This window comes from Crassostrea angulata, chromosome 6 (genome assembly GCF_025612915.1).
Source record: "Crassostrea angulata isolate pt1a10 chromosome 6, ASM2561291v2, whole genome shotgun sequence".
NCBI classification, from domain to species: domain Eukaryota; kingdom Metazoa; phylum Mollusca; class Bivalvia; order Ostreida; family Ostreidae; genus Magallana; species Magallana angulata.
In genome coordinates, this window is record NC_069116.1 from 31,258,364 (window position 1) to 31,313,697 (window position 55,334).

Below are 55,334 nucleotides of genomic sequence, written 5' to 3' on the forward strand. Positions count from 1 at the left end.
ATTTGGGACTAAAAATAGGTCGCAGCATTTGTTTTTCCAATTACAGTTGTACAAAAACTTGTAATTATACCTATTTCGGTTGTAGCTAGGTTGTAATTTCACGTTGGTGTTTGATATATAGACTTTAATTCAATTAAATAAACATAGGATATTTTTTTATTTTGTCGTTTTGAAAATAATTTGAACTTTAAAATCAATATATCTTGTGAAAAAGACCAACGAAGAAAATGAACGTATTAGTTGATCAATGCGTGCTCTCTCTCTCTCTCTCTCTCTCTCTCTCTCTCTCTCTCTCTCTCTCTCTCTCTCGGCATTTAGGGGGCTCGAGCATACGAAAACTTATACATCTTTTTATTAATTGATTCAGAATTAATAGCGAAAATTTTATTACAAAAAAAAACAAACAAACAAACAAAAAAAACCCACAAACATAAACTCAAGACAAAAAAACAAAAACAAAATGAATATGCAAAAATGTTTCTTTCCCTTTCTTGAATATTGTTTTATTTTTGAGTCGCCAAAGGACAGAGCCGAAGTTATTCATCCCTCTATGATAATTTACAAATAGAGCTGACTGCAGAGTTGAGATGGAGAGTTTGAGGTGACTGCTCCCCATTGGGGACCCGTGTGGTACTTTGATCATTAGATCAATCAATGACCTCGTTATGACACGAAGGGTTTTCTCTATCACATCAACATCAATATCGAAACTGAGATATCCACGAAAAACAATGCCCATGTCTTCATTTTTTATTGGAGCTATCACATCTAGGGTGGGTAGTAGCCATTTTCTCTCTAGAATATCACTTCCGAAGTGGGTCCATGTTTCCGGGGAAGGGGTATCTAAGGTCAATTGCTGCATGATTAACAGAGGGTCTGAACCCTCTCCCTTTTTTCACCGTACATGTCTAAGGATCGAGTTTGAAGTTAGACCTGTAGTAATCAAAGCTCAATTTTTCTTCAATCATTTTAAAAGAATTTCATCATGCCAGTGTCCGTCACATAACGGGATCTGGTCAAGCAGAAAGCTTAGTCTAGTAACAGTCATGAGTTTTTTTGTTTTTATTATTTTTGTCCCAGCATCCTCTCACACGCCAGTAAGGCATTGATCGACACACTTTTGGTATTACAGCCAATGGTCATCCCAATCAATCCCACACTTTGCCAACAAGAATCAACCTACGAGAAGCCTGCATGCTTGCTATCTTTGTTATTGAGCTACCCACCCAAGGTCAGAGAAACTTGTTAAAAACACAACTATATTAACAATCGATATTTTCTTTGATGATTGAAATGATCAGAATATCAATGTCACTTTCAGTTTTTGAACTCATGACCCCTAGAGCTTTTTTTGTGACAACAATTAGAGTTAAAAGTTTTGTGTAAGTAAATATAGAAGGGGATACCAAATGAATACTAGTTTTACCCTTTGTCCCATCAGGGCTGCGTACACAATGCGATCCTGTGTCGTCCAGACGTTAGGTCCTCAAAACGCCTGGAACGCCATGCGACGGCGTGTATTTTGAATACAGCCTGCACAAATCATGGACCGTGCTCAGAGTTCTTATACACTCTCAAAAGAAACGAAGAAGGGTCTTGGTCGTCACCGTTGCCGTGCGATATGGTCTCCAACAGCGCCGCAAGAGTTGCGATCCTTTGGCGCTCTAAAGAAACGCACATGATCGCTGTATGGACGCAGGTGTAGCTAACTGCGCTTGCACAGGGACCTCTTGGAGTCCTTTGAGGCGTTTTTGCATTTTTGTTCAGGAAAAACAACCATGTTTATTCTTATACTGGCTATGTCACGGGTGCCCATTTGTGCTTTCAAAATATTCAGGAAAATGAACATTATAACCAATATAGAAGTTTGTCCGAGCACCATATTCCCTGACCTTAAGGCTTCCAATTTGAAAATTAGTTGTCCACTCCATGTCTCCGATGACTGAAGATAATTGGAAGCACTTCTACAACATGAAATCGATGGCATATTTTTATTTTATTTAAATACATGTATCAAGATAATAAATGGAAAAATTTTAGAAAAAGACAGATATTCTTGTCTTAACATATCATTTGAGTAATATAACATTGATCACGCATATGTGGCCATGAAGTTTAACGTTATGCAAGTCAAACGCCAAAATTAAATCCACATTGGAGTTCTCCGTTGACTAAAAACGATCAAGACTTTTTGTCGCAAGAAAATAAAACTCAGTCTTCAAACCGTAAGTAATACCTATGGGAAATCTTGGTACAATCCTTTATTACCCAAACTATGCAGGGTTTTTTTTCCTAATAATAGTGGGGCGACGTCAGCAACAAAATTTAATTTGTTGAGAGGAGGTTGAACACAACTGATACTGGGAAGAAAAAGTACTTTAATTTCGTCTTAAAAAATTACGCTTGATGAAGAATTTGATAAAACTTCAAAAAGCCTCTGAAATTATTTTTAAACAACCTTAATCAACTTTTTGATATAAAGTAAAATAGAGTGATACAAAGTAGAATAACTTAAAGATAGAATTGTAAAAAAAAAAAAAACCCAAAAGATAGCATTGCTGGTAGTCACTAATGAAACGGACGTACTTTTTGATATATTGCGTCCATTTACCAAGTGTCCAAAAATGGACACATGTGGATAATCTTACTTAATGTAAAATTTGACTATTTTAAAACAAATAAACGGTAGTTCGGAGGATTACCAAAATATGAAAAGTTATAGTAATTCTCCAAAAATGCAGTTTATATGGGGTGATTTTATCTTCTTTCATTGAATTTTAACCGCCAAATTAGGCCAAATATAGTGCTCCGCACAAATATTCTGCGCTCTAATACTGTCTGATTGTTGTAACACAGTAAATAGGAATAAAACCAAAAAAGTTTTCAAAAATAAATGAACGCCAAAAAGCAATCACTTGATTGTAACATTATCAAATACATTGTTAGTAGTAAAATCGTAGACTTATGAGAGTATGTATTACAGCCGATCTCTTTCTACTTTGGACTATGTCTCTATTGCCATGTGGCCAAAACTTCCCTGGCAGCAATAAATACGTTATTAGAAAGCCCTGTAATTTAATTATAAAATTAGCCACCGCATTTCGGCAAACACATCGGATGTATTGACAAATTCCGTGAGTATTCCAACTATACGAGGGCCCAATTCCCCACGGTGGGATTCCATGCCGATCTTCTATTTCAGTGTACAGCTGTATATAGCGACTGGCGAATACTGCCCCCTCTGTGTGTTACGCCACAGGACCTAGCTAGGATACCAGCACATCATAGAGTCAGCTAATATTGTAATAGATGATGAATCGTTCACCCCGGGCGTGCCTGCTGCTATTGTCTAGCTGCTCTCAAGCGATTTCGCTCTTCAATCCGCCCGTTTGATTTCTTTACTAGGGCTGTTTAACCATCACTTTATTTCGAGTTATATGGACCTCCATCGGTATTTGCAGTGTTTTCTCCCTGCAAGCCACAAGACTGACTGTTCGGTCGATGTTTTTTGTTTTGCAATGATTCCTTCGAAGTGAAATGATTTGAATGTACAAATTGGATATACCTTTGATATGAATTAATAACGTAAGTATAAATATGGTTGTATATATAACTGATATTTGTAATTCTTTTTGAAATATTTTTTATGACGAAAACAAATTTTACGAGCAAAAGAAGACTAGTATTCAAGTTTATATATAAATAAAATATTAACAGTACAACACTAATTTTATTAATTTTCCTTTATTTTTCATTCCTGATTACCTGTGAACATCCATACCAAAAGTTTGGAATCATTTCAACTTTTTAGCAAATATGTTTCCCTTTTTTGGGGTAACAGTAATTTATTTTCTTTGATACATGTAGAAATATAGTGTTAAAATATTTTCCACTGTTATCCCTATGTGGGTGAACTGCTTTTCCGAATAAAACTATTAAAAGTATAGCTACAACACTTACGTGTAAAAAATTATATTTTAAAAATATACATAATGAGAAATAAATATAATTATGTTTACATATATACACTAAACGAAGAAGAACATTTGTAGAACAAATGGGAGTTTGCTCATTCAAAAAACCGCGTAAAAGAACATAGTAAAGATTAAAGAAGAAAATTGATATTGACTAGATTTTTGGAAGGATAAAAGAAACTGTAAAAAGGCTAATTGTAAATCAAACAGTATGAAGTATCTCAGTTCAAAAGCTAATTCATTGTATATTCTATCCTGGACGTTATAATATGACATACAACGATATCATTTCCATTTCAGAATAAAGATGTCAATTCGAACATTAATTATATGACATTAGTGTCACAGAAAAAAACAAGTAGGCTACGTTGAGTTATATCCCCGACAATATTTCTACTAGAAGCGTCTCTAGTATCTCGAAGACACTGTGATACTAACCATATATCACTTTATTATTTAAGACAAAATGAAACTTTCTGTCTTTTTCTGATATCAGACCCATCAATCTGACATGAAATGATATATTTGTTCATCTTGGCCTCAAAGATAAAGACGTTTATCGGAATTTTTTTTCCTGGTCCCTCCTTTTCAAAATTGACCACTGACGCAGAATGTAGCATGGTTTAGATAATTGAAAGGAAATTGTCCTATCCCTTTTTTTTTCTTTGTAATTCAGAAAAAAACCCTGAAAAGTGGTTATATTGCTATATGCTTTCAATAATGTAATGTATACTGATAAAGAAAATTAATGTCATAGTTAAAATATAACGTTTCTGTATTAACAAATATTCTTCATGCTTATTCATTGTATTTCAGTTTTACATTTTCTGTATTATTTTAATATGTTTTTACTAAATCTTGACATCTAAGGATAATAGTATAAACTTTCTTAGAAATCGGTCTGACCTCGCTCTATATGATGGCGCTACTCAGTAGCACTACGGCGGGGGACTACCTCTGTATAGGGGACTCTATAGCCCTGTACTCGGTGGAGACAGAGGGCTATGTCTACAGTCTGCAGTCCAGGTGAGTACAATACTCCCATATAGTAGTGATATACACATACTTATTATTAAAAGAAATTCAAAGAATTTTCTTTTTTTTTAACTTATAAAATGCCATGTATAATAAAAAATATGCAACAGACCTTTTATGTCTAATTTTATATGCTTTAACAGATCCGAGGTATAATAATAATTCATTTGGTCCTTCAGTTGAAACTCTGATTTACGTGTTTGTAATAGAAAGGACAATCTAATAGCACTGAATGATTTATTTTTGACGTCATCGTGTCAATAACATCCGTCAGGTGAGCATACAAATTGAATAACGCGCGTTATTTACATTCCCTTATAGATGAAATCAATTATTTTGATAAATAAAACGGTATAAATTGCAGATCACGCAGGGAGTAAATTAGTACCAGCAACAACAACTGTTTCCTAAAACCATTTTAAACTGGTAATCCTATATGCTGTTGAAATTAGCCTTGAAAGTATAATCCATGAACATTAAGTAAACGCTTGAAATTCAGCATTTAACAATAGAATCAACTTAATTGTTGAATGATTGTAAAACATGGTATTTTAACAACATGTTTGAGATATATTTCTAAACCGATAACAAAGAACGTATTAGAGAGGTCACATAATTTAATTAAAAAACACAGCAGAATGTAAAAATTGATTGGTAATAACGATATAAATTTAACTGTACTAGCTATTTATCGATGGTATGGGATGTTGTTGCAACACAATCAACTTGTTAACGTTTTCTGTTTGTGGTGCCTTGACCAGGATTTCATCCATGCCGTTTAAATGCGTATTGTAACATGTGTTACAATTGTACATGTACCGCGTGGTGTACCATCTTTTATTTAAAAAAAAAAAGCGAATCTGTTCATACAATCATACAAATGATACATTATCATTTCTGCCTCCGAATCTTCAATTCATCGAATGGAAGGTCTTTTTTACTACAGAAAGCAAACGCACAAACAAGTTAGAGTAAGGAAAATCAATAATAAACATTAAATAAAAAGAAAAAACTTGATCTTGACAAAAGATATTGTATGACTTTGTACAAATATGAAGTACTTGAACTGTAAAAACGGACTTCATTGTGCATAAATGTACTTTGAGAAACCGATAAGAAACGAAATAAATTCTATTTATTTTGTCTGTAGAATAAATTTAATTAAGGAATTGGGAGGGGCAAAAAAGTATGAATTGTGCAGTAAATTAGAAAACAAGCTACTAAATGTGAGTGTTTCATGCCATGTCCCCTTTATGGGTACAGGATTTACGTACATTTTATCCAAACAAGAGGTTATAGAGTTCTTAGACAATACAAAACATAAGAAGGTGTAATGAAAAGGCATACCTGGTAATAAACATTCATTATCCCTCTTACTTCTCTGTAATTACATGGTGCAATACCATTACATATTGATACGGTTTTTTATGGAGTAATTCCCAGAGAACTGACTTATCCTCCGTACAATGCTTATTAAGTTATTGTTTTTATGTACGTAGGCCAATCGTTTATTGCTCTGTCGATATGGTAGCTCCTCAATGGAATCATTTCTTTAATACAAAACCAAGTAAATCAGTTTCGAATGTTATCGAATTAAGGTGTAGTGTAGATCATGGAGTACTGTGGTTTCATTAATTTTCGTGCGTATCAATTTTCGTGGATTTTCTGAAAACCACAATTTCAAGGATACGTAATTTCGTGGCCAATGATCCTATTAATACAAAATGTTAGTTGAAATTGAAATTCAATGAACATTTAATTTCGTGGATCAGCTTAACAACGAAATCCACGAAAATTGGTGTTCAACGAATATTGATGAAACCACAGTATACGTTGAATCTTATTGTTTTGCTTTAAAACAGATTTGAATATTAGAAGTAAAATGGTTATCAGAGTATGTTGTTAGACACGGATTAGTATAAAAGAAATTCTCGATATCATAATATACCATCATAAAATGCAGAAGATGTACCAGCGGTTGTTTTACACTTGAACAAAAAATAGTTTTGATTATTAAAGTTCACTAAAGATAGATTTTATTCAATCAGCTTATCGATTAATGAAATTACTAAAGGCCCCTTTAATCATTTTGGGAGATGATTAAGACTCTTCCTTTGCTGTTAAACTCACAAATGACAAGATGCATAGAGAAGGTATATGTCGATGCAAACTATAAAGCTACATGCGTCAACGAAATATAGCGACAAATGAACTTTAGTCTAAGTATACCACAGTGAATTCAAAAGTCTCATGCGCATGGTACTGCAAAGGTTGGAGTTTTATAGGACATCCTGTTAACAATTAAAGTACTAGGGTTATCGACCGTCTTACTATATGAGTGTGGAAACCCTGTTAGAATCTTAGGTGTGGTTTATACATGTAACCACTTTTTATGACACTAACACCATAATAAACTGTACATGTCATTGTGTGTACAGGGTGTCCAAGAATATCTGATACCATTTACTCTTTGAGTAACTTTTGATAAAATTTATTTTTAAAAAAATGAATTTTAATAAATGTATATGATGGAAATTTTCACTCAATTATTCATATGATTTTGACAAATTGAGTATTGTGAATAAAAATCATAACAAATTTATAAAGGGTGCTCCAAATGACTTCCATTTTAAAAATAAAAAGTTCAAGTCGATTTCTAAAGGTTCTCACAACAGCTATTGTACGGATCCTATTTTCTCAAATCTTCTCAATATTTAAAGAATATTTTGCTTGATGAGTTGTTTATCCTTAGAGTATTCTTTTGATCAATTCATGCAACTATATATGGAGTCTGTGTTTGATAAATGAATATATTTTTAAAACGAAATTTGCCTGCTCTCTTATCCGGTTCACAATTAATCCAAAGAAATGTGATGCAATTTCGTGATATCATAAATTAAGAAATGCACCTTTTTCTCCCAAATTTTTTCAACAATTTTACATCTGATGCGATCTACAATTTACAAATGCTGGCCAAATATTATCTAATTTATATGAATTTCAAATTACACCCTGCAACGTGTAGATTGCAAATTACTGTTCTTAGTAACACTGCTCATATGAAAAAAAAAACGTAAAGGACTTAGTGGGGTTTTTAACAGTGCGCAAATTTACCGATTTTAAATCTTAAGGTCGGAGCTCGAGAGCTTTGGAACGATACAACTATATAAAACACTAAACCTCAACCCATTTGCGGTGTCGGTCGAACCAAGTATTATCTAGTTGTCTTTTGTAATAATGTCCAGTATTAAACCCCAAATTAAATGTATATCTCCTTTAAATCTGATTGTTTTCCGTATTCAATTGCAATGTATATGAAGTTGAAGTGGCCAAGAGATGATGATGATGATGATAAAAATTTTGATTTTGTTTTCATTAATATATCTAAGGTTGAAATTTAACGCATGGGGTTTGTTGTTTTTTTGTTTTGTTTTGTTTTTTTTTTTTTTTGGGGGGGGGGGGGTGGAGTCGTAATTCTTAAAACATTGTTGACGATAAAGCTGCAGAAAATTAAGAAAAAAATGACCATTCAATTTCAGCAACTTTATATAAAAGTATACAAATCTGTGTTGATTTTTACAGCTCTGTTCACAATGGACTGAATATCTACATCAATCAAGAACGAGAAAAGCCAACAAAGATTCCTAATTCTCAAGGTAAATATTTATACGTTTTTGTATATTTATTGTTGATGCAAAGCTAAATACGTGCAAAGCATATTGACATTAGTATCATTCTTTTTTCAGCTGTAGTTTTTGAAATATGCATTCAAAACCGATACAAGCTGACCAAGAAGCTACGGAAGTTGATGGCCGCCCAAAATGCGGAAATGACGTCATCTACAATGGATCTTACAGCATGTGTCAAAGAGCAAGACAAAATACTTATGGCTCAAGCCAAGGTGTTTAAACTGGACTTTTTTAAAAATCCTTTAATTTTCAAGTCATTTGAAATTAAAAGAACCAAAGTTATTCTCATTAGTATATCTTTCCATTATTGAGTTATGTTATCATGAAAATTAAAATATGTTTACCCAGCATGCAGCTGAAGCGGAAAATGCAGATAACGCAGCAGAACAGAAGCGTCAAATGAATAAACGAGTTCGTTACGGAGAAATCGTACAGGTATTGTCGAATAAGTGAAAACATGAAGAAAATACAATACAAGTTGTATCATTTACTTTAAAAAAAACTCGGGTATATTACATGTAGGACATGTAAATGTGTACTTTATAAATCGTATGTATCTTTTACATGTAAATGATTTAGTACATATATAACGATATTTGTCACTTGTCACTTTGATATGCTTCAGAATTACTTGCAATTTTGCCTAAATTGGAAAACAAAATTATTCGCAAAACAGATAGCCTACTAGTAAACATCGATATATTTACACAAACAAATGTGTTGAGGGTTCGAATCACACGAATTGCATACTATTCTTTGGTTTATTTAGTATTATTTTAAAGTTCTTGTACTAGGAAAGCTGAAATATTTCATTATAACAACATATAATTTATAGTTCTTGTACAAGGAAAGATGGAATATTTCATTCATTACAACATAAAACACATCCTCAAAGATTAACGAATGATTTTGTGCTACATTAAAATTCTTTGGTTTTTTTCAATATTATTTTAAACTTCTTGTACCAGGAAAGATGAAATATTTCATTGTCCTACATACTTAATATTTCATTGTCCTAAATACTTGATATTTCCTTGGAAAAGGAATGTAAAAGAGAAAGCTTTGAGGATAAAAATCAAATCCAATCACAAATCATGGCAGATTTTGGTATCATGCGTTTTAATCGGTCTTTCATTTGAAATGTATCAAAACTGTATCAAAACTGTATTAAAACTGTGTTTAAAGCAATATGAGCTGTATTTCTTAGAATTTTATTTCGCTGCAAAAACCTGCTAGTATGCTAAGTCTGCATGTAACTTAAACTTTTATGATAAATAAGATTTGAAAAAATCATTTATTTTTGTCAGAAGAAAGATTTATCTTCTAAGGAATATATAGCAGTTCAATTTTTGTACAGGACGACAATAATTCAAATTTACTTCAATTAAAGCTTCTTAACGGCTTTTCCCACAAAAATAAGGCTAACCAAAATTAATAGACCATGATATTTTTGGTCATTTTAGTAGAAAATAACATTTTTGTGAGAAAAAAAATTAGCATGAAAATTGCAGCTCATATTGCTTTAATATGTATAATAACTATACTAGTAAGGTAAATTTAAGTTACATAATTTGCATTTCAGCTCAAGCATGTTTTCACCAACAAATATGTACACATGTGTACCTCTCAGACAAGCCAACAGGATAAGAACAATATGATGGTAGGTTTGGATTTAACAAATAAAGGAATTTTCCCCCATATGTAAATATTCGAATATTTGTACTGTGTCAGATTTTATGGGACACAATAATTGCATGTATATTTGATAACAACTATTTTAGGACTATTTGTCGTTGGTGCTTCGTAATTACAGAGTTTTCTTAAATTTTTTAACGTTTATGAACATGATAATCAGATCTCAGGTATTGTCGCCTCATCACTGAAATAAAATACTATAATTGTCGAAATTAACATTAAATAATTAATTTGGATATTTATTTTAAAAAGTGTAACATCACTATCAGATAAAAGAAATACTTTTGACTCGAAAATACAATACCACCAACTAAACAATTATTTATAAACCTTTTTTTATTTCGTTTGAGAAAACTCTACTACATTGTAATACAAAAATTTAAAAAAGTGATATGAAACACCATTCCGAGTTTCTATTTTGTCTAATTGTCCTTCGAGATATCAGATAAGCCCCTAGTTGAATTCAGCAAAAAACAATTATGGACATGTGTTTTATCACGGCGGCCCCGATCCGTCCCATTCTAACAATAGGGACATGACAACTGAGACTGAGCTAATGAATTACCCCCAGTGTAAGGCAGACAGTCTTGTTTATGATGTCATTGAACACAGACCAGATATCAGCTGGGATATGTCATTTGGCTGTCAAAAAGACGGCTTCGACGGATCAATATTTAATTTTGTAATTGGCTTTTTTTTTAAAGTAGACGTATTTGATCTGCTGAAACTTGATATATATCAATTACAACTTTATTCAAGGCAAAAAAAAAATCCCTTTTATACTAAAAAATGTAGCTCTAATTTTAGGACTAATAAAAATGTATCTTTGTTTCCGGACTTTTTGAAACTTATCTAAATTCAAACTCCTATTGTGATTACATCCAATCCCCGGAAATCATGATTTCAGTACTTTCGAATCTAAATTATATAATGGTCTCTTCACACAAGCGTGTTGTGTTAACGAATCAAATGACGCGTAGCCATGTTGTGTTAACGAATCAAATTATGAGTAGACATAATTTATTGGCGACAACAAATTGCACCCCTGCTTCTCATGTGCTTTATCTACGTATAAAAGATGGACATGACCTTTAAAACATTGGCGCTTAATATACAAAGACCTTGTTACAGTTTTCATGTAAAATTATTTGTTGTAAATTCGAAAATTTTTGCAACTCTCCTGTAATCAATCGAAGAGTTTGCAAGGTAATATATGTTTTTTTTTAAGGTGATGCTAAATGAATTCAACGCCAAGAACGCACAATTCAGAATTCTGCCTCAGTATAAAGTGAAATCAGAGGGGGAAGTGGTATGTCAAGCAAGATAAATTCTACATGCATCTGCAAGTGCAAAACTGAATGATTGTTGATCAAAGTTCTTAATGCTACGAAAATATGATTCTGTATAATTATTTCATAGGTTCAAATATATGATCAAATTGTGTTTGAGAGCATCAAATCTCCAGGACACTTCTTTCACGCCAGCTCTCCTTTCCAAATTGACCACTGTACCTTTGGGTAAGCAATTAACGTTTCGAAGTCAAGAATTACTATTGAGAATTAGTCTTACACAAATACAATACTGAAAAAACAAATACAGAACGAAAAAAAAACCCAAATACAACTTTATTCTGAACAATGTCCTGTTTACTGAACCATTGGTTCATGAAGTAGTAATAAATATTTTATAAAGTTGTAAATGAGTATTATGAATTAAGTTTTAGTTATGAATATATACATAAAAATAAAGTGATTTTCCTTTTGAAAACACGATATTGATTTTATAAAGATTTACATAACCAATGATATGTGCCATAATATTCTTCATTTCAGCTCGGAAGTTAACCTCGGAGTAGAAAGGTCGGGATTCACGTTAGTCCGCTACCACAAAGGAATTTCCGAACACGATCAATATGTCCGGGTAATTCTTATAACAAAAATCCGGAAATCTCTAAAACAAAGCGGTGTTTATCAATGAATTTAATTATATACTTTTATGTCCCATAATCTCGCATTAGGCAAAGTAAACCATGCAACATATCTTTTACGAACAAAGGTTAAAGAATAGATTGGTAGGGCCATTTTGTGTGTGGGGATGGTGTTTTTTTTTCTTTTGTCCATGCGTATTTGTTCATGATAAGTGGCAATTGAATGATATACTCTGTATCATACAGGGAGGCAGTGTTGTAAGATTGTTCCACAAAGAACTGGAGGCATATATGGTCGCCGAGGGACTATTTGATGATGAAGTCACAGAGGATGGTACTAATTAATTACTAATGGACGCGTGTAACGAACCCAAATTTGTACGGGAATTACAAAACAAAAAATCATGATAACCCCCTTGGTACATGTACATCTCTACAATGTATTGAAAGATTTGACTAATTAAAATAACGAACGAGTGAATTATTATAGTTTGATTATCATATCTTTACCAGTGCACTTTAGGATTCGTGTAATGGACCAGCACAAGCCCAGGACTCTGTCGCCCCCGACATCGGGAAACACATTTTGGCAGATTGAAGCGGAAAACAGCATCTTAAATGGTACACCAACAATCGATTTCTAATGCTTTCACTGAAAATTCAATGTTAACTGCTGTCCATGTTTAAAACTCTGGCATTCCGTGAAATACATGCTTTTATACAATTATACATATAGTTTGAAAACAGATATTTACATTTTCTGGTGCATCTTTGCGAGATAACATTTTAAAGTACATTTAAAGCACGTGGTAGATTTCGTGTTATTTTAAAAACGCTATTTAGCACGTTGCGTAAGCCGCTATTTGGCATTTTGCGTAAAACCGCTATTTGGCACGTTGTGTAATATGAACATCAACTGTGGCTGGTTGTTGAAGTAAAAAAAACAGCATTATTTTCAATCATACAACATCAATAAAATATTCATAAGTTTTTAATGTACATGTAGTTATAAAGAATTTTGTCAAGTTCTATATCATCGACTAATTAGGTATTTTTTTAATAATATTTAGTTCGACAGAAGTCAGAAAATATATCCTGAACATAAAGTTACATGTGGGATTTTTTTTTTATCTCTTATTAAATTAAATAGAACTATTCATCAACCTTCAATACCCCTTTTTTCCACTGCCTTAACGTAAGTGAAAGCTAGGGTCAGTCCGCTTAAAAATTGACTTTTTAGTACCCACCCCACCTTTCATTGTTGGATACGTGCCTGCTTGGTAAAATTTCGTCAAAATCAAAGTCTTTACCCCCCCCCCCTTTTTTTTTTAAAAAAAGGGTAGTAAATTTGCAGAATTATTACTTGCAGATTTTAATGAACGTATTTTTCACTTTATAAAGGCGATGTCCTGAGATGGGAACAACAGGTGCGCTTGAGACACATGACCACCAGGAAATACCTGTGTATTGACGGCACTACCGAGATCTCGCTCACTGATGACAACGAAGACCCGAGGACGGTGTTCCGACTCTACTCAGTGCTCAGCGTAAGGACCATGGACCAGATTACAAAGACCGTTAAATGTTAATTTTGATAATATTTAATGAATGATGATTGTTACAGTAAAATCAAAGTTTCATTTTTTTTTTTTTTGCAGGAGAGGGATGAGATTAATTTTGAGAGTTACTGCCGAATCGAACACGTGCTTTCCGGGTTTTGGCTGCATGCGCTGAAAGGTAGAACTCTTGATACTAATAGTTAAAATTTAGTTATTAACAAAGAAAATTAAAAGGGATTGTAATTATTTGAAGTGGAATAAATTGCATCACATCACTTTGACCTCATTCCTTTTATACAGACGAAGACTACATACGAAAAAAGTTTAGAGACATGGACGCAAGTACCGACCAGAGTTTGAAAGGGCTGATGTGGGACTCGGCTCAAGTTAGAAAGGTAAAAAAGAGAAAGTGGTCCTCATTTCACATATACCTATAATATATTATTTACTTGCAATTTCTTGTTGACTTTGATTTTCAGGTGGCGGCAAGTGGAGAGAGTCAGTATGACGACGCTTTTACCATTCAGAGAGTTGAGAAGTGTCAGGTGGATGAGTTTAACTACGTCGCTGGGATGGTCCCTTTTCTTCTGAACCTTGTCAAAGATGTACGTAAACGCTGAAGAACATTTAGAGACAGTCTTAGAGTTTTTTTCTGGGCTTGAAATATTTTCATTAGTTAGATGTATGTACACCTATCAATAGTCGTATTTCTTTTTAGAGAGAGGCCAACATAGTGCTGAATGCCAAGAAAACTCACATTGTATTGACGGTAAATGGCTGTTTCATACCATTTGATCATTTTGTTAATTACGACAATATTGTTTTTTAAACTACAATTTGTATCATGCAATCGATGAACGAAAACATTCTTTTACAGGCAATGACAGACCTCCGAAAATTCATGGTGATAAAAGACGTCCCTTGTAAAAATAGACAAAAGTTAATGAGAAATCTAAGAGTAAGTAACTTGTAATTGCATCTAAACTACTTACATGCACATCAGTAAATATACAAATGTAGACTTAATTAAACTGAGTATTATTCAGTGTATTGTCAATTTTCTTCCAGGTTATAGATTTACTAGTGAAAATTCTTCAATGTCCCTTGGATGGAGCTGTTGATGAAATGAACCTGATTCAAGTGTTCAAAGAAGCCTATGAAATACTGTACACTTACATGATTGGAAAGAGCAGAAAGAACGCCCTTTACTTTGCCAAGTACATTGAATTCTTTCAAACGCAGTTCACTCAAAAGGTGCGGTATCATGCTCACATTTACTGCAACGTGATATTCCTAATGAAAAAAACATTTGTATGACTATGTTAAATGATGGGCATTATATAAAATGCAGGGTGGAATCGGACTGAATGTGGCTCAGATGATTGTGGAGTTGATCCGAGACAAGAGGAAAATTGTGGACAGAATAACCCACGATCAAATCGACGAGTTTATTGGTCTTCTTCAGAAAACACAGGTTATGAGAAATTTCAATAAATTACTATCGATTTCCGATACACTGTAACAAATGAAGAGCCTTATAGCCTCATCATAATCTTAATATATGATTTATATAACAATACAAGCTTTTAACAATTATGATTATATGAAATGAAAAATTAGCGTTTAGATTATGAATTTAATATTCATATTTATGTTATATTACAGAACTATCGTTTCCTGGATTTGTTACACGTCCTCTGTGTTTGCGATGACATAGCTATCCCAAACAACCAGTCCTATATCGTCAAACGGTGGATGCAAGTAGAACAGGTTCATACAATATACATGACTGTACAGATTAAAGAACAATAGAGGCTATGACCAATCTAAAAAAGAAGCTTTAGCTAGTCTCTTTCTTGACTTGGCCTGTTATTTATGATATTTCCGAAGACTGGTTGAACATGTATTATATCCTTTTTTGGTTTTTAATGATTAAATGAAGATTATTGAGAGACATGTACTTTTGGATGATTTGCTCTAATGTTAAAATTGCCGCAGAATTAATAGTATACCTGCTAACTATACATATATGCACTTGTTTCAGGGCAAGGGGATTTTTTTAACCGCGCGTGGTCAAGACATAAACCGACAACCCAACATTCTGTACATCACCACAGACCACGGGCGGTCGTGGACAGCACTGCACGAGTTCGTCAATGTGAGATTGATATATATAATTTCTTTACATAAAAATTGTTGACTTTATTTCACAACTTTAATGCATTGAATTTTGTGTATTTTCAGTCGGAATGTGAATGTTACGACAAAGACAAGCATGATTTCTTGATTCATCAACTGAACCTGTACAAAGCGCTTTGCTACGTACGTATCACTCTTGAAGATGTATCTAAGCGTGGTAAATATAATAATATTTGATTTTATACTAATTCATTGCAATTGCTTCGTTTATTTTTCTGTAAGGGAAGGAACGACTATTCTATAAACATGATCACCAAAGAGTTGCGTTACTTAACCTGGGAAGAGGCTTTCTTGTCCCTTAGGTCCGATATTCTACCAGAGGCAATTCGGGCGAAATACTGCGATCTCACAACCAGTGCGTACATGTATACTAAAGTATTACATTTTCATTGTATTTTATTATATTTTATTTTTGCGGTTTTTTTACATTAACCAACACTTGTTTGATGTCTCCGATTTTTCCAAAGGTCTGTTTGTGGACGTTGGAAACAACTACTCTGTGCTGGATCATCCCAATATTTGCTTTGTCTATGAATATGTTGGATCAAAGGACGAAGAAAAAAGCCAGGGAGATTTTGTTAGTTGTTTTTTCTTGAATATTTTACAGGGGTTTTTTTTACAAGTAGTGCAATTTTAATTTTGTTTTCTTATGTTATTCGACAATTTCAACACTCTACTGGTCCATCTTTTACGTGTTAATTATCTATTCATGCAATCTCTTTTCATCTCGAAAGGTAAAAGATTTGTTAAATTTAAAAAAAAAAAACTATGATTTAACAGGTTGTCAAAGAACTGGTAGCCATTTTCCCAGTATTACGTGACTGGATTGCCGAGTTTCTTTTGGACAACAAATTCATGATCGCCAGTGAAGTTGGTCATAATATGCTGATTGAACAGGTGTGATATAATAATTAAGTTGATACAACAGGTTGATATAATGTGTTGATTGAACAGCTGGTTTGTATCAAATTAAGGTCCATGGTTGGGTAATTAAACATTATCACAATACAGTTTTTATTACATTTTTCAGATAGTCTGATTATGAATTGATGCATAATATATTTTATTTTCAAAATACCAACTTAATTTTATTAATGTTTAGAACCACACACAGTCAGCTCATGCAACCCCCTAAAAATGTAACATAAAAAAGTAACGTTTTATTTACGTATGAACGTATTATTCCAAATTGATAATCATTTATAACACATTTAAGGTGGTGCGACTGCTCTACCATCTTGTCAAGTTTGGCTACTACCTGGATAGTGAGGATGTAGAGAACCTTCTTCCTCCTCTTCTACAGCTTCTAGACGGCCGAAAAGACTACCCCTACCCGAAGGACAAAGACAAGGGTACAAATTACAAAACATTTACAATAATTATGAAATCATTTAAAACTTGAAACAACAGTCTGAAAATTGAAATTCTAATCCAGGGTATTCCAAGGAAGCGCAGAAGGAAGTCTATAAATACCAAGTCCTACAGCGATATGAACAGAATCCGGAAACGGAAGCGATCGTCAATGCCAAGTTCCAGTATGTTCCGTTCATAGGTTTCATTCTTGTTGCGTGCTCAGTTCAAAGGATCATTTTTTCAAGACCATGTTGGTGATTATGAAATGTTGGTTAATCATTTATTGTAAATTACTAAATATTTTATTCTAGAGTACTTGAAGTGTTGGATCTTTTGCTGACCTATCAGAGAAATTCACGCCTACAGGTTTGTATTTATTTAATAATTTTTATACGAATCAGTTCAATTGAAGATTTTGAGTCATTCAACTTTTTAAAGTTTATACAATTTTGGTCACGTCTTCCCAGAGCTTTGTTAATAAGTTCAAAGTCTCGGAAACCTGCTGCAAAGAGCACAAAACCGAGGTTCTGCTACCGATGCTGTTTGACGATTTTGATCCTCATAGTCAATCTAAGTAAGATCAGTATGATAATTATAATGGAATGAAATATCTCTTGTATTATGATTTTGTATTGCGCCAAATATGATATCATACACGCTGTTGGTTTTTGGTTTATATAGGAGAGCGATGAAAACGCAAAGGAAAATCAACAAGGAACTCCGAAACATGTTTAATGAGTCAGCGATATTTGAATTGGAACTTCTTACCAAAATCCTAATTGTGAGTATTCCTACATGTATACTCTCTTCAAGGCTGCATGATTTTTTTTAAAAATATTCAACGTTAGCAGTAATCGTAGTTTCGATCAGGCTCAAATTTCACGCTCTTGGAATTACATATGCTGTTTTTAAATTATCATTTTTTTTACATATTAGACTGTTTCCATTACATGTGAGATAAAATATTGTAAAATATCATGGTTTTCTTTTGACATGCAAGTCAAATGCTTTCTTATCACATAAATCTTTCAGGATTTGTCGAATTACAAATACAACAAGATGATAACGAAATCGTTGAATATACTGAACAAACTGTACTCATCGAAAACCAATATGTTCAAGTTATCAAGTAAAGCACAGGTAAGTTTCCGTAAACAGTTGCTATAAGTTTAAAATCTTACGTCAAACTTAGTAACATCTTAATAATTCCACGGTTTGGATAAATAATTCTCCTCCAAATCACAAATGATATAAGGTCAAACTTCATAAATCGCAGATACTTTTGACCCAAGACTCGGCCCGCGTTCATCGCGAGGTACTGAAGAGCATGCCCATCCTTCGCCGCTTGGCCCGGGCGAAACTGGACGAGCAACAGGTTAAACTAATGGGGGACATTCTGGATGATCTAGCTGAGTAAGAAACGTGTTTAATGCACTTGCAATTCGATGCGACGTACATGTATAATAAGACGTCACCATTTTACGGTTGAAATTATTTTCTTGGAATTATAACGTCATAGGGCTTGGACATAGGGAAAGTTTGCGGAACAACAAGTCCTATAATTTTGTCTTTTTTTTAAATGTGACATATTGCATTGTAATATCGTATTATATTGGCTTTCAATCAATATTTCTTTAAGGTTTTGTCATCTGCCTATGACCCCTGATGAACCGCATCCAATGAATCAAAATATCCTCATCAGCAATGGTAAACATAGTTACACGTGTATATATATTACGTGAAAATCAAAATGCCTTAATCAACAATGATGAATAGTGGCTTATCTTTAATATGTGTGTTCAGCTCCTTAAAGTTATGTATAATTCTTTTTATTTCTTTTTCCACATAGGGCTACTGAATATTTTGTTTGATATTTTGACACAAGACATAGACTCAAAATTACTGGTAAGTTCTTTTTAACAGGTATTCTAAAATCATATATCATCATTAAATTATATACATTCTTCCTTAAATAATGTTTAAAATGAAATCTGTTTCTATTCCAGACCCAGTACGGTGGAATGCAAGACATCTTTAAGAAAACGCTGCATCTTTTAAAGTTGCTCTCTCGAGAAAACGAAAGAGTTCAGCTTCATTTGTTTGAGAGAATCGATATTCTTCTGGATGTGCGGATAGTTGAATCCGATCTGGCGATTTCACTCAAAGAGGTATGTTGATATTTAAGAAGATTTCAACTAGAAATTGGACTCAAATATCGGTATATGTCATTCACATATACTTGATATCACAATTTTATGATTTAAGGTATTCATGGGAAACCCCAACACGTGCCTAAAAATAAGTCCCAGGCAGATTCAAAAGATCGTATTCAGAGCGGCGGAAATGCAGGACCGTGCACCAGAGTTCCTTGACCTTTTGGGCATGGTTGTCAAGGTCACCGGAACTGACTTAACACTGAAAAGAAACCAGGCTTACGTGATGAAGTACATCATGCAAAACTACAAGAAAGTTGCTTACGTGTTGGATCTTCCGCTAGAAGAGAAGTTCGTATTACTATGCATGCAAAAACGTTATCACAGTAAATTCAGAGACTTTGAAATATATATTTTTAATTAAATTACAATGTAACCATTTTTCATTTTTATTTTTTTTTTGGCGCGAGAAAGAAAACTTCGCATAATGTTTGAGGCATTACTTGCTTGTCTCTATCATTTTTTGCTCCAATTCAGTCTTTCACAGCTTAATTTATTTTAGGTCAATTCGCAAAAAAACTAGTTGCTACGAAATACTGTACATATAAATCGTGAAATAAAGATGTTGCGAATATTGAAGTTGGTTAACAGGATTCTGTGTATATAGATATTTGTACATAATTATTTTAGCAATTTCTTTTAGCACATACTCTTATAATGCATCAAAAAGCATTTTAATTGTTTTACTTACACATGTATCTTGTTTTTATTTTAGAGAACAGATTTTGACAAACGCTCGCCGTCTCTCCTCTTTAAGATATTACTTGAGTCTATTGGAGTTGCTCTCCCTTTGCGCAGAGGTCAAAATGATATTTTTAAACATTGAGAAAATAATGCACACGTATATTCTACTAATAATTTCTAAGGTTCACAATTTATTGTTCATGAAATCATCAAAAACAGTTGCCAGTAAATTAGTATAAGTACATATGCATTTTTTTCTATAGGGTGAAAACATGTTCATCGAGTCTCTTTGTCAAACTATTTTGCCGATGGATGATCTTCTTTGGGTTTTAAATAACCCCAATGTAGACAATGTATATAAGAAACCATTCCTTGCTTGCTTACATCATGTGTACCTCAAGAACGGGTCAAGCGGAGTGGAAACAAGTGCCGGAGAAATGCCGCACCACGAGTAGGTTTCTGTTTTTACATCTAGTGTTTTCCGGTATACTTCATGTTACCCCGAGTGTTATATTTGTTAAATTGATGTAATCTTAAATTACCTAAATGTAATTTGTATGATAACGTTTTAGATGCACACGTACATGTACATGTAGTTAAAAGCAATTGTTTATTTCATTTTATTAATGTGCAAAGCCCTGCTCTCTCTCTCTCTCTCTCTCTCTCTCTCTCTCTCTCTCTCGTTTTCTCTAAACTCAACATTTTGTACTATAAATCAAAGTACAAAGCAATTCCCAATGTCTTATTACCACGACCAATTTGCACAGTGCATCTGTATATCTATATTTCCTATCAACTATCGCTTCTTCATGTGCTTTTATACATTTATTATAAATAGCAAAAGGTAACCATTTGACATGAAATGACGTCATTTGATATTACTTTTATTACTAGAGAATCGCTGCCCCGTGGATTTACTTACTCTCTTAGTTGGTAACGCACGAGGTTTTTTTGTTCAACGTATTGTCAAAGTGGTTCAAATGATGTTTTGTGATTTCTTTATGTATTGTGGTAAAATTTACTTAGTTGTAAAATTAATCTTATTTCTCTTAATTGATATTTTGATTAGAATAGCAATGCGCAATTTTCCTAGATTGGTTTATCGATATTGTTCGGTAAAATATTCATTGACCAGCTTTATCTGAATTTTTATGATAATAAATATGTAATATATTTCTTGTAATACTTCGATTAAGCATGTGCAAATATAATTTCATAGTTTTTCATACCTAGAGTTTGAGAGACTATTATAAGTTTTATGCTGGCATGCGCGGATCTGGAAGAGCGGGTCTAGAACGATAAACAGAACTCCTTCCCCATTTTTAAACCACAATATTCAAATATAATAATTTCACAAAGTAAAATTCCCACAAATAAGCCTTGAAACTGCCCTCACCTCCATGCCAAACACAATTGTCCCTTGATCCTCCCTTTCCCGCCTCGTTTTCTTGGGAAAATTTATGGATCCGTACATGACAGTTTATAGTAAAAAAAGGTTTTGAGGAATGATTGAAATGAATGAATTCTGCTATTTTCTCACGATTTTTGGTGACAATGAGTGCTTGGTTGTTGTCTTTGAATTTTTGTTTTGCAGGACATGTCTAAGAATCAAATACAGTGTAAATGAAATGAGATGTACATGTAAATTTGCAATTCCTATAGATGTAGTATTATTTAGATAATGCGTGGTCTGAAATGCATGCATTTTCAATAATCTTTATCTCAAATAATATTAATAAAATAATGAAAAAAGTGAGAAATAACGTTATAGATATATTTAAAATAAGATTTGTTCTTGGAAGATATAAAGTTTCTTGGCTTTTAATTTGTAAACTGTAAAACTAAAATTAATTAAAGCATAAGCAAAACAAAAATAGTAATGTATGTAATTTTACAGACATGTGCCCGGAAAACGGAGGACAATAATTGTGCAGGAATTAAACAATTTTTTCTCAAAATTATTGTTTAAACAATGAAATACATGTGTTAAATGGATCTTGCTATTGAAATCGAAATACATTCAGTCAGCTGATTGACCTTTGTGATGTGTTAAATATACTAAATTAATGGGGGGGGGGGGTTCTGTGCCGTACTTAGGTTCAAATAGTTTCTGAGAATGATTACATGTATATTTCGAATAATGTTTGATACTTGTACGTGTACCTTTCACTTTTCATTCTATACACGAAAACGCTTTAAAATAAAAAGAAATCGTTAAAAATGAATGGTTTATGACATGGATTTAAACGAGCGTAGAAATACATGTAGATACTGCGTATAATAAATGCCATTGTATATTATAACTGATAGTAAATTATTATTAATCACTAGGGATCTTTGGGATTATATGTCAAATCTGTCCATTGAAATGAATCGTCTGACGGACAGTATTAAAGAAGACCCGGATAAGATAGCGATCCACCTTAAAACAGCTCCAGAACGAAGGTAAAAACGTGCACTCTGCGAAATCCGAGCAACCAAAAACATCACCTTTTATGTTAAACCTTTTTCACCACTCAGCTAAAGATGTTTCTGTGCGTACATGTGTAATTGCACAAAGTAAAGTCACATTTTTGTAAGACATTTTTGATACACGGAAATAAATGAATAACATCCAAAAAAAATTGTTAGAAATTCTACACGAAAATCGTTAAGATGATAGACACAAAACACGTTATCTCATTTGCCTGTCAAGAATGTTGTCTTTTAAAAACCTATGCCTCTGACTTCTTTCTTTTTCTTCTCTAGCGGTGCGGCCAGTGCCCCGGACTTTGAGTCGGCCGCCTACGGCTCGGTTCTCTACTTCTTGGAGGCGGTACTTCCGTTCCTGGAGGCCTTTTACCACGACTTCTACTTTCCGGACCAGGCCGCTCACGGGAATGAAATAGACGAGACTGACCACATAGCGAAAGCCGTCACTGTGAGTTTACTGTCGATGAACGTAACACGTTCTAAATAGGAATGCTAGTAATTAAGGTGCATTGATGACAAAATCTTTTGTTTTATTGCACGTGTGAAAAGTAGTATGCTTTTAAATAAGTTTACCTTCATGTGATTTTTTTTCTATTTACATGTATTTATACATTGTAGATGTTTTCCGAAACAGTGGGCCCGTTGCTATACAAACCGAACCATATGAAAAACATAGTGAACGCCATGACTGTGATTGTACCGATATCGAACATGCCAAACTCAGTAAGTAGTGAGAGTGTTCGAACCAGCCGTGTATAATTTTATGCACGTATAAATACGAGGAGTTTCATGTAATTTTAAAGACAATTTTGTACATGTATTTTGTTAATAAACCCAACATTTTGAGTACGACGTGCACTGTATGATTTTAGAATGTTGATCACGTGTTGGACCGATTTTCTTCCGGAGTGACAGTAGAAGACACTTCCTGTGCAGTTAGAAGGGTAAACGGATTTCTTTTTTTAAATTCATTAATCTGTTTTCTTCGATTAAATAGTTTTTTTACCTGAATATAAGTTCATTATACCTTGTTGATTTTAATACAAAACATAAATTGGTAATACCATAGTGAATCTTTTATTCATGTTTTAGGGAAATATTGAATACTACGCCGAAGAAATTGAAATGAATGGGAAATTCAGAACGTTTGCCAAGAACGCAGCGATTGTCTTTGCTGGTCACAACACGGTCACCGCACAGTTAAAAATCAAAAGTGCAAGAGGTATTTATTGCATACATACATTTCTCTTACAATACAAGAGCAAGTTTACAGAGAAAAATCTTAAAAATCCATTTGTTGTTTTGGTATTTTTTTTTCTTCAATACTAGTATACCCTAACGTAAAATCGAATTTTTTTCGCTTTTATGTTCACAAGTACAGTCGTCAAGTTAAGATGATGTTTGTCAATTGCTTGTTGTTTTGAATTTTACATTCATTTATAACTAGAATATACTGACCTGGGCGGAAATGAGGAAATCCCTCTCGGGGAAGAATTCCAGAGCTTGGTGAAGCGCTTTGTAAACCACAATGAAAAGAAACCGGAAAAACGTTACGAAGGCGCATGCATCTTAATCGAACAATTAAAGTACGATTAACTTTGGACATATATCAAATCAAGATAATGTACTTTGCCGAAGTTACGCGATCGTTTTTTTTTCTATTTTCTTCATAGATAGATACTTAAAATTTAAATTAATCGATTTTTCCGTTTTATCCATTTCCTGGACTGTTTGTTTAATAAAAAAGACAAATTTCAGCATACATGAGTACAAACTTATATTTATTAAAACCTTAATGTAAAATGAAAGTTGAAAAAAATATAGCTGCTCACATATACATGTACAAGACTGTAGTTTTATGAAACGAAAAATCATATTTTACTTGCAGCATATCGAGTATCAAGAAAAGAATGACAGAAAAGGCAATGCAAGAAATGGACGAATTAAATATCAAGTGTTTACAAGTGCTCCGATCTATCGTTCACAACGAAGAACGCAAAATGCCGGAAGACTGGGCCACGAGAACTACAGAACCAGCCGTCAAAAAGTTAGTTCCAAATAATACAAAAAAATCTTTTGTATTTCGTAAAGTACCACTGAAGTTATTTTCATGTAAATTATTTCACATTTGAAGGATACTGAAACACATCGCTGGTATACAGAATCTTTACGACAAGAAGGGAGCGATGAAGAAATGTCTGCCTCACCTGGCTACCAGGTGCGAAGACGTTGCAAAAGAGGTGTTGGGTTTCCTTTGCATCATGCTCTTTAATGCAAACACTTCAGTGCAGGTAAAAGAACATTCATTTATTTTTCAAAAGTTTCTAATTTGTTTATAATTCAGTTTAAAAGTCAATTTTAAATATTCCCCAGTCATTTCCTGGAAAGTTTATTTAAAAACATGATTGTATGAATATGCATGGAGAATGAAGAAAAGTAATGAAAATTGAAAGTAAGTGATGTCATTGTTTATATGCAGCATTCTATGTTGGAATACTTTCTGTCAACAAGAGAGGAAGTTTTCTTTATGGCTGTTCGGGATAGAATGGCTTTGTCAACTAATTCCATCAAAGAAAAGTAAGTAATAGAATAATACTGATATTGTATATAAATGAATAAATCCTTATATAGTTATTCATACCTACCTACCAATTTTCTTGGAGTTTTGATTTTTGAAAATGCGTAATAAACAAATTTTTTATATAAACCTTGTAGTTTAAGAAAAATATTTACATTTTTCAAAACTGAGTCTCACTGTTTCACAAATTTTGTTCAAATTCCGTGTCTTTTTTATTTTTGATATTCTTTTCTACTTCGTGTTTAATGGAACCGCATTAGGAATATAATAGACAAGTGAAAGTAATATGCGTTTTCAAAACTTTTTTTTCAAAATCCCTCATAGGCGATCCTTACAAGCTCAGATGGACGCAAAGAAAAAAACATCATCTGAAGCATTTAGCCACAAAACACGTAAAGATTTTCCCGTTTCAGTTTTAGCCCTAAAGGTAATAGGCTTTTATCATTTATCACTAAAAGAAAACTCGCGAAATGTCATAAAAATGATTTATAATTTATAAAAAAAAAACCCTGTTTTTAAATAAAACATAATTTGTATGTAATTTTGCGCTATGTTATGGAAAACCTAGAATGAATAAAAAGAAATAATGTTTATTTGTATCCTAGCAAATTCAAGGATATGAAGATGCATTACGACAGCAGAGATTAGCTGGATGGGTAGGTTGCATATAGCAGCACTGATTTATTCTTTTATCCTATACTAAGTCTTATAGACCTAGATATATCTAATCATTAAATAGAAAAGTTAAAAACGTAAACTACCTAAATATCAATCATATTTTATGAAAAGTCAAGAAAGAAGCACACAATGCATTCCAAATCAAAGAAGAAACGCAAGGTATCAAAAGAACGAAAGGTCCAAAGGAAGCAAGGGAAGGTTAAGGACTCTGCAACAAACGGCCTGAAAAAGGAAGTGTCGTTTGCGCCTCCAGTTACAAAAGAGGACCAAGCTTTGATGTTGGCACAAGAGCATGAAACAGAGATGGTCGCCATTAGAGTTGAAGTACAGTCATATAAATGCATATTTTATGTGAATTTACCTGTGTGGTGAAAACATAAGTATAGATTTGATTTCATATTTATTTGTATAAGGACCCGGAGCCAGACATAGTGATGCCGGAACCGGAAGTTAAAGAAGAGGAAGAGGAATCCCTTGAATACAGAAACGATGGTTACATAGAGCTCGTTCTTAAAGTGATGGCGAGAATGTGTGATGGTCAAAATCATCAGCTACAGGTCTAAATACCTATTATATTTTCATTCGGTTATCAAAACATTTCCTTTTGAATGAGACCAAACATACTAAAGTCCCTACAAACTAGCGTAAAATCAAACTCGCGTTCTAGTGTTTAACAAAAAACAAAACAAAAATAAAGGACTATGTGCGGTTTTATGCATTTTTTGCCCCCAAAATTAAAGTTTTATAAAGAGCTTTAAAAATAAAGTGGAAGATAGTTAAAATCATCTTGAAAATAAGGGTGTACAAGGTTAACACCACAGTGACGTCATAATGTAGAAATGACATCATAAAGATTGCCTTATTTTTATAAATTGATGTTTTGTAGCAAAAATGGGTGTTTTCTGATCGGTTTTCGACTGGGAAACATCGTGCGCAGGCTTGCTCAAGTACCATTTTTTAATATATTGTGTAACATATGTTAAAATCGTACTTGAGCAGACCTGCGCTCTATACTTCTGAATGCAAAATATAAAGCAAAAATGACAATATTTTCATTTTTTTGCAAATTTGCAGGAATTAGGTCATTTAGGTGACGTCATAGATAAACAGCGAATAAGCAATGGTGACTAAAATCAAGATTAAAGTGATAGGCGTCTACTAAACAATGATTTATGAAGATTTGGTTTTCATACGATACTATTTAAAAATTGGTTAAAATTGGGGGCAGACATTTGACCATACCGCACATAGTCCTTTGGTGAAGACTGTTGTCTACAAGGAGAACTTTTGTTTCCAGGACTACTTGAGAGAACAGCCGGACAATGTTAAGTCGTTTAACATCATCGGTGAAGTGACCCGTTTCCTGAACGTTGTTTACTCCAACATCAATGGCAAGAATATCGAACTGGTTATCCAGCTGTTCGAAACCATGAATGAATTCACAGCGGTTCGTTTCTTATTTTTTAAATCATTTCTTAACACAGCAATGTTCGCTTTTCGGCGAATTTCAGGGAACCAACGAAAAAAACTTAACTATAATTTGTTAAATTTTTTTTAGAAAATGTGTTATAAATTTTAATTAAAATCGTTATTATGTAAAAACATATTTAGTAAAAAAAAAAATCCGTAAAATTTAAACATTTTAATTCAGAAATCTTGTTTAGATTTAATATATTTAAATCTAAATAAGAGTTTTGAATTAAAATGTTTAAATTGTACGGATTTAAACATAATAATTCAGAAGTCTTGTTTAGATTTGATATTCAAATGGATTTTAAAAGTGACAAAACTTTAAACCGTCTTTAAAAAGATATTTCGGAACAATCGTTATTTACTATAATGATGTTTTAATTAAATTCTCTAAAAGTCCCGAGAGCTCGTGTAAAAAGATTACTTCGCTATTGCCGTAAAACCGTATAAAAATAGCCGTGTTCTTATTTTGGCCTTGCAAAGTATTTTGCCGTGTCATGAATTGAAATTCGTTACAGCAGAATATTAAATTAGATAATCCGTGTTTGCTTTATCGGGTAATTATATGATGGATTTCCCCCTAAAAATTCATATTAAAGATATATAACATAAAAAAACTCGCATGCAGTTATCGTTTTTTAATCGGAGCACATTTTTTATGACAACAGTTTTAAACTATGATTACAGGGAAACCAAGATAACCGAGTGGTGATTTTTGACAACAAAATCATCGACTACATCAACTTCATTCTTCGTGCAGCCGAGTTCCAGTCTTGTCCAACGGAAAAGGTGAGGTGACTTTCTTACAGTATGTTCCTCTGTTCTAGCAGATTGCAACCATGTGATACTAGAATTACACATATATACACACACATAATGATAGAAAACAAACCTTCTACCGAAGATTTCAACCACTTTGGTGGCCTGAAACAGTTTTTTTTAGCTCATCGAGACGAAGTCAGGGGGAGCTTATGCTATACCCTCGGCGTCGGCGTCCGGATCGGTTAAAGTTTTTGTTGTAGGTCCTGTATCTAAGCTATTACTTGTCCTATCTTCACGAATCTTGCATGGATGATGCATCTGGACCTACTTATGGACTTGAAAGACTTGGATGCTGAATCTGAGTCCTAAATTTCAGATGCTGGAGGAGGTTAAGGTTGTTGGACCAGGTTAAAGTTTTTGTTGCAGGTGCCCTTTGATAGCAATATCTAAGTTACTGCAGGTCCGTACTTCATAAAACTTGCATGGATGGTGTGTCTTATGATACTGATGCACCAGACAGGCTTGAGTGCTGAATCTGAGCTATAGGTTTCGGATGCTGGAGGAGGTTAAGGTTTTTGGAGCAGGTTAAAGTTTTTGTTGCAGGTGCCCTTTGATAGCAATATCTAAGTTACTGCTGGTCCGTACTTCACCAAACTTGCATTGATGGTGTGTCTTATGATACTGATGCACCAGGCTGGCTTGGATGCTGAATCTGAGCTATAGGTTACAGATGCTGAAGGAGGTTAAGGTTTTTAGAGCTGGTTAAAGTTTTTGTTGCAGGTGCCCTCTGATGATTATATCTTAGTTACTACTTGTCCTAACTTCACCAGACTTCCATGGATGGTGCGTCTTATGATACTGATGCACCAGACAGGCTTGAATGCTGAATCTGAGCCATAGGTTTCGGATGCTGGAGGAGGTTAAGGTTTTTAGAGCTGGTTAAAGTTTTTGAAACAGGTGCCCTCTGATGATTATATCTTAGTTATTACTTGTCCTAACTACACCAGACTTCCATGGATGGTGCGTCTTATGATATTGATGCACCTGACGGGCTTGAATTCTGAGTCTGAGCCATAGGTTTCAGATGCTGGATATGGTTAAGTTTTTTGGAACAGGTCACATGTTTAATAGTACTTTTTCAAACTTGCATAGTTGATTAAACTGTAATATGAATGAATCACAGAGGAAGCTTCAGATGCAAAGCTTGATCTCCATTATCAAGGATGCTAAAAAATATATCTTCGTTTTTACAATTCCTAACTTCACCAAACTTAAATGGATGGTGTGTCTTATGATACAGATGCACCTGACAGGCATGGATGTTGAATCTGAGCCATAGGTTGCGGATGCTGGAGCAGGTTAAGGTTTTAATTGCTAGTGCCCTCTGATGATGATATCTTAGTTTTTACTGGTCTGAACTTCACCAAACTTGCATGGAGATGCGTCTTATGTATACTGATGCACCAGACAGGCTTGAATGCTGAATCTGAGCCATAGGTTTCAGATGCTGGATGAGGTTTAGTTTTTTTGGAACAGGTCACATGTTTTATAGATGTTAGCTTGCATAGTTGATTTAACTATATTCTAAATGAAATGCAGAGGTTGCTTCAGATGCAGAGCCTGATCTCCATTATCAAGGATGCTAAAGAACTTTCCTACCTCGCTCAAACCTGCTCGATAGATAGATGTGTTTGTTAATAAATGATATAACATGAATCCTATGATATAGTATTGTATGGTATGAAACAATATTGTTTAATATGATACAATACAATATCATATGTAATATTATAAAAATTCATATGATACGATACAATATTGTATCAATTTTTTTATATTTTATGTTATGATATTGTAACATGATATCGTTATGTATAGTATTGTATATTATGATACAATATTGTAGAGTATTATATTGTATTATTAATTTATTATTTCATCACATGATACTATTACATAAGATATTGCAAAATATAATATTGTATCATATGATACAATATTGTATATTCTATAATATTGTATCATACGATATTGTATTATATGATATTAGTTTCTATAATATAGAATTATATCACATGAAATTGTATAATATGATACTGTAATAATATATAATATCGTATCATACGATATTGTATAATATGACATTGGTTTATAATATGATATATTATCACATCACATGAAATTGTATTGCATGATATTGTAAATATATTATTGTATCATATGATATAATGTTGTATTATATATTTTACTTTATCACATAATATTGTATCATTTGATATGATACAATTTTGTATCAAATTTTATTGTATCATATGATACAATATCATATTATGTTAAAAATGATACAGTATCATACACTATCATACTATATTATACAATATAATATCATATGTTTCAATGTTATGATGTATTATGTAATATGATATTGTAATATAATACTATATTGTTTTATATGTTATGATATTGTATTATGTGATCAAATACAATAACGTATATTAACAAAATACAATGTCATATCATACTTTACAATATCATATCTCATCATTGTTAATTATGATATAATTGTATTATATGATATATGTTGTAAATATGATAGTATGCAATATTTAACTTTATATTATTGTATTGATTTACATATGAACATATGATTATCATACAATTTTTTAACAGATGATATACGACATTGTGTCAAAACAGAATCCATGAATATCCAAGATCATAAAGTATGATTTTCATTTAATATGATAAAGGTGGTCTCATAAAGGTGAAGTCTCATAAGGGTGATGTCTCGTCTCGGTGAGCTTTGTTATCTGTGATTACCTGTTTAAAATAAATAATTAGCTCAAGTTAATTATGTTCAAAACCCTATATTCTGCAAGCATCAGGATATATATTGTACAATGCGAAATATCAGTTTTATATATTTTATCCAAAAGTCTTCTTTTAATTCATTATTGTAGATGAATTGTCATCTGTACTTGACTATACGTAATTGACTTTTATTTGTTTCATTTTATCTAATTTCCGAAACTACTTTATGCATGAATTGTGTGATGAATTTCTGCATTTTTTTAACATAATAACGCGGTAATTTGTATCAGCTTCATGTTAAAATATAACCTTTCAACGTTTAAATTAAAGGTACGTCGTCTAAAAAGAAACCAATTAAGAAAAAAAAACAGTCTAATCAATAGACGGTTTTTTTTGTTTCAGGTGCTTGGCCTTCGAGAGAGCATAGCCAATCTAATTTTGTCATTAATCGAAGAGAATGGACCAGGGAGAACAGACATCTCTTTAGTAAGAGAAGAAAACAGAAGCATTACAATTTACTAAATCCCTATCTGAAATATTTAGCCAATTTATATTTCAGCGATTCAAGGGAACAAGAAGCCATAATGGCAAAATACTTGGTCATATATTTATCAGTACCATTCAGCTTTGTTTATCTGCTTTTGTTCTCATCTTAACAGAATGGACCAGAAAGTCATTTGAGCAGTGTTATTTTCATATCAATATAAAAATAAATTCAAGGTTGTTTCGTTGATAGTTAAAATTTGTTTTAGTCAAACTTGCCAAAAATGATAATAAAGGTATGTTACTTGCTCGGGTTTTTTTCTCCCGAGAATAAGATAGATAATCGAATTTATCCAATGTATATGATTAATACATTATACAAATGTATTTAATTTAAATCCTAAAAAGAAAACAGAGTCAGTGTACAGTGTATGAAATAATTGTTTAGTAGATTTGCAAAAGAAACACCGAGGCTAGCAGCAATTACAACAGCTCGGGCTTTTCCGGTAGCCCTCTGCCGGAAAGGCCCGAGAAGTTGCAATTGTGGCTAGCAGGAGAAATGCCTCCGATCATTTTGATTTGCAGCGAACTGATTAGTTGGTCAATCAAGAGTTTGCAGGATACTGACTTCGGCCGTAAGCTAAGCACGTTACCGAAAGCACCAACTTGATCTCTCGACTAAGTCTCACACGAAGCCAGAAAGCTAGTCTATACTTGGGTAATTAAACGTTTGATTTTTTTTATGTAGGAAGTGAAGGACACATTGGACAAGAAAGCCATCATTGGACTTATGACCGAATGCTATGAGATGCATCAGCCCGATAAGAAGAAAATTGAAGAATTAAAAAACATCTCTCTCGGAATTGATGCCCTTCCGACTCAAAGTACAATGAAATCTTTCTCCCAAGCCCAGTCGTTCTTTAAAGGAATGGTGAGATTTGATAAACGGCCGTAAAAGACGGATTCTATCAAATGAATATCTTTATACACAAAATTTTGTAACTGTAAATTATTAAATAACATCACGAATTACCTTTTACAAGTTTGGGTTTTTTTCTGTCGTATAACATGTTTTTTAATATAATAATAAAACTGGTTTTACTATAGAGAAAACAAAAGGATGAACTGGCCGATGTGTATATGGATGTAGGCTTCCGATTCTATCTGATTCTTGCTCGCATGTTTGATATTGATATCAAACTGGCAGAATACAGTAGGTGACTTTACCAACTAAAATGCTATTTAATAATTATTTGAACACATGATAATAATATTAAAATATTAAATTAATTTTTTCTTTAATTTATTACAATAAGTTCTTATTACTGATATTTTGAGCGTCTTCCTGTGTGTATAATGAAAAATTATTATGAATTTCTAGTTAAACTGGATCTGCTGCAACAAAAGGCTATAAATTTTTACCGAAAGAACTGTCAAAGCATCGAAATTGTGAAGGACGACGAGCTACAAAAGGTCAATTTCAGAGTGAAAAATAAGGTATTGTTGTCAAATGTAACAATCATGTTAGGATATTTTTCTAAATGAATTCTCTGCCACATTAACTGGGCAAATGACAGATTTTCTCCTAGACCTTAAAAAAGACATCTCTGTTTTGTAAACCTGATACTTAAAAGATGCAGTCAAATAAATTGCTGTCAAAACTTTTATGTACATACATCAAAGAAATAAAGTAAACCATTTTTGGTTCTAAACATTTCGTAAATTTGTTTCAGTTATTGTCAAAATAAATTGTGTATTTTAAAGATTTATTTTATAAATTTAAAATTTATAATTAAGCGAGTTATGCGCGAAGAGGTGAAGGAAATGTTGAAATGGAACGTAGATAGATCGTCGCCTAGCAACAAGATTAGAGAACTCATGGAATGGACGAAAGATATTATGAAAGACATAGCCTATCAGAGACATATCCTCAGTAACCCTATAGCGATCTGTCTCACCAAAGGATGGTTAGAAACATATGTTTCATTCTTTTAAAATATGTCTGAGTCATACTTTAGTTACCTTGAAATACATCTTCTTTAACAAGCAAATACATGTAACTACGAAACTTATTTTTAAAACATAAAGTTCAATCGAATTTTAGGCTTATCTGGAACCACATCGTTACCATTCTGAGCTTTGCAATCAACATATTAATGCTGGTCACCTGGCAAGCTAAAGCGTCCCTGGCAAGTTCGAGTGTGAAGGAACTGATGCACAATACAACAGCAATCCCAGACATCGTTAGGGAGTGAGACAGATTTGCGTATTTTTTTTTTGTTTTGTATTGTTTTAAGGGTTTTTTGGGGGGGGAAATATAAAATTGTTTAACAGTAATATTAGAGAATACAACTTTGAATTAAACATATTATTTTGTTTTAAAGCATATACAGTACTAGTATATCTTATCAGGGCAATTTTTAGAAGGATTAACTTGCATATGATATTATTAATTAAACGATGATATTAATGTTTGTTACGTTAATTTGAGAAAAGAAATGATAAAATTAGTTCAACTTTATGAAAATATTATGTTTTCCTTAAATCATAAAGCAATCTGTTCAGCTTTAAATACATGTACATGTATTACATGTTTTATTTAAAAACCCAATAAATTGATTTCTAAGAATCAAAATTCATTCAATAACGGAGTCTTTTTTTTTCAATTTCCTGACAGTCCGATTCCTGTGATTTCAACATTGACTGACGCCGAGTATCAGCTGGCACTATTTTCTCTCGGCGGAATGCATAACTTTTTCACCACCCTGGTTGTGGTCAGCTACTTTCTAGGAAACCATCCGCGCCTTCCGCATTTTAGAAGTATTTTCAAGTCCATAAAGTAAGTACATGTACTTCTTGCATCACCTATATTATATTTTGATTGGGGGGATGACATAATTGTCATGACTTATTACATTGTATTATTTGATTTTTCTCTCTTATATTACAGAAAAACCTGTTCCCGTGATAAAAAAGACGAAGATGAAGACGATAAGAAGAATAAACACGAGTCTAAACTAGACGCAAAATTTTTCAGTTTTACAACGTTTTATTACTTGGTAAACCAAAAAAAAAGAGGAAAAATAATAAATCAACAAACATAAGCTTCTGTTGTTTCCTTCATATAGGCAATCTATTTCTTCCTCTTTTTTTATAGCTTCGTTGTATCCTATGTTTTCCATATAAAATACAGAAAGATCTCTTAAATTACAGGGGTTTCTTGCTTTATCTATCGCGGGCACCATGTATCATGGATACTTTTTTGCATTCCATCTCCTGAACATCGTAAACAACAACCAATTATTGTCCGGTGTAATCAAAGCTGTCACACAAAACGGTAAAACACTGTTATAGACTCCGACTTGTTTTGTTTATTGCCAGCTGTCGATGTATTGTTTTCTTTTGGTCCAATGCCCTTCCAATAAATGGACAATCATGCAGACTCTTTTGCTTAGTTCCTTACCTAGGCTATAAATATTGATATATATGTATGAAAACTTCTTTTACTAAAAATATTCGGAGAATTTGCAGCAAAATTTTATTGAATGCAAAGGTAATGCGTAAAATTTACGTTAGTGAAAAACTTACTTTAAGTAATTAATATTTACAACAAAGTATACATATTACCCAATAAAATAAATACTAACATCCGCTGAAATTAAGGTACAATTCTTGTATCCAAGCTTTTTTTTCAAAGCTCTTGAACGGACCAAATCTATATACTAATTTTATTATTTACTGAATAAAAATTAATTCTGTTTTCTTTGATAGGTCGTTCGTTGATTTGGGTGGCTATTCTGGGTCTCGTGGTGTTTTATCTGTACGGTATCATCAGCTTTGCTATGATGAGGAGTATGTTTGACCCAGACGACTACCTGTATTGTGCCTCGCTTTGGGAGTGTACTATAACCGTCATCCGTTATGGGTTGATCGGAGATATGTTCGAGGTAATTTAATTTAAAAATGTGTATGATCATCGGTCATCGGGATAACTCAGAATATATGCATTAATTATTTTTTAATTGAAAAAATAAGATTCATTACCAAACTTAATGATTTTATGGTTACTAGTAATTGCTTAACATGGTCTCTTAATTGCATTTACATAATTTCGTCTTATTCAGCAAAAATTAATATTAACACCTTTAATTTTAGTTACTTCGTTCCATAAAATGTTTTATATTTTAAATTAAGCACTCCTATGTATCAACATACTTGTTCATGTATTCGATAAAACCTTTAATTATCTGCTTTGTCCGTCTTTTATACAGAACGTCAATGCACACAGATCGGAGGCTTCGTTTTACAAGTTCGGACTGGTCGTAATCTACCACATATCATTCTTCATCTTCGTTTCCACAATTGGTCTCAATATCATATTTGGTATCATTGTGGACACCTTCTCAGAACTCCGAGATCTCAAGGTAACATCTAATTAGCATAATTAATTAATGAAATTTTACAGCTCGTAGGCGCATTATTTTTATCCTTTAATACCAACCAGGGAAAATATCATATGTGCATGACGTTTTTATACGCGAAAGCCATTGTTTGTATCATGAACTTTTTGGTCTAAAAACGTCTTAAAAAGTCATATGTGCATGGTGTATTTATACCCAGGAATCATTGTTTGTGTCATGAACTTTTTACTCTAAAAACGTTTTACGGGCAAAGCGCCAACTAAACAATAAGATAAAAAAAACTTCAGGAAAATGTCATATCACTGGGTTTTTTATAGAACTTTTTGTTCTTAAAATTCTTTTTGTGACAGAGTTTTCCTATAAGCTGCAGGGTATTGACAATGAATATTGTAATTTCAGTGGACAGCGGAGGCAGACATGCGGGATACGTGCTTTATCTGCAGCAGAAACAGTTACGACTTTGAGCACCATGGAAAGGTAATCCCATCATTCATACATACTTTTGGACTTTCCTTGACAGATTCCGGATTAGGTTCTGTATCTCCCGCATGGAAATCTAATTATAAGAGGGCATTAATGTTAACGATATTTCTCTCCATTCATTTAGACATAATGTTTTTTTTCCAGGGATTTGATCACCATGTTCGATTTGAACACAACATGTGGTCGTATATTTTCTTTTTTATTCACCTTCACGGAACCAAGGTCAACGATTACACAGCGTTAGAAATGTTTGTCCATAAATTGGTACGTCGTCCATAAAAGGCACTTCTTAAAATATTCTGATTTTATTCCAATGCTGCAACTTAACATTTTAATTTTTTAACAAAAACTTTTTCTTTAAATATTTTTCCAAAGATTCACAAACAGATATTTAAAATTAAGTTTGTTAATCAGTTCCCTAGAACCCCCCCCCACCCCCCCCCCCACCCCAAAAAAATGCTGATTTTGAATTTAAATTATAAGTGTATATTTTTTACCTGTATTATTGAAATCAAAGTTGCATCGTAATTTTTTCGGTTTTGTCAACCACCTGTCTAGCTACTGAAGGAGAACTACGACTTCTTTCCTCTGGACCGCGCCCTGTCCCTCGCTGGGATGGGCAAAGACTCCACGGAGACCAAGATAGACGACCTTCTGTATCATGTCACATCAATTGTCGACAAACAGCGAAAAGAGGTACATGTACAGGCATTTGGATTTCGTACTAAAACTAACGGCTAAATACAGCATCTAATGAAAGAAAATTGGAGAAAAAAAATTTTGTTTGACTTGCAGTTTACTATAATTACTATTAAAATTTTAATTTTACCTCAGGAACTGGAGAAGAAACGAAACGAAGAAAGGGTCCGTCAAAAAGCATGGGAGCAGAGGCATCGGCTTGGTTCTTTCCGCCGCCGGGCCAAACTTCCCGTTCCCGCCGACGAAGAGGCAGAACCGTCTGTTCCAACGACGCAGAGTGAAGAGCAGACGACAACGACCGGTCCCGCGCCGACTCCCAGCCCAGCACAACAACCCCCTAGTTCCATCCCTCCTGGACAGTATCTACGACCTGTGTACCCAACTACCGGGCAACTCAGTGGACGAGCGACGCCCGGGCGAAGGTTGAGCGATGTCGGGTTGGCAACGAGCATGCTTGGAAGGTATCGATTTATGCATGAACTTAAGTTAATAAGCATGTGCATGTATGTTAAAATGAAAAAAAATATGATTAAGAATGATTATATATTATTATACTTTGCCCTTTTAAGTAACGTTTGGTTCGGATTTCTGTAGTTTAGAAAATAGCTTAAATTTCTTTATTTGCTTAATTTTTTTTTAAAGTTTGAATATGATACACGATTAGACTGTTTTATTTCAGGTCTGATCTCCTACAACCATCTGTAACATCCGGTTTCTTGTCCCGTCAAGATAGACGCACATCCATCACTAGTCGAAGCGGAAGCCCAGTCCGATTCGACCAGTTCCGGAGAAGAAGCCCTTCACGCTATGAGGACGACGACGATCACGTGGGCAGTCCGTCACGATGGGATGATCGAGCACGAAGTCCATCTAGATCCCGGTTAGGAAGCGATGCCGAGATGCGTGGCTTTACTCCTAGTCCTCTGTCCCGCCGGGACACGATGATAGCCCCGTCTGCAATGAGCCCCAGATGGGGTGATAGTCTGTCCACCAGTCCCAGGGCGTCGATGGCATTTTTCCCCGATTCCGATCCCATTCTGCCGCCGCCATCTTATATGAGCAGACGAAGTAGCATGGACAGGCGCGGTAGCGACTTCCGGCCTGAATCCATAGAAGGACCCGCGTATCCTATGCAGGAGTATGAGCCTCAGGATGACGTTGATAGCTCACACAGTGGTGACTACGGTCGGAGAGATTCTAGATTCTGATTTTCATCATAAGCTGTTAAAATGAGTTTATAATCGCACATCATCTGCTTACGATTACAGAAACCGAAAAAGATATAAACTAAAAATCAGGAAACACCAAAAATAACTTTAATGTAATATTCTTTTAATAACTCCTTAATTGATTTGATTTTTTATACCCAGTTCCTTGATTGTTAAAAGGGTATTCGTGTTTATCAACCAACAAACCATTTCTTATTCTTCACAATGACTTAAAATAGAGTAAAATTCGATGTAGTTAATATGGTGGCATGGATCTGCCACCACTTGTCAGATAATTATGCTGACTTGTCAAATGATTATGTCGACTTGTCTGATATTTATGTCAACTTGTCAGATCTTTATGTTGAGTTGTCAGAAAATTATCATATTGACTAGAAACTCAATATTTTGTTGTCAAAGCGTGTAAGTGCCACTAATTGTCATTAACTTGTCATCATAATATCTGATAAGTCGACATAATCATCTGACAAGTCGACATAATTATCTGACAAGTCAACATAATGATCTTACAAGTTAACATAATTATTTGACAGAAAAAATAAAATGAAGAAAATTATCATTCATATTATAAGTCGACTTGTCAGATAATGATGTTGACTTGTCAGATCCTTATGTCTACTTGTCCGAAAATATTATGTCAACTTGATGGCACAAATTTGGCGTGGAAACGTTTTAGTGTTGAATTTTTTCAACATGTGAATAAGTGACAAGTCGACATAGAGATCCTACAAGTCAATATAATTATCTGACAAGTCGACATCAAGATCTGACAAGTCGACATAATGATCTGACAAGTGGTGGCAGATCTATGCCACCATAAGTTAAAACACTCCCTACAATATATTTAGACTATCATTCTATCATATACCGGTACCTCCCTCTCTCTTCCCCTTTCTCTCCTCTCTCTCTCTCTCTCTCTCTCTCTCATTTACAGAATAAAAGGAATACTTTTCAATATGATTTAATTTAGCAATATGAATGTTTGTGTAAGTAATGTGCGTATTATGTTGTGAAAGCACTGGTACAAGCAGGTACATATGTAATGCAAGCAAATTCACTTCATCTTAAATGCCTAAAGGTCTCTACTATAATTTTGCACAATATTTGTCGATGTTTATTATAGATGTATTTTTTGCCATATTGGATCATTAAACAAAAGGTAAAATGAATTGTTTGTAGTTTCTATTTTTTTTTCTATTATGAATTTATCAAATTTATGTTTATATATTTAATGTAATTCGAAAATGTGAAATATTAAGCAAAATACTTTATTGCGACAAAATATGAAAACTTGCATTCGAACTGTGAGAAAAGAACAAGTAGTAATCGCTATAACTATTTTTTTCTTGACCAAATAATGCATAGCGAAAAAGTATCTCGAGCTCGTTTATCAAATTAAAATATTTATCTCGTTTCGGTGATTAACTAACTCGTTTTCATAAGACTTCGCACATAATATAAATTAATGCAAACTCATAATTTAATCAGTGTTGTTTAAATTTTTATGGAAATTGCATTTTAAATATTCTTTGACTTGCTATGACACTTTAAATTGTCCTACTATGGAACCTAGATAGGCAACAAATGACCATGAGCTTTTTCTTTAATTTTCAGGTATGATATGTTAGCTATGAAAATGTTCTTGGATAAAGAAAACTTGCATATTAAACTCGAGCTTAATCATATATAAATTATCCTAGTTTTCTTTATCCAAGAACATTTCATAGCTAACATATCATACCTGAAAATTAAAGAAGAAGCTCATGGTTGACAATCGTGACCATTCCCCTTTAAATTATTCAAAATGTTTAACTTATCAGATATTAATAGAAGCTAATTAAAAATAAAAAAAAAATTACAAGGATTTTGCATTGTAAGTGGCATAAAAGAACCCTGATGGTAACATTGAAAAATTGTGCAAGGTGTTCCGTGTAACTTCCGAATGATAAAAGATGTAAACCATTTTTTTTGGTTAAAGTTTTTGTTCGTGTGAATTTCCATGGGTGAAAATATATAAATTAAGTTGTCAAATTCCTTTTGTCGATTTCAATAGTACTTTTCTGACAGGTACATAATTATATTGTATGTGTGTTTTTGAAAACATTAATCTCGAAAAAAGTGGTCGAAACGTTACTTGGGACAGACTATAACTCATTGTGATAAATGTTTATCATATTTTTGTCGATGTATTTCTAATTACGATATCATTAAGTCTTTCTACTTTCTAATGACAATTGACAATTCTTATCAACTGAATACAGCTTATATGGAAAAAAGGGATCTAAGTGAAGAACTGTAACATGAAGATCATCACGTCACCGTCTTTAAAACTTCATAAATTCATTTATCACAGAACTCCACATAAAATTTAGAAATAAAATATCGCATACGATACTTAATTATATATTTTATCCTGTAGATTGTTCTTTCTCTGACTGTTAAACGTTGAATACTGAAGTCAAGTACTACATTTCAGATTCTTTAACTGTTAATTTAGTGATTTTTATTGCATATTTTCAAACTCTCAATTGAACTGACAAAATGAATAAAGTTTTGTTATTTCAATACATCTTGTTATATAATATGTTTTCTGTTTCTATAAAAATTTCCTGACGTAATAAATCATTTCTTATGTTTAGAGTCGCTTTATTTTATTTTTTTCATGTAAAAAGCAAAGACCTCTCTGATTTTTGCACGTATACCGTCTGAACACTAGAAAGTTTCGATTTCAAAGTCGTGTAAATTGAAATCGTAATAATTTCCGTATATATCCATGTATAATCAAACAATACTAGTATACCTGGTAGATTTCAAACTCGTTTTCCTTCCTCATTTCTTTTGTTTCCACGTATAATCGGTGTATTGTTGTTTTTTAATTACACCCAGCAAGGAAAACCGAGATCGATGATCATCCCATATCGAAAGCTTGCGACAGAGAGCAGAAGACTCGCATACTGCCGCATCGTATACGCTAAAGCAGCTTGCTCTTCGACAAAATACTTCTTGCATACAATTTTGAATATTTTATTCTCTTTCGTATCTCGAATGAATTTTCTAAAAATTCCGTTGGACAAATTACGCCAGCAAGTCTGCTTTTCAGAGGCTTATTGAATTTTTACCTATCTTGTATCTCGGATAATTATTTTAAAATTCTGTTGGACTTATATATATATATAGACACGTGATCATTTTATGACGATCGTCCATCACCAGTTTCTCATCTTCAAAATTTTGTTGGACTATTTTATAGTTACGTGATCATTTAACTATGATAGTCCATCACTACGAGAAGGAGTTAATTGCCCTTCCCTCTTACTACCTCCATAAGAAACTGCTTCAGATTGTGCCACCGATCCTAATCGCTATCGGCACCACCGGTAATGCGCTATCTTTCCTGGTTATGAAGAGACACGCCTCTCGAATACCCATGTACAATTACCTTTGCGTATTGTCAGTTCTGGATTTACTAGTTTTGTACGTTGGATTACTGAGACTTTGGGTAGCGCAACTGTGGGACGTGGACCCTAGAAATGCGTCCAACTGGATGTGTAAGCTCGTCGTGTTTCTGGGATACGTGTGCAGTGACGCATCTGTATGGACCATAGTAACGGTCACTGTTGAACGTTTCTTTGCCATTTGCAAACCGTTTTATCTTCGGTCTGTATTCACCTCAAAGAGATTCACAAAACTCTGGTTATTTGCGCCGATTATCGTATTTTCTGCCGTAAATTGCCATTTCTTTTTCACGGTGGAGTTGCGTACCGTTCATAACGTGAGCTTATGTTACTCGGTGGATTCGTACGATTTTCTGGTGCACAAGACTTGGCCCTGGATAGACGCCGCTTTGTATTCGTTCGTGCCCACAATAATCATTTCTGTTCTCAATGCCAAAATAGTTCTGCAATTCATCAGAGCCAAGAAGAGAAGAAAACTGCTGAAAATTCACGAACACATTTCAGACGACAGCACAAAGCGCAGAAACAATGGGAAAACAAGCAATCGAAAATTTACCGTCATGATGCTAATGGTATCAATGAGTTTCCTTGTGACCACGCTGCCTAATAATACAGTTCTGATAATCACGGCGGTGTGGAATGACTACGGTACAAGTGCCGAAAACATTGCCTTGTTCACTTTAATCAAGACCGTTACAGAACTCCTGATGTACACCAACCATGCGATCAACTTTTTCTTGTATTGTGCCTCTGGTAGGAAGTTTCGGACCCAATTAGTTGACATGTGCCCAGGATCTAAAATGAGCGTTCGCTATGATAGTGACAATACTCTTCTGAATGTGTACGGAAGTGTGAAAAGTACGCGGAATTATGGGATTGAAATGAAAGAGGCCAGATTGTAACCTTATATCTTTTTTTGAAATACGAAATTATTTCTTAGACTGTCATTGTATATTTATTTTTATACCAAGTACGTAACAAACATATTGTATTGAGTTAGCGAGCAAATTTAAATTAATATTAAACATATTAGAGTTACGTTTACAAACTGTTATGATAATAACTACAGGTATTCCCTCTTTTTTTATTTTATCTTCTTATTTTATGATGCAAAACTCAAAGTCATTTTTCATTAAAAAAAAAATACGTAATTATCGTTAATACTGTTATGGCGGACTCTAGTCACTCTATGTCACAAGAAAATTAAACAAAAAGGTGTACAAATGGGGATGATAATGAAAAGAAGATACATGAAATATGAATTAATCGGACAGAGAGATGGACTTTTTAAAATTTCATCTACATCATATGATATACAAGGTATTGTTTTAAAAAGTTACTTGCAATAGTATTGGACTGAATCCATTTTATTCTGATATATATTAAACTTATTTTCGTTAGACGAGAAAAGTCCCGATGTTTAATATGCATTCAAGTATATGTGTATATTAAAGTAATATTTTAAAGCATGTATTTGTCGTGAATTAATCTTTCTGTTCGAAATAGTAACGAGGTAAGTAACATGTTTATCATAGTGATATGTGTAAACAATAAATTACATTTGATGCAAATTAAAAAAAAATCTATCCCATCAAACCTACAAATACATATATGAATTGAGATACTATAATAGTAACTATAATAAATAAAACAGAATGCGATAGTCCAAGCTTAATAAATTGTTTGCTGTTTATCCATCTTGGGGCCCAAATATTGGTCCAGGGGTCATGATTTAAACAACATAGTAATCTTACAAAGTGTCAATCTAATTAAAATTAGATGTTAGATACGCTTGCTTATTCGCTATACAAACGAGTAAGCGAGCGGATCTAACATCTGATTTTAATTAGATTGACAAAGTGTGCCATTGTACTTGTAGTTCTTGAAAAAAAATTATTTTAGAAGATCCCTATTTATTTCTATGATAAACATTCAAGCCCTCTTGCGGCGCCAGTATTAGGCTGGAAGTCAAGGTTCCGGCAATTTTATACAATATACACAATCTTAAAGCCATATATGCCGTGTTTAATGGTTTTAAAGAAAGTGATTTTTGTGTTGGTTACGTTTTTTAAAGCTACACGTAAGCTTTAATCTTTCTGAAAATTACCCAATTCAATTCAAACGCATTTGAAAGTATTGTTTTATAAAAAAAAATCCTGTAACCTATATGACTCTCTGAGCCACAAGTATCTTAAAAAATTGCATTTTTCGACAGACATATAGTTTTGAAAAGAGACGACTAGGCAATTGCAAACAGCCCTTTCCTCGACGTCCGCCTCGCCTTGCTTGAAACTTCGCGTCATTGACAAAAATATAGAATTTGTGCACATCAAAAAAAATTGCTTAACATTCTTCATTTTAGCTCTTCAATTTTTCTTCGTGACAATTATTTCTCAGTTTGCCCTGAAGTACAAGAACGGTAACTCCTGTTAAATGCTATTTGCAATTATGCACTCACAGATGGTTCCTTATTTTGCTGAAACATAGCTAGCTGAAACATAGAACGTAATTCTAATATAATCATGTTCTTTGCAACTATGTTTGTATAATGAACAGATAAGTTTTTCTTTTGGTCATGTAATAAATAAAATTCAAGATTTCCTTATTTGAATATTAGTGATGAATATATTCTCGGATGTTTCGGGCGTCATCGTGTGTAATTTCATGTCTTTAATATTTTTTTTTTTAAAAAAAAAAGGTTACCTTTATTCATAAATAAATAAATAAATATACATAAGATTGTAAAAGATAAACAAGAAAACAATTGTTAACCAGCCCCCGATCTTTTTTCTAATTATTATCAATAATGGAAATTGGGGAAGGATACTCAAGTACCTGTGAATTACATGTATCAACATTGCGTAGAGTTCATGTACATTGTCAACCGCACCTTTTCTGATCTTTTCGGCAAAGCTTATCGGGCAATGCAACAGGAACGAGTTTTTTCCGCCAACTTCATAACAATTAAACTTCTATGTACATATTGTGTTTACGAATAATTTTAATATTTCAAAAATCTACTTAGAGCCTTTAGGTTAAATGCTATATGCCAATGCATGCAGTGGAAAAAAATGTCGCGAATACAGTGAGATTTTTTTTCTAGTTTTTATGTACATTATTAAAAATTATATGATCTAAGAAGTTGCTAATTTTTTTTTAAATTTGTTTAGGGGGGGTGTGGAGTGGGAGGGGTGTGGATATTATTGGTTCAAAAATGAAATATGAGGGGTAATTTCTTTATATCGGGAATTAGTTTTCTCTGGTAAAAATGTGACTAAGTTTCTCAAACAAAATTCAATACATCATTGAATTTATTGAACACACTGAACTTTAAACGACCTGATCAATAATTGGTTTAGATAGATTACAATCGAGTAAAAATCCATTTACACACTTTTAATAAAATGTAACATTAACTCGTAAATTTGGGGTTTTAAAAAGTTTTTGATGTGACAATGGAAAATTTCTATCAAATGTATATTCTTCGTATAAATACAAATCACTATATCCAACACCCCACCCCCTTTTTGAGCGTCTTCAACCCGCCTCTCCCCATAAAACTCAAGTGCATGTACTTGGTTTATCCAGCTGTATAGATATTACATAAATAAAAAAAAAACAGTTCAAGAAATACAATAACATTTTTTTCAAACAACAGTCCAAAAGAAAAGTTACCAATTTATCTACCAAATCTCGTGTGTCGTGGCTGCTATTACTGCCTCGTTCTCACGTTAACCGCGTTTATATACTGCTTGCTGACCGGAATATTCTACAAAATGTTAAAAAGCTGAATGAAACATTATTCGCTATTCTCGATTTTCATAACCTTTTATTATAGCATCTCAAACAATCTTTTTTTTTATGGATCAACGATTAATTTACATACATTTTTTACTCACTTAAAGATGTCGGTTTCGTGTCCGTTAGTATAAAACAATGGAACGAAGAGAAATTGTATCTTCTGTGAATGCATGTGATACGAATTTATTATTTTTCATATTTTAATTAAAAGAGAAATAAACTTCGAGGACTGATCAAAAATATAACGTTGTTTTCCATTTTCTACATCTTTTCAACGGTGCTACATATATTACTTTCCTAATTATACAACAACAAAACTTATTACTAAACAAATTTTAATTTATTATACAAATCGTAATAGATCAAAAAAATCATGAGTGTACATTTTAGAACTTTAAATGAATAATACACAATAAATACGTGAGAGTCACATCTATTAACGCTGAGGCATAGCCTCCTAACTCTGCCTTTCTCATTTTAACTTCGTGTGATGATTAATCAGCAAAAACTAATTACATAATATGTACTAAGTAATTTCTCTGAAAGTTTTAAACTGTTCATGATTTTAACATGTTCATTCTTATACATTGTAAGATTTAATTTGACATGAAAAAATATTTACTTAATTAGTTTGCTATTGTTATTAGCACAATTATACATACACAAAGATTAAAACCTATTAACAAAATGATAATTAATGAATGTGTACACAAAACACGTACTTAATCATTATACAAACCGCTCTTTTTTTCAAGGATAATTAAATGCATGTTCAATGTACATGTACATGTATTAAAACGGTTCACTGAATGTGTTTAAATATTTTGTAAAGTTCATATAAAATATTTATTTAAAATCGGGCTACATGTAGTAAAATTACGTGTTATAGGATTAAACTTGTCCAATCATCTCATCCATCACAGGCTATCTTGCCAAATGATGTATTTTTACGCAGTTTGTTAAATCAATCTTTGTTTTACCTCGGGCAGACGACAGATAAAAATGTCGTAAAGTAGTTCAATGTTGTTCTACATCTACGGTCTTAGAGATTTCCGCCGGCGATTGTTACGTATAGAAAACCAAGGGTACCCGTAACGGAAATGGTCAAGATGAATCCGACCGTATCAAAAACTTCAGAAAACTGTTTCCAACCTACGTCTCTGTACTTGTCTTCTTTTGTCTCCATTTCAATTGGCTGTTTTTCATAACTTTGTAAGTTTGTAATTTGTCTTTTAGTAGATTTCATTGAAACACGCCTTCCCCCATCTTCAAAATTATTCATATTTCCAGAATCACTCTTTTCTGTGGAACTGTTGACCACAATCATGTTAGTATCTCCATTTTTTGCTCTTATTTTGCGATTTCGGCATCGCATGAAATACGTGAACTTTTTCAGAATAAAAGGCATATGCGTTTTATCGTTCTTGTGGCAAAGCCAAAGACTGATTATTGTCAACAGGCAAATCAGGGCCGAAACAAGAACCAACAACATGAGAAAACACGACAGGATTGAAAGTGGGTTCGACGTTTTCGGCAGAACGTCTGACGTCAACGTTAAGAATACGGCCAGGGCAAGTAAGCACGTGATGGCATACCCCACGCGCTCTCCGCTGTCTGTAGGAAGAATGAATACTACCGAGTTAAGTAGCATCAACATGATCACCGGTACAAATATGCTCAGTATGAAATACCCGGGTTGCCGTTTCAGTTTGATAGAGTATTTCAAAGCCGCATAAGTGCTACGATGATTTGTGTAGTATACCACCGAAGCTTCGGAACCGAGCACTTCCCACATTCCGTTTTCCGAGTAAAACTTCATACCCACGTCGCTATGCATCTGCTGAAAATCAACAGCGTGGCTTTCGTAAATCCATGGCATGAACTCAATGTCACAGGTCTGTTGGTCAAATGGAAAGTGAGTAACGTCAAAATTACACACAGTTTCCAGGTAATCGTCGATGGTCAGAATGACTTCGCCAGTTTCCCGGACGACGGCCATATTTTCGTCGATTCCGAATTTCGTTCGCTTCTTCACTGGATGTCTTACCATGATGGTTGGCGTCCAGACCTTCTCCTGCTTCACCGTAATGTTTTGAACAGGCCCAGGAAATGCAGTGACCCACATGAGTCGATCGTCATGCCAAGACAACCTGAGGCTGACCAGCGTCGAGAAAGTTCCAGAAATTTCGTCGAGTCCGCCAATAGAGAGAAGCTGAAGAGCGCCTTTGATGACTGTTGTGGGTCGAGGTCGAATATCGGCTAAATAAGGATCAACTGAGTTAACAAACAACATTGAATGTACATTTTCAATGTCCATTCTTGTTAAAGACCTGCACAAAGATGCAGTCAGAAATATAACAAATACGTGAAAAAGGATCATTTCCCCCTTAATTTAGAGCTATTCATGAATTCACGGGCGAGAATCTCTTTGTAAAATGTTTCAATTCATTGGTCATCTAGTGAGATTTAAATGATTCGCTCTAATCGCTTTTGGGGAAATAAATTCAATTGGTCAAGCTATTGAATCAGAAGACAACAAAGATTATCCTTTAAAACTAAAACTCTTCTCGAACAAATCTTAAATTGTTCAGTCGCTAATGTACGAGATAATCGCCCGTTTTTCTCGTTTCAGCTCGATTTAAAAAATACATAAGAAATTCAATTAAACGGGCATATATGTTGCACAGAGAGAGAGAGAGAGAGAGAGAGAGAGAGAGAGAGAGAGAGAGAGAGAGATTTTCTTTGCCAATCTCCATCAATAAGACCATGAAAAATAGAGAATTATCAAATCACCCACATCCAGTTTTATTCATGATAAGTCCGTGCAGCTAAAATAAGATGCAGTGTCACTTACAATAGATCCATCAGTATTTTCTTCGATAAAATTTTTTTTTATTTGTGGATTTAAATTTGCACTTAATCGTACAATTTAAACCACATCATTGAAGTTAGCTGCAGGTCTGTAGTTCCCGGTCTGAAAAATATTGGATGGACGACCTGGGAGCTACAGTGCCACCCATTGAAAAAAATGTATAATTATTGCGCACAAAAACGGTTACAAAAACGTGCGCTAGTTTTGGACCGATTCATCTTATTTATACGCAAATCCTGTGAAAACAATCAGTACCATTAAATTCTTCATGCAATTGACTACTGGTTTTTGTCGAAAACGGATAAAGCGTCTCGTCTTCTTGGTAAATGCTTACAAGATGTCACCTCTATCCCGAGAGACTGCAACGTACGGTACACAAATTAGCCGTTGAAAATTTTCTTTCTAAAAGGACCATGTATAATAATGGCCTAAATGGCTCTTTTTAATGAACATCATCATTTTAATTGTAATTCTTTGTTTTCTTTGTTTTGATAACAATGTGAAGTTTTATTCATTATTTTACCCTAGAATAAAAAAAAATGACATCATAAAGTTAACCTTTTCGAAATTTTTCACATAATTTTGTAAAGTTTTTAACTTAAATTACCTGTCAACAACATTCTCAGGTTTACCACCTTGTTGTAGTCCAACTCAAGAATTAAATCGGTAGTTTGTTTTTTTTAATAATTCTTGCTTTAAAAAGCTGTTCAAAGTGCTAAGCTAAAATATTTTTTTTATTTTACTTATGACTTAGAAATGCACACCTTTCAGTTTTTCTACTCATGTACTAAATACGTGTAATATGTGTCAAATAACGTACAGCTGGGACACATTGAAGCAGTGTTCGCATAATTACACGAAGTGAAATTTCGTAAAAATGTCAATAAATTAATTCTTTAATCGTACATTTGCTGAAATTTTTATAAATACATGTATAAGGAATAAGCAACCCTTCTTTGAGTTTTATGAGGTGATCGGTGAGGTCGGTACGCGATCAAATCTATCATAAAACCCGGGGGTTTTTTTTGGTTGTTTTTTTTTTTAATTTTATCACCTCTTAATTAAAAACTCAAAGAATGGCTACTTCTTACTTATTCAATTGATTTTATCAGAAAATAAAATACTTCATATATTTAAGTTATACATGCAGCAAATACATGCGTCTATACCGGGATTTCAGCAGTTGTAGTTCGTTCTTTAATTTTTCAAATTACTTGTATTGGTATGTGCGTACTTGGATGTCTGTTTCGATCTGTTGATCTATACAAAAAAGAGATTTCCTCTTGCAATCAACACATACAGAGAACCCAAAATTCCAGTTATACAAAGCGTAAAAACAAGACTCAAGAAATTGAACAGTTCAGCAAACATCTTCCATGTAATATCTGCATACTGTTTTCCGTTATTTTGGCTCTTGAAAAAATCCTCATGATCATCATCACCGATGTTTGGTTCGTTGATATGCTTCACAGAAATTATTTTGCTAAATCGGGACTTTTTCGATACTTTGATTTTAGAGTCTTCACTTATATTTTCAACGGGTGTTTCTCTACATACGGAACTTTTTCTATTATCATTCGCGACCCGGGTTTTGCGCCCTCTACACAACAAGCAATAGGTGAATTTTTTCAGATACATCGGCATTGGAGATTTGTCATCTTTGTAATGCAACCAAACGGTTATGATCGTCAGCAGACAGATTCCGGCGGAAGTCATCACCAGAAGCATGAGAAAACAAGATAGCATGGACAACGGATCTGACGTCTTTGGTAACACTTCCGAGGTCAAGGTCAAAAACACGGCCAATGACAGCAGACACGTGATTGAGTACCCTATACGTTCACCGCTTTCTATAGGTAAAATGAAAACGGCGGAATTCAGAAAGAGTAGCATTGTTACTGGGGTGAAGATTGTTAGAACAAAGTACGAATATCGTCTTTCCAGTTCAATGGAGTATTTGAGTTCTGCGTACACCTCTCGCTGAGGAACTGATGATGGTACGATATACTGCACTTCTGCTTTAGTGTCCATGATTTCCCACATTCCATTGTGAGAGAATAAACTCAGATCAATGTCCTTCGCCCTCTGCTTAAATCCAACGGAATCGTTTGAATAAATCCAAGGAATAAAGAGCAAGTCACAGGTTTGTCGATCGAACGGGAAATGTGTGACATCGAAGCTGCAGATAGTTTCCAAAAAGTCTCCGATATTTAGTTGAACGTTTCCGTCATAATGAACAGTGACTACGTTGTTTTCCAAGCCCAAAGTTTTCACTTTCGTCGCAGAATTCCTCATTATTATTGACGGCGTCCATATCTTTGATATAGGGACAAGCAGGCTTTTGAGATCCCTGTATTTCAAAGGATCCCAGGTGAGTCTGTCGTCATTCCACTGCAAAGTTAAGGTGACCATCACTGAAAATGTCCCAGATATTTCATCCAAGCCACTGATGGAGAGAAGACTCAGGGAGCCCGTTACTTTGGTGTGGACGGAGGGTCGGATATTCTGAAGAAGTTCCGGGATTGTTCCGCCTAGTATCAGGTTATTGTAAAGATTTTCTATGTCTACCCTATCGGCAGTTTCGCCATTGTGGATCAGTATCAAAGAAAGAAATATAACTTCCAGAATATTAGACATCCTCTCAGGACTGTGCACCAGTACTGCCAGTTATGTTCGTTTGTTTGACATCAAACCTGAAGAATAATTAGGATAAAGATATTAAAACAGAGAAATGAATTTCTTATTTTTTGTTAATATTTTACAAATAGAAAATTGACGTAACTTGAGTTTATTATTATAAATACCGTTTTAAATAAATGGCCTATTCCCTAATGAAAAAAAATATACATACGGCTAATATCAAAATCAGATGCCGAACCTTCCTGTACGAGAGCACAGCAGAGCAGGGAATTTCCTTGTCGAAAAGAGAGTTATTTACTTAAAGTGTTGGTCAAAAAATATTTATGTTTGACTTGAAGAGGAAATACAAACAGATGTATAAAACTTACCAGAATAAAGCCAAATAATCTACCAGGAAGACCTATCGATGATCAATAATAAAAGAGAGTTTTATTTGATATCCATTCACTGTCTTTAATCTAAAGATACTAATGACAATTGGTTTAGGAGCATTATGATGGAGAATTAATTGATTAAAAAACAGTTTAAATACTGTTACAGAAGGCATGGGCTTTGAGGATTGTAATCGAACGCTATTTTAACCACTGAATACCTATACTCATATATATATATATATATATATATATATATATATATATATATATATATATATATATATATATGAAGTTTAGAGTGTCAACACAATTAGCACAGGTGTTTATTCGATCCAGTATACACTTTAGGGGTTTTTTTTTATCCTAAGAAGAGGTATGGTTTAAGTTGTCCACGACGTTAAAACGTGCATAAAACAGCCTGTAAATAATCATGCAAGTTTGATAACTATGAAAGAGTTTCACGGCGATACTATGATGTAGTAGTATTTTTAAACTATACGCATGTTTGAAATTTTTATGGTATGAAATTGTAATTAACTCTTTTAATTACCAAAAAAAAATAGAGCTGTAAGAAATACTAATTTAGAAGACATGAATGCTTTTACAATATTATAATGTCGTCCTGTTCAAAATATGCACGTAACTGGATACGTTTTTACTTCATAGAACAGAAATCTTTTTCTGATAAATTTCATTGTTTGCCTGTCTCAGTCTTATATATCATAATTCTATGAATGCATGCACCAATATCAAAACATCACGTTTGAAGAGCAAAATGAGTTCCTTTAAAATAGAGTTCAACACTACCTACTTTGGAAGACGTTTTACAGAGCTGAAATGTTTTACAATGTCTGGACCATCCACTTCTTTTCCTTTGTGATTATTGTGAAATTCATGGTGTTAAAATTTCAATTTTTCCCCATTGAGAGACGTAGGGATCAAATGAGATGAAGTTCAAGGTCACGTAATCATAGAATTTTGTGTCTTTCAATAGTTCAGACGCGGGTATTTTATGTCTTTTCTTTTTGGATTTTTCTAATGTATTTTCACTGGTAACGTTACCGGTGAGTTATCATAGCAACATTGCTATTGTAGAACATATGTTCTATTTGATTTTCCCATGTGGGAGTCTTTTTTAGCACATACGACTACGTTCAACACGTGTTGATCATGATGCGCTGGACCTGTTATCAGTGACGTCACTGCTACAGGGCGCCATTTTGCTTCTTGAAGTTCTTCATGCCATGTGGTGTGAAGAAATAAGCAGTTCCTAAACTCAGATAACATTGATTTATCGCTAAACCTGTATTTTTTAACATGGCTAATGAGCCGGGGACGTCGTACATGCGAGAGTCCGACAGTTTGGACATTGTCGATCAGGTTGACGACGATGCAGGTCAGGATGAGGAACGCAACGTGCAAAGGCACACGACGCAATCCAAGTCGAAAATGTCCACGAACGGTATGTTTGACATTTTCATGAGCAAGCTCACAGAAGTTCAGAAAGAACTTCAGGACTTGAGATTGCAAAGTAAAGGGGACACATCGAGAAAACGCGGGCGGAGTATGAGTACTTGTAGTTCGCCTCCCCCTGTTAAGAAAACAACAGTGAAAAATTACAGTCAAACTTCACCTTCCAGGTAAGTCTCGTTTAACTTTATAATTTTTAATGCATTGCCTCACTTCATGATCAGTTCTTGTCTTGAATCGTTGATTTTATAGTATTTGAAGGAACTGGCAGTGCAAAAGTATTTAAACTATAGATTGATTGAATGCAAACATAAAACCCTGCAAAAAAAATTGCAGTTTATAACATCCATTGTTATACTTTCATGTTAAATACTGAAATCTGATTGGTTAAGACGCAGTTAATAATATTTACTATTACCCGCAGCGTTAGCAACGCACTTGGCAACGGGTAACATAAAAAAATGTTACATGCGCGAAAATTATGCGCGTACGGTTCACTGTAGAATTCACGTTATTCCTATATAAAAGCAGTAAAATTTTCTTAAAAATTTTAAAAAAGACATTCAGTATAACAAAATAAATAGTGCCTGTTTGGGAGGATAACAGTTGAAATTGACACCCCTCGAAAACCATTGTCAACCTCCGCTTCGCGTCGGTTGACAATGGTTTTCTCGGGGTGTCAATTTCAACTGTTACCCTCCCAAACAGGCACTATTTATATAATATGTAGCATAGTAAAATATTGTCGAGGTTAACGAGGGTTGACACTATATAAATAGTGCCAGTTTGGGAGGGTGACTGTTGAAACTGACATCCCGAGAAAACTATTGTCAACCGACGCGAAGCGGAGGTTGACAATGGTTTTCGAGGGGTGTCAATTTCAACAGTTACCCTCCCAAACAGGCACTATTTATTTTATTATACTGAATGTCTTATTTTTAAAGAAAATTTTACTGGTTTTATATAGAAAGGATGTGAATTCTACGGCGAACCGTACGCGCATAATATTCGCGCATGTAACAATTCGTTGTGTTACCCGTTGCCAAGCGTGTTGCTAACGCTGAGGGTAATAGAACGGATTGCCAACTGCGTCTAAACCAATCAGATTTCAGTATTTAACATGAAAGTATAATAATATCCATTGTTACCCTTGGTACATGTTTCACACAGAGATTTTCTCTATTTGTGAATATGATTAAGTTGGGGAATGGCTTGGTAGGATGCCACTCGGCTTTCTACTGGTTGCTAATGGAAAAGAGAAACATTTCCGTAAAATTAAAACAAGTTCTTTATTCTTTAAACTCGGATGGAAAGTGAATTAAGTAAATTCACCAACCATCCGCCTTAATTTGGAATTGCTCTCATTGACCAATCAGGATACATGTACTTTCATGATTTAAATGCTAGCGGGCTAATTTCACAGAATTTCTTCTACGAGCTGACACCGATTACTAAAGGCCCAAAAGGTGATAAAGTCAATTAGATGAATTTCGATACGTATGTTAACAAAGAGAAGATTAAGTAAAGCCGAAACGAGTAAATAAGTTTTCTGACGTAATGAAAATAGAATAATCTTCGCGAGTCGCTAAAGTGTCGCTCTGATAACACAAAGAATTTATCTTGTTATAGATAGTTTTAAATTCTCTGAATTTTAAAACTTTAATGTAACACATGTAGCATGCAATAAACTGAACGATACAATTGCTTTATTATAAACCACTACATCTCTTATGATCAACAAGTTGAGTGCGACGTTGAAAAAAAATATATAAAAACACCTCGAATGTATTAACATCACCGGATGTTAGAATCTTATACAAAATGGAGTCGCTTCCCATTAAAATAAATATCGGCTAGACAGCATACATTCGAGGTGTTTTTCCGAGTTTGCCGGAAAGGCCCGAGAAGTTGCGATTGACCCATCCCGATACATTGTTTTGAAAAGAATAAAAAAAACTCCGAAATTTTCCGAATAGATTATAGTCTCCATAAAAAATGCGCCAAACACGACAGTCTATGCCCTACTTAACATTTACGAATAAAACAAAAAATATGTAATAATTTTTAAAGGCATAAAACATATTTCTACATGCAAATTTACTTTTAATTCATGAAAATAAGCATGAAATTAATTCTATAAAAAAACTACCCCGCAGAAACGCAGTTACAATATCTAAATGTATATCAAATAACGGACCGCCTTTTGGCGGCCCGTAATAAGCATTGTTAGCTATACAATATTTTTTATAACTTTTTAAAACTGTATCTTTGTTTAGAGCTATAAGTAAAACTTTTTAACTTGTCCATC

The 55,334-nt window shown here is 33.6% G+C and overlaps 4 protein-coding genes across 4 annotated transcripts; 2 read left to right on the top strand and 2 right to left on the bottom strand.

Annotated features, from left to right (window-relative positions):
- Window positions 1-3,034: 3,034 nt before the first annotated feature.
- LOC128189489 (inositol 1,4,5-trisphosphate receptor type 2-like) lies at window positions 3,035-39,577 on the top strand. Its single transcript, XM_052861118.1, has 69 exons — window positions 3,035-3,585; window positions 4,868-5,000; window positions 8,592-8,665; window positions 8,756-8,910; window positions 9,047-9,133; window positions 10,281-10,358; window positions 11,622-11,702; window positions 11,813-11,910; window positions 12,226-12,313; window positions 12,567-12,654; window positions 12,834-12,941; window positions 13,722-13,867; window positions 13,979-14,057; window positions 14,180-14,274; window positions 14,359-14,484; window positions 14,598-14,648; window positions 14,757-14,837; window positions 14,948-15,133; window positions 15,231-15,353; window positions 15,545-15,649; window positions 15,924-16,037; window positions 16,124-16,201; window positions 16,301-16,433; window positions 16,546-16,655; window positions 16,859-16,975; window positions 17,295-17,430; window positions 17,514-17,613; window positions 17,743-17,797; window positions 17,899-18,005; window positions 18,113-18,212; window positions 18,464-18,571; window positions 18,708-18,844; window positions 19,071-19,138; window positions 19,281-19,336; window positions 19,438-19,599; window positions 19,697-19,935; window positions 20,360-20,444; window positions 20,592-20,779; window positions 22,660-22,773; window positions 23,077-23,248; window positions 23,419-23,523; window positions 23,673-23,744; window positions 23,893-24,022; window positions 24,248-24,386; window positions 24,689-24,847; window positions 24,935-25,091; window positions 25,280-25,377; window positions 25,703-25,805; window positions 25,984-26,034; window positions 26,168-26,380; window positions 26,470-26,613; window positions 27,354-27,503; window positions 28,214-28,315; window positions 31,502-31,585; window positions 32,331-32,513; window positions 32,690-32,795; window positions 32,964-33,079; window positions 33,380-33,549; window positions 33,687-33,833; window positions 34,260-34,421; window positions 34,533-34,641; window positions 34,796-34,919; window positions 35,354-35,529; window positions 35,854-36,006; window positions 36,403-36,480; window positions 36,631-36,750; window positions 37,045-37,182; window positions 37,321-37,646; window positions 37,865-39,577. The coding sequence occupies exons 2-69, from the start codon at window positions 4,891-4,893 to the stop codon at window positions 38,391-38,393; spliced, it is 8,682 nt and encodes a 2,893-aa protein (XP_052717078.1). The 5' UTR covers window positions 3,035-3,585; window positions 4,868-4,890; the 3' UTR covers window positions 38,394-39,577.
- Window positions 39,578-39,707: 130 nt separating this feature from the next.
- On the top strand, window positions 39,708-43,277 carry LOC128189488 (probable G-protein coupled receptor 139). The gene has a single exon (XM_052861117.1). It carries the CDS (start codon window positions 41,683-41,685, stop codon window positions 42,769-42,771), a length of 1,089 nt encoding a protein of 362 aa, XP_052717077.1. The 5' UTR covers window positions 39,708-41,682; the 3' UTR covers window positions 42,772-43,277.
- Window positions 43,278-45,997: 2,720 nt separating this feature from the next.
- LOC128189668 (acetylcholine receptor subunit beta-type unc-29-like) lies at window positions 45,998-48,080 on the bottom strand. Its single transcript, XM_052861366.1, has one exon. It carries the CDS (start codon window positions 48,048-48,050, stop codon window positions 46,713-46,715), a length of 1,338 nt encoding a protein of 445 aa, XP_052717326.1. The 5' UTR covers window positions 48,051-48,080; the 3' UTR covers window positions 45,998-46,712.
- Window positions 48,081-49,296: 1,216 nt separating this feature from the next.
- On the bottom strand, window positions 49,297-51,231 carry LOC128190011 (acetylcholine receptor subunit beta-type unc-29-like). Its single transcript, XM_052861865.1, has one exon. The coding sequence runs from the start codon at window positions 51,177-51,179 to the stop codon at window positions 49,803-49,805; it is 1,377 nt and encodes a 458-aa protein (XP_052717825.1). The 5' UTR covers window positions 51,180-51,231; the 3' UTR covers window positions 49,297-49,802.
- Window positions 51,232-55,334: the final 4,103 nt, after the last annotated feature.

Excerpts from the sequence above, each read along its gene's own strand:
- LOC128189489 (XM_052861118.1), top strand. The coding sequence starts at position 4,891 with ATGATGGCGCTACTCAGTAGCACTACGGCGGGGGACTACCTCTGTATA. Across the intron at positions 26,035-26,167 it reads AGCAGAGATTAGCTGGATGG|TCAAGAAAGAAGCACACAAT; the intron begins GTAGGTTGCATA and ends TTTTATGAAAAG. Across the intron at positions 33,550-33,686 it reads ATCTGTCTCACCAAAGGATG|GCTTATCTGGAACCACATCG; the intron begins GTTAGAAACATA and ends ATCGAATTTTAG.
- LOC128189488 (XM_052861117.1), top strand. The coding sequence starts at position 41,683 with ATGATAGTCCATCACTACGAGAAGGAGTTAATTGCCCTTCCCTCTTAC.
- LOC128189668 (XM_052861366.1), bottom strand. The coding sequence starts at position 48,050 with ATGATCCTTTTTCACGTATTTGTTATATTTCTGACTGCATCTTTGTGC.
- LOC128190011 (XM_052861865.1), bottom strand. The coding sequence starts at position 51,179 with ATGTCTAATATTCTGGAAGTTATATTTCTTTCTTTGATACTGATCCAC.